This window comes from Chlorocebus sabaeus, chromosome 11 (assembly GCF_047675955.1).
Source record: "Chlorocebus sabaeus isolate Y175 chromosome 11, mChlSab1.0.hap1, whole genome shotgun sequence".
NCBI lineage: Eukaryota > Metazoa > Chordata > Mammalia > Primates > Cercopithecidae > Chlorocebus > Chlorocebus sabaeus.
Window position 1 is genome coordinate 107,857,166 of NC_132914.1, and position 72,089 is coordinate 107,929,254.

The 72,089-nt window shown below is 44.9% G+C and overlaps 1 protein-coding gene across 1 annotated transcript; it reads right to left on the reverse strand.

The window, feature by feature from the left end:
- Positions 1-5,255: 5,255 nt before the first annotated feature.
- On the reverse strand, positions 5,256-28,986 carry PPP1CC (protein phosphatase 1 catalytic subunit gamma). The gene is made up of 8 exons (XM_037996531.2): positions 28,742-28,986; positions 16,964-17,095; positions 15,273-15,503; positions 9,654-9,758; positions 7,916-8,139; positions 7,579-7,713; positions 6,555-6,615; positions 5,256-5,650 (listed from the first exon to the last, which is right to left on the reverse strand). Exons 1-8 carry the CDS (start codon positions 28,794-28,796, stop codon positions 5,580-5,582), a joined length of 1,014 nt encoding a protein of 337 aa, XP_037852459.1. The 5' UTR covers positions 28,797-28,986; the 3' UTR covers positions 5,256-5,579.
- Positions 28,987-72,089: the final 43,103 nt, after the last annotated feature.

Genomic DNA, 72,089 nt, shown 5'->3' on the forward strand with positions numbered 1-72,089 from the left:
TCTAGCAAGATTATATTGACCTCAGCAAGATATGGCTTCTAAAAATAAACATATAAAAACACAGCATTCATGGTGACCAAAATGTGCACCCAATGAGTAATTTGCACTGCAGCAAATCTTAAGATTGCCTGCTTGCTCTGCTCTCCTCAGTCCACCCTCCTAAGTAATACTCAATGGCCCTAGAACAGTGAGAGGAACATGGGGCAGACCTGAAACCAATCTAAGCCAAGCTGGTGAGTAAAATCCAGCTAACCCTCCCATCCATGCTGAATCTGTGTCCTTCACTTACTCTGGACAGCCTCCTGAGTGGGGGACTATGTGAGTCTACATCTGTCCATTCCACTTCTCAATCTGAAGGGCAAGCACTAGAGAAGATATGTGGTGTTTGTGGGTCAGTAATCAAAACTTGGGAAGGCCTGGAATCCCAGCACTTTGGGAGACTGAGGCAGGCGAATCACTTGAGGTCAGGAGTTTGAGACCAGCCTGGCCAACACAGTGAAACCCCGTCTCTTCTAAAAATATAAAAATTAGCTGGGTGTGTGGCATGCACCTATAATCCCAGCTACTTGGGAGGCTAAGGCAGGAGAATGGCGTGAACCCAGGAGGCAGAGCTTGCAGTGAGCCAAGATTGTGCTACTGCACTCCAGTCTGGGCAACAGAGCAAGACTCTGTCTCAAAAAAACCAAAAACACAAAAACAAAAATTGGGAAGTGATTTCATTATGGTAACTAGCAGGTATGGAACTGGGCTCCTTAAGGGGTTCATGGAGCTGGTGAATGAGCAAAGCTCCATCAGATGGTAAACGAACTTCTGCCAACCTCAGCAAAAACACCCTTATCCCACCTGCTCCCTCTGCCACACCTTCCTAACTTGCCAGGGAAAGGTCAAGCAGCCAGTCTGTCCAAGAACATGACTAGTTTACTGTTCTCTTGTTCACCAGCCCTGAACAACTGGTGTTGGGCTGGTCCTCTTTGGGAGACATGGTATGTGATATTGTGCTAATTGGGTGGCTAGAAGAAAAAAGGAATATGCATTTTTAAGTGACATTTTAGAATTGTTTCAAGAGTTGCACCAAATATGCATTTTAGCTGAATGAGTATTAAAATCAGTATTTGGTGGTCATAGCCAAATATTGCTATTGAGGAACTGGTTGGAACACAATAATGAATTTGAAATTCTATCAAAAATTATTTTTTGAGACAGGGTCTCACTCTGTCACCCAGGCTGGAGTGCAGTGGCGCGATCTCAGGTCAGTGCAACCTCCGCCTCCCAGGTTCAAGCGATCCTCCACCTTAGTCTCCCAAGTAGCTAGGACCACAGGTGTGCACCACCATGTCTGGCTAATTTTTTGTATTATTATATTTTTAATAGAGACGGGGTGTCACCATGTTGCCCATACTGGAAAAAAATTTAATTGATACTATTTAATCATTACAATCATCAGAATTCTCCTAAGTTTGATGCTGGGCTGGTATGCTACCTTTTTTTTTTTTTTTTTTTTTGAGACGGAGTTTTGCTCTTGTTGCCCAGACTGTGGTGCAATGGTGCGATCTCAGCTCACCACAACCTCTGCCACCCGGGTTCAAGCAATTCTCCTGCCTCAGCCTCCTGAGTAGCTGGGATTACAAGCACCTGCCACCACCATGCCAGGCTAATTTTATATTTTTATTAGAGATGGAGGTTTCTCCATGTTGCCCAATCTGGTCTTGAACTCCTGACCTCAGGTGATCTACCTGCCTTGGCCTCCCAAAGTTTTGGGATTACAGGTGTGAGCCACCGTGCCCAGCCGATATGCTACCTTCTTAGCACCACCCATTGCTTTATTGCTCCTGAAGTATCTGCACGTTTGTAATACTAAATAGATGCTCACTTTTTTCTGAGGTTGGTGGAAGGGCAAGTTGCTTTCTGGCTGGTCCTACCACCACATTGGTTGTTCCATGCCAATAGCAAGGTAAGGACTTATGTCTTCCTTCTCAATTCCTACACTTTGGGTAGTGCCTCACGATGCCTTCTGAGGTGCACTTACAAGACTTGCCATACTGATTCATTCCCAATATTTTGCATGCCTTATATTTTAAAATTCTTACAAACTTTTGTTAGTTGAAGAGTATAAAGTTCTTGAACTTATGCAACATTCTATTTCCCTATTTTATTACTGCAAACTTTCCAAGTTTTTTTTTTTTTTTAAGAGTCTTGCTCTGTTGCCCAGTCTGGAGTACAATGGCACAATCTTGTCTCACTGCAACCTCCGCCTCCCGGGTTCAAGCAATTCTCCTGCCTCAACCTCCCGAGTAGCTAGGATTACAGGCATGTGCCACCACACCCAGCTGATTTTTGTATTTTCAGTAGAGATGGGGTTTCATATGTTGGCCAGGCTGGTCTCAAACTCGTGACCTCAAGTGATCCAACCTCGGCCTCCCAATCACACTGGGATTACAGGCATGAGACACTGCACCCAGCCTAGTTTTAACTTTTTGATTACAAAATTGTTTACATGATTAACTGAGGTGCTTTAATCCGCTAACATATTTCTTTCAAATAACTGACAAAATTTCTACATAATTCTCACAACTAAAATATTTACCTGTGTTTGAAATTATTGGGATACTTGTAATACATCTGGATGTCAAGCCCATTGGAGCTACAGCAGCTGCTGCGCTGATCAGGTAAGACGGCAGTCATCTCCGTAATCACACAACTATGAACCACGCGCTAATTCAGGGATGCACTAATGCACGTACTCATTCTATTTGAGTCGTAGGCGGAAGGTGTTGATAGTCCATCATTTCCACTCTTCTGAAGCTCATACATTAGCAAGCATGAATGAAAAGTGACTTCTGCCTGTGCCTGGATCAAGATTTCCTAATAAACGTTCCTGTGTGTTGTCATTGGCTTTAATCTTAGGACTATTCATCGGTCTTATATGAGGGCTGTTTCCGGAATGCTTGTAAGGCAAGTTGTAGATGTTTTGGTGGGCTAATACAATCCCATCGGTAAGTATTCTAGTTATCCCTATTCTGTGGGTGAGAGAAGGAAACCAAAGCCTGGGGCAGAGGGTGCCATGTTCTTCTAGTGTAGGCTGATGTATACATCTGATTTGCAAGACTGAAAAAGTTCTTATTCATCAAAACCACCCCTGCAGATTCAAGTTAGCCGGTACATGAGGTTGAGTTTTGGGTCTTTTCCTCAAGATAGGAAAATGGAGACATGGCACTTCAAACCTATACTAACCCACTTCCTGGAAGCTTTCTTTAATGTTCTACAGACCAAACATAAGGAAGACATTCCTTCTTTGTTCTGATGCGGATCCTCAGCTTTGTCCCCTCTACTACTAATTCCAGGCAATACTTGGATTACGTGGCCCTTGTCTCCGTGTCTCAATTTACATGGCGAGTCTGCAAACTGCCAAATAAACCTAAGGTTTTTCATGCAGTACTTCCCTGCAAGGTTCCCTTGTGTTTTCTGGCATCATGATGCCTTAACTTCATAGCTTTTATCTTCACTTCCCAGCAAACTGAATTCCCTTTCAAACTCTCATCACAGTCCCACATTGAGAAACGTGACTGATATTCCTTTCCATCAGTTTAAATTCTGTGCCTTCTTCATGGCTCAGCACTCGGTAATTTTTTCCTAGTCCCTGTGTTCCATATCCCATTTATGCGTGTTACTTGAGAACTCTGGTCTTAAATCAAGGTACTTCAAGAACAAGGGTTGTATGTAAGCATCTGTGCCGTCCACTGCAGCTAGACGTGGGCAGGCCTAATTTGTGTACCAAATCAGCGATTTCAATGGAAGGGTATTACATAGATGACTGAGAGACTAAGGATGCCTATCACCTGCCTTTCTGTATGCTGTCATCTTGTGATCAGGAATACTTGACAAAAATAAAACAACCATTTACTAGAATAGTATCACACTAATAATGACAACTTCCTCTTTCCTAGTTATTTCTTTTGCGTATGCTGGAAACATCTATGATGCTATTCCCTTATGCAGTAAATGCTCAGACATACTTAGCTATCCATGGTTTGGTATCAGGTCATAAGAGGGCCGCAAAGCAAAGGCAGGTGACACTTCAAACTCAGCCAACCAAGATGTGCAAAGACACGAAAGAACCGGGATCGATAAGGCGACAAAAAGCAAACATTTAAGCAAATACCACCGAGTTGAGCATTCTAAAGACGCCACACAATTTCACTCAACACTCACAAATGTGAGACAGCTACTGCTATGGACGTTTCATAGCTAGGAACAGTGGCTCGGCATTCAGGTCACTCACTCAAATCAGGTAGGAGGGGCCAGGACTTGGGTTATCACACACACCTCAAGTGCTACTGTCACACAGATTTCAAATTGAGTCTCTCCTAAGGATCTCAGGTCCAAAGCCTAATCTTGTCTTCTACTTGACCAATCAATGTTCCTTAAGAAAATTTTGAGCCAGATACCAGACTCCAATAATGATATAATCTAAGTACAGCAGCTCAATTTTACAACTTCATAGCATTTTGAAATCCTAATTCATTAACGATCAGGATATAAAGATGGGCAGAATTTGCCTTTGACACAATTATTGTTCATTTTTTTCTCCTATGGTCAAAGAAGTCTGGGAGAGTATTACATAAAAGTGAAACAGCACAAGTTTGGATATTGTCAATGTGGAGCAGGAAGGTCATGAGGTCCCCCTTCCCTCTTTGATGGGAGCAGGGCAGGGTGCAGATGCCTCAGGACCAGAGCCTGTTAGCAGAGGGGAGTCCACGGCCCTGTGCTCTTCTGTGTCCTTCAAACAGTTCCTCACTAGCTCCTCTGCCAATGCCCTCAGGGAGACCACTTTGTAACAGAAAAAAAAAAGCTTTCCAAATGACATGCTCTTCACTCATTTTTAGCGTGCCTCTGAGAAATTAAGATATATACTTATGACAAAATATGACGTGATACTGTGTTCCATATAAACCAGGGAAGGGGGAAGAGATCAAAGAAATGTGCATGAAAATATAGGTGGCTGACTCAGAATAATGAAGTGAGCTGCTTTCAAATTCGCCACTAAGTTCAAGTGAACCAGACAGTAAGAAAACTATGGACACAGACAGATTAATCCCCATCTCCCCAAACGGTAGAGGAGGATCATTCCACCTCATCACTCTGTTACATGAATAGGTGTCTCCAGGTTACAACTCGAAGAGTATTAGTATCTGTATTATAATCCATCTTTGGAAAACAGACTATATGAAAGAAGACAAAACCAAAATGCAACCGTGTGGTTTCCAGAGCAATTTATTCAGGAAAATCTATTCAATATGCCATCAACAGTTCTCCTGTGTGTATTGTGCTGATAAATAGACACTGAGAGGATTTAACAAGTTCATCATTTAATAAGTCTGAATTCATTTTCACCACATGGTATTGTACACGGTCATCTGCTGAAACAGATTTCTTTTTTAACAGATCTTAGTTTAAAAAAAGTCATAGATACTGTGAGTTCTGTATAAACTTGTGGACAGTAAGTTAGTTCCTTTGTTTTAACTTATAAGCCTCAACTTCACCGCAGAATAAAGAACGTAGGCCAAAGAAAGCATAATCGGTCACTCGTATAGAACAGTATTGTTTCTATAATTTGAAGCTTTCTGAATGGACGGGTTCAGGCCTGATGCAACTGTAAAAAGATTACTTAATGAATAGACTATATGGAAATTGTACAAAATGTTTTTACCTTTTATCATTAGTAGCTTAAACAGCACTATATCACTAATTGCTATTCAAAATCAAAAACCTGTTTTTGAATCCCCGAGAAGGCAGCATGTGTACACAACCATACCACCTTGTACTTAGGGGTGTGCCAAAACGTAATTCAACAGAAACTTTGGCTTTAGGAAAGAGTCACAAATATTTAAAAGAATGGCTTTAATCGTCATTTTAAGTATACGGTAGGGGAAAAGTGTGCTTTAATTAAATATACATCATACCAGTGATGCTGGCAAGGTTGAAAGTTACTCCTAATGTTGATAGCTATAAAAACTAGTTTGTACATAACAAGACAATGAGAGGAAAAAGCAATCCCTTTGAAACAAAATTATCAAATAAAAAATGTTCACAGTGGTTTGTATCAACAGTATGCATTTTATGACAAGAACATGTACAGATTTGGAGCACCCTAGGGCTCTCTTTATGTCCTAAAGAAAACGAGCATTTACATGATTATGGGTTGTACTAAATTTAAAAAGATCAGCTGTACACTTACTCCTTAGACAGGATAAACTGTCCTGGGGTGTACAGCTTTAACACCATCATTAAAATTGTTTGCAAAAGGAAGAGAGAATTAAAAAACAAAACACTTTTCTTTTTGGAGTGAAGAGTCTTTCATTCGCTGTTATAACCAGCAAATGCCATTCACTAAATCAAAAACGGAAGGAAGGGCCCCCACAAACACAGATCTATCTGAGCAAGCTGACCAGTACACATTACAGTCTTAAAAATGAAGGTTATATACTCTATGTTACAAGTCCCAACTAGGCAGTGTCAAAATGACATCTATTTCTTTGCTTGCTTTGTGATCATACCCCTTGGAGGCGTTACAGGTCTCGTGGCATTTGGCTTCTTTTTCTCTGCAGGCTTTAAAATCTGGAGAGATTCAAAAGACAGTTCATTTAGGAAATATACTCAACCCCAAATCTTAAAGAGTCCTTACATTTCATTCAGATCTTTTGTTCAGATGGCGTTTACAACTGCCCCAACAACTGTAAAAGCCTCCCTAGCATATTAACACAAGCTAAGTTGACATGTAAACATTTAGTAATTAAGGCTATCATGAAGAGATAAAAATCCATGATCTGGACAAATTATTTTGTCTCTGAGTACTGGTAATATCTTTAGCTATTTCTTCTGATATGGGGAGAAAGTGCTTTACAAAAGTGTTTCTCCAACCTGCAGGGGATTCTTGCACAATCTTTGGAATTTTGAAAGCTGCAAGTTCTCTGACAATTGGTAAAAAACAACAACAACAACAACAAAACTTTTAATTCATTTAACTGATGACTGCCACATGATTTGGTGGCTGTATTTATGTTTATGACTAGGCTGGCTTGAACTTGTACAAGTTTATCATAATAAGCAAATGAGAAAAAGGCTGAGGCAGATTCTAAATAATGCTTTTGTGACAACTGAAGGCCAAATGATGTCGTGGTACATTAATAGAAGTTTTGTGGAAGTTAGACTAGAGGGCAGAACTAAGTAAACACATAGCACGAGGCACTCAGTACTTTTCACATGCAAGTGGTGATTTAATTTTAGCTGAACATTACATTGTCATTATGGTTTTAGATTTACAGTAAAACAGCCATAAGCATAAGGAGCCAATATGCAATGCAAAAAAATCATAATTAAACACTGGGAAAAGGTGCCATAATTAATTTTTTCTTTTACAAGGGATCCACACATTATTCAACTATAACACACACTGGTTAAGGGAAAATAGAAACAGCCTACTTAGCATAAATGAACACTAGGCAAAAAGTGGCAATTTTATTTTTCAACCAGCAAAGTGCAAACATAGTAAAAGGAAATAATGTTGAAAGCATGCTCTACCTGAAAAGAACACATTAGTGTTTCATCCACACTCATCATGGCACCTGCATTGTCAAATTCTCCACAATAATTGGGCGCAGAAAACAGAGTGACCAACTGCCTCTTTGCAAAAAATTCATATCCATCTTCAACCACCTTCGAGAGAAAATTTTTTCAGTATAAATAGGTGCAAATATTAGGTGAGTAAAACCATGTTTCAGTTTCCCATTGAGCCTGATATCTTGTGTTCCAGAAACACTTTGTATAAATAAGCAATACCTACCCACCAAAATCAACAAGGAGAATCTGTGCTCACACACATGCTCTTAAGTGTACATGTAAAATTCAAAATCAATACCTGATGGGCTCTACATATAAGATCCAAATCATGCTTATGGAGAAATTTTGCAACCACTTCTGCACCAAATGTGAAGGACACTCCTCTGTCATTTTCACCCCAGCCTAAGACATCTTTATCGGGGTCAGACCACAAAAGATCACAAAGAAGACCTTGATCTGGTACATCAGTTGGTCGCATAATTCGCCGAATCTGCTCCATAGATTGAAGATCTGGTGATAAACCTATTCAATGAGGAAAAGAAAAATGAAGAAAGCAAAACTTTTAAAAGGATATTACCCCTTCAAAAGTTCCATTTGTCTACAGAGAAATTCAATAATCCTGACACAAAAACTGAAATCTGATTATATTTTATTTACTCTTGGTTAAAAGAAAAAAAAACACACACACACAGAAAAAGGACAACTGGATACACACTAGAATTATATGCAGTAATGCATGGGGTGCTGCAGGTTTAAACAGTACATGGAGGCAGTTATATTATACAGAACACTGTAAAATAAAATCCAGTGATTTAAAAAACTCTTCTATGGGCTTCCCCAGTTGATGACAATAATGAGCGATGTTACGATTGATGGCTTATAATGACTGAGCTGAGAAGATAAGGATGCTCAGTGACAGTGAGTTCTCTAGGAAATCTGCACTATTCATAGACCATTAAAATCTACAAGAGCTTATTGTATCGAGTTACAATATGGGATGCATATTATAAGAGTTAAAAACCATGTATCCAACTCTACCAAAACCTGTGTAAGTATAGAAGCATAGAGATAAAAGACATTATGTTGGCTTTTTGATGGCTGATTAATTTCACACCATACATGAAAAGACATTCTCTTTGCAATTACTATTTTAATTACATTATAGAAAGCACAACCACTGAGCAAAGAAAAATAGCTTATAAAATATGTATGTATATATTTTTAGAGATAGGGTCTTCCTCTGTTGCCTAGGCTGGAGTGCAGTGGTGCGATCATAGCTCACTGCAGCCTTAAACCCCTGGGCTCAAGTGATCCTCCCGCCTCAGCCTCCCAAATAGCTACGGCTACAGGTGTGCACCATTACACCTGGCTAATTTTTAACACTTTTTCTAATGACAGGGGTCTCGATAAGTTACAGGCTGTTCTCATATTCATGGCATCAAGCAATCCTCCCACCTTGGCCTCTCAAAAGTGCTGGAATTACAGATGCGAATTACTATGCCTGGCCAAAATAACTTTTAAAATCCAAGTCAGGGAAAGTTCTGAGAGGATAAAAAACAAACAAGGGAAAATCTATTCACATCTTCAGTGTTCTAGAGGATCTCTGGCACAGCAAATTACATATTGTTCATTTTATAGTTAAAAATACTTTTCCGAGCCGGGCACGGTGGCTCACGCCTGTAATCCCAGCACTTTGGAAGTCCAAGGCAGGAGGATTGTTTGAGCCCAGTAATTTGTGACCAGCCTGGGCAACATGGTGAGAACTCATCCTTACAAAAAATAAAATAAAAATAAACATTTTCTGCTCTATTTTCAATCCTAATTTACAGAGTCTAGAATTCCCTGTAATAAATCAGTTCCTTAAGATTTTTATCCAAGTAATCCTGGCTGTATCAGAGTGACAGTGCAATGCAACACATCAACAAAAGAGAGTGTTCTGTCAGAAGAAGTCATCCCAATGGTAACTCACAAATGTTAAAGTGTTCATCCTTTGGAAGGGATCAAAACCTATTTGGAACAAAAATCAGCCCAACTACCTCCATGACAGCAGAATATCTTCTCATCCACGATGGCTGCTATCGGTAAACAGTTAAAACAGTCTGTGAAAGTTTTCCATAGTTTAATGTTGTATCTTCTTTTACCTGTGATTAAAGAGAGAGTATCACTGTTCTGTAGGCTCATTCTCTCAGGATTAACTTCCCCCAAAGCAAGATTCTGGGTGCTTTTTAAGCAAACGAAACTATGTTTTTATTAAGAATCTTAATAAAACCGTCTTATTTTAACACTCTTTTAAAATAAGAGCTGGGCGTGGTGGGTCAGACCTGTAACCCCAGCACTTCGGGAGGCTGAGGTAGGAGGATCGCTTGAGCCCAGGAGTTCAAGAACAGCTTGGGCAACATAGTGACACCCCATCTCTTTAAAGAAAGACTCTCCTGGAGGGAAGGGGTTTAGGAGAGACACATCTGATCTAAAAGCAATGACTTACATTTTCACATGAAATCTTTTTAAATTCCATAGAAGTATGAAACCAGAATTCCAGATTTGATAATGATTAAGGATTGCCATCAAATCCCAGGAATTATCTGGTAGCATCAATTCTGTCTGAAATCCAGTATGCTTTGTCCAATCTCACCGCAGCTAGTTCCCTAATTCTTAAGGCAATTACGAACTTACACCATGTGGCATTACGACCTTCCTTCTGAGGAAGCCTGAGTTAGCACCTATCCCCCATGTACTCCCCTCAACAACCTACAGATACCAGAGGATCCCCAGGCCTCAGTGCTCTAGCAGGAGGCACAATGATCACACGGCAGTGGTGCCTCTCACAGGCACTACAGGGCATTTGTTTCCAACACTGCACAGACTCCACATGCTCCCACAGGCCTGATGTCACAGGGTGGTCACGTTCTCTCACTAGCACAGGCATCCACACATTCTGGAGTCAGAGTGCAGTTCTGACAGAAATATGCCACTATGCACTGTTTCTACAGGAAACTGATGTTCTGAGTTTAAAACCTACTCACATACCTTGCAAGAACAAATTTCTCTGGATTGGTTGAGGACTGTCCAATTGTCCAGATGCCTTTGTTTCCTGTACCTTACTATACTAAGTACAATCTTTAAAAACCAACAGTTTGGCCAGGCGGGTTGGCTCACATCTGTAATCCCAGCTCTTTGGGAGGTCAAGGCCGGCAGATCATCTGAGGTTGGGAGTTTGAGACCAGCCTGACCAAGATGGAGAAATCCCTTCTTTACTAAAAATACAAAAATTAGCTGGGTGTGGTGGCGCATGCCTGTAATCCCAACTACTTGGGAGGCTGAGGCAGGAGAATTGCTTGAACCCGGGAGGCGGAGATTGTGGTGAGCCTTGATTGTGCCATTGCACTCCGGCCTAGGCAACAAGAGCGAAACTCCGTCTCAAAAAACAAACCAAACCAAACCAAACCAAGAGTTTGTCCTTAGTCTCTTCCTGGGGACTATAGGGACATCGAAAGGTATAAACCTGTACCTCTCCTTTGAGAGTTAGGGCCAGCCCAAAAACTGACCTGAACCACACTTCCCACCCTGTAATGCAAATCAAGCAGTCTAGGGAGTTTAGCACAGGGCTTGAAATGTAATGTAAATTCAACAAATGTTTGCCTTCTCTCTGCAGAAGAGTGTTATCTTTTCTCCTAATAATTTCTGGTTTCTCAATGACTGGGTCTAACTCTACGGTTCACCCTGTTGCGCATTTCTTTAGAGGCTACTAACTCCTTCACTGGAGGGGTTCTGAAAGTTCAACAAACTCCTCCCGCCAGGCTGAGGAGGCTGAGGCAGGAAAACTGCTTGAACCTGGGAGGCAGAGGTTGCAGTAAGCCAAGATCGCACCATTGCACTCCAGCCTGGGCAACAAGAGTGAATGAAACTCCATCTAAAAAAAAAAAAAAACCCAACAAACTCCTCCTCACGAAAGGCTGATGGGCAATCTGCAAAAACACCACCTCCCATGTCCAACAGCAATACCACCACCACACCACCACCACCACCACCACCACACCACCACACCACCACACCACCACCACCACCACCACCACCACCACCACCACCACCACCACCACCACATGAGTATCCTTAATCCAAGATGCTCCAAAATTTGAAACTTTTTGAGCACTCACATGATGCTCAAAGGAAATGCTCACTGGAGCATTCTGGATTTCAGATTTTTGGATTAGGGATGTTTAACCAGTAATTATAACACAAATATTCCAAAATTAAAACAAAACAAAACAAAACACAAAACTCTGAAACCTGCAACACTTGTAGTCCCAAGCATTCCAGGTAAGGAATACTTAACCTGTATTATAAGAACAGGGCTGCTGCCTTAGCCCCCCAGGGATAGTGACTTCCTCTTTCCCCAAGGTCAGCTTCACTTCTGGATATTTTTTTTTTTTTTGAGGTGGAGTCTCACTCCGTCACCCAGGTGGAGTAAAGCAATGTGATCTCGGCTCACTGCAACCACAGCCTCCCGAGTTCCAGGGATTCTTCTGCCTCAATCTCCTGAGTAGCTGGGACTACAAGTGTGCACCACCACACCTAATTTTTGTATTTTTAGTAGAGATGGGTTTTCACCATGTTGGGCAGACTGGTCTTGAACTCCTGACCTCAAGTGATCCACCCACCTTGGCCTCCCAAAGTACTGGGATTACAGGCATGAGCTACCATGCCCGGCCTTTGATTCTTTAGTTATGCCACAAACTCGTTTCTTCTCTTGCCGATTTCTGCTGGCCTCTCCATGAAAAATCAGTTTGTTTCCTCCTTTTGCCTCTCAGCACTTTTAAGCGTGGGGCTGTCTCTTTCTCTTCTCTCTTCATTTCCTCCCTAAGGCCACCTCAGATCACTAGGAACATCTGGGTCCTAAAAGGTTTAACCAGGGTAATCGTCTAGCTTCCAAATCCTAAGATTCTGAGCCATAACCTGTAATGCAGTTTCCCATTACTGTACATCAGACAGCTCCGGTAGCAGAAATGGATCAACAAACACTCCTGTTTTACCCAACAACATATACCTCAGCCTTTTCATCACATTTGCAAAATTTAAACAAACAAAAAAGAAATGGTAGTATAAAGTACTTATGTACCTGGAAAACAGGCAGTGGTTTTTAAATTGTCCCATGAAAATCAACATTTGAATACAACTTTTCATTTTAATAACATTAACATATATAATATATATACTAAATGTCTGCAAGCCTTCAACCAGAAGCCACCTATGTCAAGGGCACTTTTATGCCCACAAGTAGACTGGATGGCAAATTGTATCTGCCTGATGGGAGAGAGGAAGCTGGAACACAAGATCTATAAACTGTGTTGATGATCAAACAGGAGTCGAAACTGATACCAACCGACACTGATCTTCTAAGTCATTTTAAAGGCCTCTGCACTGAGTAGAAACTGAAACTGATGCAGCTAATATCATTACATTAGGATAGAAGTCACAACAATAAGGTCAAATGGATTTGAATTCATCAGTGCAAACATGAAAAGTATTTGCTGGGCTAACAGTTATGTAAAAGGAACCCTTTCTTAACTCAAGAGTAACACTTGGAATAAGTATCCAAAACACAATGTTGCCTGGGTGTGGTGGCCCATGCCTGTAATGCCAGCACTTAGGGAGGCTGAGGTGAAAGGATTGCTTGAGCCCAGAAATTACAGGTTGTAGTATGCTATGACCCACCTCTGCACTCCAGCTTAAGGCTCTGTCTCAAAAACAAACAACAACAACCAAAAAAACCCACCACATCTGCCTTGTATTTCACTACCTAAGGAGTAGTAACTGGCTTACTGGGCACTTCTTTGACACAGAATCCCTGTTAATATCGAATATCTTTCCTCTACAGGTTCAATGGTATCAGTCAGTCCAGAACCCACAAAATTTTTGTCCCTGATCATTCCTGCCACCCCATCTTACCAGCTGGATCTCAAGGACACAGACCAAGCAAACATCCAGTTGTGGGAAAGGGTGGTAGTAGAAGGGCTCAGTCTGTGAATATAATCTTTCTAGGATGCACTTCTAACAAATGTGCTAGCTCACTACATCTATGTGAATTGAGATGGAAACACACACATCTGGAGACTCTAAGTTAGGATGTGGTCTAGGGGAGGGCCACAGGGACAACACTTTGCTGATCTCCCTATAATCATATTAGCAAATGCCAACTACCTGAAGTTCCTTAACCACCCCTTCACTCCAAACCTGAAACCCCTCCTGGCAGAAATAAGCACAAAAGGAAGGTGAAGGTAAAGATTCAAAACCTTTTCTGACATAAAACCCTTTATCAAACTGATTATTTTCAAAGTTTTTTTTTTTGATATGCAGTCTCACTCTGCCACTCAGGCTGGAGTACAGTGGTGTGATCTCGACTCACTGAACCCGACTCCCGGGTTCAAGCGATTCTCCTGCCTCAGTCTCCCAAGTAGCTGGGACTACAGGCATCTGACACCACGCCTGGCTAATTTTTGTATTTTTAGTAGAGACGGGGTTTTGTCATGTTGGCCAGGATGGTCTCGATCTCTTGACCTCATGATCCACCTGCCGTGGCCTCCCAAAGTGTTGGGATTACAGGCGTGAGCCACTGCGCCCAGCCTATCTCCAAAGCTTTAAGAACTGTGTTTTGTCAATAGTCAAATCAAAGTGCACCTTTAAATAAACAATCCAAAATGAGTCACAAAATGCGTAAAATACTGTAAAAATAATCCTTGTTCAGCACATTTTAGTTTTAGGAAAGTTACTGCCATTCTTCCTGGGTGCGGTTATGCCAGAGGAGAAAAACCATAATAATTTCAAAAACTAATTATTTACACATTGCAAGATTCCATTTGCATGCAATGTTCTCTAGCAAAGACAAAAAGTAGATTAGTGGTTGCCTGGGGGCTACGGTGAGATGGTCGCATAACTATAAATTTACTACAAATCACTGAATTGTATACTTTCAACAGATTAATTTTATGGAATGAAATTACATAATAAAGTTGCTTAAAACTATTTGGAATGGTTCTCAGATTTCTACCAAGAATTAAGTTATCTGTGAATACAACAAATTACATCTTAAAGAAACCACTACCATGATCATTACTTCCTAATCTGATCATCACATCATAAAAGAATCCAAGACCTTATTTTATTACAGCGGCAGTGTTCTTTTTCTACCCAAGAGAGAAAAAACTGGCTGGGCGCCATGGCTCACGCCAGTAAACCCAGGACTTTTGAGTGGCCTAGGTGGGCAGATTCCTTGAGTCCAGGAGTTTCAGATCAGCTTGGGCAACAAGGTGAAACCCCATCTCTTCAAAAAAATACATGAATTAGCTGAGTGTGGTGATGCACGTCTGCAGTCCTAGCTACCTGGGAGGCTGAGGCAGGAGGATCGCTTGAGCCTGGGAGGCAGAGGTTGAAATGAGGTTAAGATGGTGCTACCGCACTCCAGCCTGGGCAACAGAGTGAGACTCTGTTCCCCCACCTCCCCTAAAAAGCTAAGTTAAAAACAAGTTGATGAAATAGAAAACATGAGAGATGATACCACTGCATCTAAACTCTCACAATTCCTAACAGAAGTACGTGATAATTGTTTATGATAAATATCTTAATTTCAATAACTTCCAGAGATATAGAAAAATACTTACATTCATCATAAAATCCATAAATTCTGTTGATGCTGGCACATTCATGGTTCCCTCTGAGAAGAAAAAAATTCTCAGGATATTTGATTTTGTAGGCCAGTAAGAGGCAGATCGTCTCCAATGACTGCTTTCCCCTGTCCACATAGTCCCCAAGAAACAGGTAGTTGCTTTCTGGCGGGAAACCACCGTACTCAAAAAGTCGCAGCAAATCATAGTATTGCCCATGGATGTCACCTAGAAGCAAGAATTTTGTTACACAGTGTTCCCATACTTACAGCTCAATCCACTAACAAAGCTTTGGAAAGAAATTCTTTAAAAATTCATTGTACAATGGCATTGACCTCTAGTAATGAGAGTTTAATTGGACAGCCAACACTAAGTAATTTCCAAACTGGCATCATATTTAGTTCAATTGAGCTTAATAAAATTTTTAAGTATATGTGTATGTCCAGAACCTCACACAAAATTCAACTAATTAAGAATTGATTCTGTGGAAAGGGTTATTATGTCCAGGCATGCCTTCTTGCCAAGTAACATGGTATTCCTTTCAGGATGACTGATCAATATCAGATCCCTGATAGCTCAGTCTCTAGGTACTGTGTCAGCAGAACAGCTGCACTTTTAGCGAGCCTTGGCCCGGTCTGAACAAAGCACATACACACATACACACGACCCCAACCCCCCACCAATCAATGCATTTAGCTTTCAATTTCTCCCTGCTAGATAATGCCAAAGAACATTTTACTTTAAAAAACATGAACACAGGCCGGGCGCGGTGGCTCAAGCCCATAATCCCAGCACTTTGGGAGGCCGAGACGGGCGGATCACGAGGTCAGGAGATTGAGACCATCCTGGCTAACACAGTGAAACCCCGTCTCTACTAAAAAAAAAATACAAAAAAATGGCCGGGCGCGGTGGCTCAAGCCTGTAATCCCAGCACTTTGGGAGGCCGAGACAGGCGGATCACGAGGTCAGGAGATCGAGACCATCCTGGTTAATACGGTGAAACCCTGTCTCTACTAAAAAGTACAAAAAACTAGCCGGGCGAGGTGGCGGGCGCCTGTAGTCCCAGCTACTTGGGAGGCTGAGGGAGGAGAATGGCGTGAACCCGGGAGGCGGAGCTTGCAGTGAGCTGAGACCTGGCCACTGCACTCAAGCCTGGGCGATAGAGCGAGACTCCGTCTCAAAAAAAAAAAAAAAAAAAAAAAGACCCCAAGTTTTATCAATGCAAATATGCTATAGGAATATATTACTCAAATGAAAAAAGTTTAGTTTTACATTGAGTTAAAACACAAATTATCTGCTTCTATTATGCAGAAAACAGAACCACAAAATCAACATCAAGGAAGTTCTACATTTAGTTATAACCAGTGTTGCTTTAAACTTAAAACATATTCCTATACATCCATGTAGTTCAGACCTTTCCTTGGCTCTCCATTCTTAGTTTCATTTTTTCTTCTGTAATGTTTATTCCTTCAGCAAAATATTTCTTTAAAAAATCTGAAGTATATCTAAGTAAACTAAGTCCATTAGAGGTATTTATTCTAAAGCTACTATTTAACTTAATTTTTAGTAGTTCCAAGCTATTCACAAACAGGAGAATGATTCTGCTAGCTAATACAAGCTCATCAACATATTCTTGACTCAGTTAATCAATCACGTAACCAAAGATAACTTGTGTGCCCCAAACTTACCACATATTTTGAGTGGTGCTTCAAGTTCTAGTAGGATAGGCTGACTGAGAAAGATTTCACGAGATTTTAAACACAGTCCTCTGATTTCATTCTCCTGAAGCTGGACATTCTTACCAGGCTTGGACCCTCTCACTGCAGAGGAGAAAAACCGCAATTAGTCTAATGAAGCCAAAATACAAAATACAATACAAGATTTAGATAAATGGGCAAAAACATGGTTTAACTAGCTTTCTCTGAGTGGCTTCATTTTCAGGACACTTATAATAAACATGGTTTTACTTATTTTTATTATTATTATTTTTTGAGACGGAGTCTCGCTCTGTCGCCCAGGCTGGAGTGCAGTGGCGCGATCTCAGCTCACTGCAAGCTCTGCCTCCCAGGTTTACGCCATTCTCCTGCCTCAGCCTCCCAAGTAGCTGGGACTACAGGCGCCCGCCACCTCGCCCAGCTAGTTTTTTGTATTTTTAGTAGAGACAGGGTTTCACTGTGTTAGCCAGGATGGTCTCGATCTCCTGACCTCGTGATCCACCCGTCTCGGCCTCCCAAAGTGCTGGGATTACAGGCTTGAGCCACCGCGCCCGGCCTAAACATGGTTTTAATGTCTAATTAGAATCTTAAAATATTAGACAAGATTTAATTGTATGTTCGATATCAAGTAAGACTTCTTTTATAGTATTCCAAGAAAAGGGGCCATCCTGTCTGTGCGAATGCTATTAGAAACAGGATTGGAGGCCGGGCACAGTGGTTCACGCCTGTAATCCCAGCACATTGGGAGGCCGAGGCGGGCGGATAATGAGGTCAAGAGATCGAGACCATCCCGGCCAACACGGCGAGCACCTGTAATCCCAGCTACTCGGGAGGCTGAGGCAGGAGAATTGCTTCAACTGGGAGGCGGAGGTTGCAGTGAGCCAAGATTGCGCCACCGCACTCCAGTCTGGTGACACAGCGAGACTCTGTCTCAAAAAAAAAAAAAAAAAAAAAAAAAAAAAAAGAAAAGAAACAGGATTGGAAATACTCAGAACCTTCCCCATCAGTGTTTTTCAGAGGACCATGGGACCATGGGTATTTCCTCCTGAGAATCTCTGATTTAATTTACCTATGAAAAAATGTTTGTGTTGTTTTCATTTCATTACTAAAATGTTGGCCGGGCGCGGTGATTTATGCCTGTAATCCCAGCACTTTGGGAGGTTGAGGTGGGTGGATCGCCTGAGGTTGGAGTTCGAGACCAGCTTGGCTAGCATGGTGAAACCCCGTCTCTACTGAAAAATACAAAAATTGGCCGGGCGCGGTGGCTCAAGCCTGTAATCCCAGCACTTTGGGAGGCCGAGATGGGCGGATCACGAGGTCAGGAGATCGAGACCATCCTGGCTAACATGGTGAAACCCTGTCTCTACTAAAAAATACAAAAAACTAGCTGGGCGAGGTGGCAGGCGCCTGTAGTCCCAGCTACTTGGGAGGCTGAGGCAGGAGAATGGCGTAAACCTGGGAGGTGGAGCTTGCAGTGAGCTGAGATCGGCCACTGTACTCCAGCCTGGGTGACAGAGCGAGACTCCGTCTCAAAACAAACAAACAAACAAAAACAACAAAAAAACAAAAAATACAAATATTAGTGGGGAGTGGTGGCACATGCGTGTAATTCCAGCTACTCGGGAAGCTGAGGCAGGAGAATCGCTTGAACCAGGGAGGCAGAGGTTGCGGTGAGCGGAGATTGCGCCACTGCACTCCAGCCTGGGCAACAGAGCGAGACTCCATCTCAAAAAAAAAAAAAAAAGAAAATGTTGGTTCGTTGTACTTATTTTGCCATGCAATTTCTGGGCCTGCATTTGTGTTTATGCTCACATATGTAGCAAAGGATGTCAGTCATGTGCTATACTGTAAGAAAGCACGTTTCCTAATAATTTGAACAGATAAGGTAATAATGGGAGAAAGAAATCACTGCACAGTATGGGGCATCCACACCACCAGAGCACTTAGGGTTCTTCTACCAAAGTACAAACTTTGCAACAGAGCTCACTTGTCAGCAGGTAGGTAGTTGTGGGAAAGAAATTTTCTGTTTTTGTTCCAGTCATAACAGATTGGACAGTCATTAGATACAGATAAAGTAGCACTAAACTGCTAAATGTACCTTAATTTTACAGTTATAAAGTTCACTTTTGGACCCCAAAATATGTAACTAAGTCTCATTCTGATAAAAATGTTATACAATAAGAAGCAATAAAAGCATAGTAATGATAGTCTTCGAGGAAAGATATGAAACAGATGCATATTTAATAAAACAGCAACTGAGCAACAAATAATGTTTTTTCCATAAGTGATTTTCTTTTTCTCTCTAGACATACATAACAGAGTTAGGACTCAAGAAATACTCCCTGTGAAAGATGGGATCCCTGCTTCATTGGCCAGAAAATGCCAATCATTAGTGATTTCACCACAAGTTAACCAAAAACTTGGGCACAATGCCCAGCCGGAAGCTTTATTTTTGGCTAGGAAAGAAATCCTAGAAGCTTCCGGTTTCAACGTGAAATTTTTTCAGCAGAGTCCCACACTTATGAATGAATAGCTGACTTTAAGTCTTCCAGGAGAATATTTCTGTGATAATTGGCTCATACCATATAATGGCAGGCTTTGTTTTATGAATGCTATTGTATTTAGTCAATGCCATCAGATGAAATCAATGTTGCTAACAATTTTTTTTGGCTTTGGAAGCTCTCCACTGTCACCTTTGAACATAACTCCTTTATTCTGTTTCTCTGTTTGTCCTCTGGGTGGGGACATTCAGAGATCAGTAAAAAGCAAAAGCAATACTACCAACAATTTAAAAATTCTTCCTCTTTTTGGAAGAAGCCTGGTACCCAGGCTGGAGTGCATGATCCTAGCTCACTGCAGCCTCAACCTTCCAAGATCAAGTGATCCTCTTGCTTTGGCTCCCCCAAAATGCTGGGATTACAGGCATGAGCCACTGTACCTGGACTTAAAAATTACTCTTCATATTAAGATTAGATGCAGCTTTTTCAGAACAAACAAAGATTCGTATTTAAAGAATGGTACTTATGAAAAACATCAACAAACATGGTCTGAAAGCTTCTTAAATTCCCTACAATTAGCGGAAGGAAAAAAGTTATATAAAGATAGAAACTGCCAAAACCGTCTTCCATCAGTTATTATACAGCTGCTCAGCCTTTAGACACCACAGACACCACACTTCACCCTGGAGAAAAGCTTCTCTCATCCATCTCCTCTCCCCTCACAAGCTTGTTGCATGCTTTTTGAAAGGCTCTCTCAACATCAGGTCACTACCCACCACCCCCACCTCCACCATGCTTGTATTTGTTTTATACTTGCCAGTTTGCTTCTGCCGGCTCATCTGGCCCCACTGGTAGAATGCAAACCCACTGTAGTAAAACCCACAGCAATAGCCCTGCTCTGTAGTGTACACAAGCCATAGCCAGCAAGCAGTAGGTGCTCAAAATCTGTTGCATGACTGAAATCTGGATAAATCTTTAAGTAGTGTTGACTGGTGGCATTAGAATTAAACATACATTCCAGACTATATATTTATTTATTTAGAGATGGAGTTTCACTCTTGTTGCCCAGGCTGGAGTGCAATGGCATGACCTCGGTTCACCACAACCTCCACCTCCCAGGTTCAAGCAATTATCCTGCCTCAGCTTCCCAAGTAGCTGGGATTACAAACATGTGTCACCACGTCCAGCTAATTTTGTATTTTTAGTAGAGACGGAAGGTTTTCTCCATATTGGTCAGGCTGGTCTCGAAATCCTGACCTCAGGTGATCCGCCTGTCTCGGCGCCCAAAGTACTGGGATTACAAGTGGGAGCCACTGTGCCCAGCCCAGACTATATACTTTTGATGAGCAAAAAGCATGTTTCTGTGCTATAAAATTACAAAACAATAGTGCCTTTTGCTTACCAGGTTTTATTGGAGTATTTTTCAAAGTATGAAAATCTAGAATTACTCTTAATTTTCACGTTGAATTGTCTAACAGAGATTTCAAATGAGGCTTATGGGGCTTGGCAGTCCAAGTGAACATTGGAGAGTTCTTAAAAGTTGTCATATCAGGCTGGACGTGGTGGCTAGTTACTGTGGAGGCTGAGGCAGAAGAATCGCTTTAACCTGGGAGGCGGAGGTTGCAGTGAGCTGAGATCGTGCCACTGCACTCCAGCCTGGACATCAGAGTGAGACTCCATCTCAAAAAAAAAAGTTGCCATATCAGCCAAAAGCATACAAATTCACTTCACTATGTTTTTCTTTCTTTCTTTTTTTTTTTTTGAGATGAAGTCTCACTCTGTTGCCAGGCTAGAGTGCAGTGGTGCATGATTGTGGCTCACTGCAACCTCCACCTCCTGGGTTCAAGTGATTCTCCTGCCTCAGTCTCCCAAGTAGCTGGGATTACAGGTGTGCGCCACCCCGCCCAGCCCACTTCACTATTTTCAATGTCCATCAAACAGTTATTTACTCACTGTAGTTAACATTTACCGAGCACTTATCCACTAGGCACTGTACTAAGGGCTTTATATTGCCATTCAATCCTGTCAACAATCCTAGGAAATCAGGCACTGTCATCTCCCATTTTACAATGACTTGGTCCAAAGTCACAGAGCTTAAGGACACGAGGACGCAATGCTAGATCTATTGGTGCATACACCATACCACCCTCCCAATTAAGAATCTGTTCTACATTGAACTTCAAAACCAAAGGAGAAGGCCGGGCGCGGTGGCTCATGCTTGTAATCCCAACACTTTGGGAGGCTGAGGAGGGTGGATGACCTGAGGTTAGGAGTTCGAGACCAGCGTGGCCAACATGGTGAAATCTCATCTCTACTAAAAATACAAAAATTAGCTGGGCATGGTGGCACATGCCTGTAATCCCAGCTACACAGGAGGTTGAGGCATGAGAATCACTTGAATCTGGGAGGTGGAGGTTGCAGTAAGCCCAGATTGTGCCACTGCACTCCATCCTGGGCAACAAGAAAGAAACTCTGTTTCGGTCGGGCGCAGTGGCTCATGCCAGTAATCCCAGCACTTTAGGAGGCCGAGGCAGGCAGATCACCTGAGGTCAGGAGTTCAAGACCAGCCTGGCCAACATGGTAAATCCCGTCTGCACTAAAAATACAAAAATCAGCCGGGCGTGGTGGCAGGCACCTGTAATCCCAGCTACTTGGGAGGCTGAGGCAGAAGAATCACTTGAACTTGTACCCAGGAGGCGGAGGCTGCAATGAGCCCAGATGGCACCATCACACTCCAGCCCGGGGGACAAGAATGAGACCTCGTCTCAAAAAAAAAAAAATTCCATCTCAAAACAAACAACAATAAAAAAGCAACACCAAATTCGACCTAAGGATGTGACTCTTCAGTAGAAGTATCAATATTTCTTTATCTGGCTAGAAAGGGAGATTCAGGAAAATGTATTATTACTGTTAAAAGTGAAGGTTGCTCTGTAGAAATGTATCTGATCTATTTTTCTGGCAAATCACTGGCATGAGCATATTATAAAAACTTCCACACATTTTTATTGAAAACAAACTGGTAAAAATTTGAATTATAAAAGAATAGCAGCCAGGTGCGGTGACTCGGGCCTATAATCCCAGCACTTTGGGAGGCCGAGGTGGGAGGATCACTTGAGCTCAGGAGTTGGAGACTAGCCTGGACAACATGGTGAAATCCAGTCTCTACCGAAAATACAAAATATAGTTGGACATGGTGGCATGCGCCTATAGTCCCAGCTACCTGGGAGGCTAAGATGGGAGGCTAACTTGAGCCTGGGAGGTAGAGGCCGCACTGAGTTGAGACCACACCACTGCACTCCAGCCTGGGCCACAGAGTGAGACCCTGTCTCAAAAATATAAATAAAATAGCATTGGTGATTATTTACAACACCAGCTCTTTCTCATAAGCAATACCAACTTTTGAAAGTTAGTTGCTGGCAACAAGCAAAGCAAAGATGGAATCTATGGAAGGAAATTTAAGACAAGTTTGAGATTATTTATGAGGAATAAAAAAGTATTTTCCTTGCCACAGAAATGCCCCTTAATTGTTTAAAGAAAAACATATTAAAGAAATAGCACACACTAAAAAAGCCCTAGCTGAATTCTAATGAAGTTTCAGAACCCAAGAAAGGCACGAGTGGTATAAAAATAAGTCAACGAAGACTTTGCTGTTTTAAAATAATCCTGTTAAAAAGTAGGTGATAATTTTAACAATATGCCACATCATATTCATTTCAGTGAATCAACAGCCTCATGATATTTGACAGATTTAGGAAAATAAGACTCAAATCAAAACAAAGAGTAAATATTTCCAGCATTAAGCATTCCCATAAACAACTGAGTTCTTTTCTGCAAAAAGTATATCAAGAATCCTTTGGGCCGGGCATGGTGTCTAATGCCTGTAATCCCAGCACTTTGGGAGGCCGAGGTGGGTGGATCAGCTGAGGTCAGGAGTTCGAGACCAGCCTGGCCAACATGGTAAAACCCCATCTTTACTAAAAATACAAAAATTAGCAGGGCATGGTGGCACGTGCCTGTAGTCCCAGCTACTCAACAACTGAGGTTGAAGCAGAAGAATCGCTTGAACTCGGGTGGCGGAGGCTGCAGTGAGCCAAGATCTTGCCACTGTACTTCAGCCTGGGTGACAAAAGTTCGAAAAAAAAAAAAAAAAAAAAAAAAGAATTCTTTAGTTTCTCTGCAAAGTCACCAGCAGGAAGACTCACGTTCTGATTATCACAATTGTTTCCACACCCTGCCCTCTTTTTCCTAACTGATGGGGTTATACTTCGGGCATTGAAAAGTGACACTAAGGCAGGGAGCTGTGGCGCACGCCTGTAATCCCAGCACTTTGGGAGGCTGAGGCCTCCCTTGTGGCCAGGAGTTCAAGAACAGCCTAGGCAACACCCCTGTCTTTAAGAAAAAAAGAAAAAGAAAAAAAAAATTAGCCAGGTGTGGTGGTGTGTGCCTGCAGATTCACCTAGCTAGGAGGATGAGAAGGAAGAATTGCTTGAACCCAGGAGTTCAGGTCTCCAGCCTGGGGACAGAGTGAGACCCAGTAAAAAATAAATAAAAGTGACACCATTTTTTTCAAGACAGACAGGATGTAGCTGCAAAACACTGTTTACTGTTCTCAATAAAGCATCTTGAGTTTTCTACACCTAGAGTAAAAGCCAATCCATTAAAAACTTCAATTTTCCACAGTCTAAGAACACATTTTGGTAATATACCACTGAGTAGACTCTACATCTGACCCTACATTTTGAGTTTTCATTTGCTGTAAGCTTTACTATCGGTGACAACCACTCCCTTCTAGAAGAGGGATGACAGTAAACCCCTGTGAAGTGGAGAAGCTGGAGAGTTCAGACAAATCACCAAGATCCATAAATAAATCATCTGTTTTTGATGCTTTGGATACAGAGGTATGACCTTAAAATGTAAACTCAAACTCTGTCCTGGAATTCCATAAGCTCCATGGAAATGAAATCTTTCCTTCTTGGTCTTGAATGACTTTCCAGTTCTTTATCTACAAAGCGACTGACACCCAGAATATTATCTCCTTTATATTTCAATCTCTAAGGTCAACTAATGGCCTCGATTGTAAATTAAGTTAAATGGTGAAGTCCACATAATACCAATAATTTCCCTGCTTCACAATCAGAGATCCTCACCTAGTCAAGTGGGCTGACTGGTACTGTGAATCTGCACAACAGGTTACAGGTTATAATAGGGCTGTGCTTTCAAAGACATCAAATCACCTCACTAATTTCCACAGCTGACCACTGCTGGGCCACAACTTCATGTCCATTTGCCCAGTTCTGAGGAGGAATGCCCAGGGCTCTGCTCCTGAGTGTCACATCCTCCTGCCCAAGCACAACAACGTCACACACAATTCTGTCAGATTTCACTGCTGCCTCCTGCTACTGACAGGCAAGAGGGCACTGCGGGCACAAGGAGAGTAATCCTTTTTCAATGCTGTGATTTAACAAAGAACTCCTGCAAGCTGCAGATCATCTGTCTCCAACAGAGCTTTCCTGCCTTGCCTAGGAGAGGAAATGGGCATACAACCAACACGCTGATGGGAAGGAAGGGCAAGGGCTAACACCAGAGTTCTTATCAATGAGGGAATCAGAAATTGATAACTTGCATGTGAGTGTAAAAATTACCTTTTCTGTAAACAAATAATTACAGGCTGGGCACCATGGCTCATGCCTGTAATCCCAGCACTTTGGGAGTCTGAGGTGGGCAGATCACTTGAGGTCACAAGTTCAAGACCAGCCTGGTCAACATGGAGAAACCTCGTCTCTACTAAAAATACAAAAACTCAGCTGCGCGTGGTGGTGTGTGCCTGTTAATCCCAGCTACTTGGGAGGCTGAGGTACAAGAATCGCTTGAACCTAGGAGGTGGAGGTTGCAGTGAGCCGGGATTCCACTCCAGCCTGGGTGACAGAGTGAGACTGTCTCCAAAATAAAATAAAAAATTAAATAATTACAGATGTTCATTAGGAAAGATTACTTTTGTTTTTTTGGTTAGCATATTAAGAAAGCTTCCCCTTTTTAAACCATTATGTTTGTCCTTTATTATCTTTAGGACCAGGGACGGCTAACCATCAGAATATGAACATTTTATACTGCACCAAAAAGTTGAACACAACGGTTATTTAAACAATCTCAGAGTTTCAGAATATCTGAACACTCCCTACCTTCAGACAACCCTTATATATCAGAGGATTAAATGCCCTGGCTCACCTTCTGTGAGCCAGGGCAGAGGTCATATTTAAATCACTAAAACAAGTCAGGCAATTCTGCAGAACCTGACATGGTCTTGCAGTTTGACAATGGCCTTCTTCAAAGCAAAGATGCTTCTTGCAAACCAAGATGTGAAGTATTACAACCACCTGCTGTGCAAGAAAAATGCTAGCCTCCATGGCTCCGTGAAGGAGGTCATTTACAAAGTAAAACTGCCCCAAATCCCACTTTTCTTCAATACATCAGACCAAATCAACAGCTGGCTTATTTTCTCTCAAAATGTCGTTTTACTGTCCGTTACACTAAGGAGTTAACAACCTTAAGGTTTTATCATCAGCAAGGCAGAGTTTGGATAAAAGCATCCATGGTGGGTTGCAGAGGTGATGCCATTACTTACAGAAACATTCAGGAGTTCAGAAAAGAAAAGAACTGCAAAGTTCGTGACTAAGATCTAAACCAACATGCTGTTTTTCTTAAGACTTCACTTTTCAGTTAGCTTTTTAGTACTATTACTGAGCTACTTCTCAACTAGCTTATGCTGCCCTCAAGCTTAAAAGATCAATTCTGAACACGTGAAAAAGTCTACCAAGGTCACAAAAGTCATACTGCCTCTACTTTCAGATATACTTACATCTTAAAGATATACTTACATCTTAAAGCATTTAAGGGAAAAAAAAAAAAAGGTTTTGGGGGCATTACGAAAAGCACAAAATTTAGGCCGGGCATGGTGGCTCATGACTATAACCCCAGAACCCAGAGAGGCCGAGGTGGGAGGACTGCTTGAAACCAGGAGTTTGAGAACAGCCTGGGCAACACAGTGAGACTCTCATTTCTATTTTAAATTATTACATTTAATTTTTTTAAAATAAAAAACTTGTAAAGCACAGAATTTATTACCAACATCACTTAACTTAGATATCTACATATCCTCAATGGATCATCTTCAAATGTTTCTCTGCCAATTTAACACCCACGAGAAAAAAGGAAATTTAAGTATACTTTGCAGTTAGCCTATTCCCAAGGCATTAAAATGCACTGCTTTATTAATTTCAGCAAAAAAAGAAATATAAGAAAACCTGGTTTTCAAGTGCCACATAACAAGAGGAACTATTAAGAAACAATGATCTCATTTTAGATGTATCATTATTTACCGGGCAAACTACCTATTAGGATTGTAATGATTAAAATTAACAAAAGCTATTTATGAATACAGAGGCAGTTATGGGCAAACCAGAACTTAAATTAGCAAGCCTTAGACGATCTTAAAATTCTAATGTTTCTAATCCATGCAAATTCCAACTTTTCCTGTTTCCTCAGAGAAATAAAGCCACACATATCCCTGCAGAGATAAGCAGAATTTCAAAATTTAGAAAGAAAATATTTAACAAAAAATTCTTTTCTTAAAACTACTTTAATCAGTTTCTGACCAACTGCTGCCTCAAATAAAGAACTATATTAACTAGCATGAAAAAATACGGTTCTTATATAAACACCTGATATTAAAGGAATGACAAGGTTTTCACCTACAACACAAGGTTTTCACCTGCAGTAACATTTCAAGAGCATTTCAGGGGTCCTTAATGACATTTAGTGTTTTTTTTAAAGACAGCATAAAAGAATGCACAGATTAAGAAAAGGACGAGATATTTTCAGAGTTTCATTTTAATAACTTACTTTAAAAGATCTGCAAATTCTAACACTACAGCTGTCATGCCCTCGACTCCACCAGTCACAGCATTTATAGTCCAGTAATATTTTAGGACTATATAAAGGCAAAAAGCAGTTAAAACTGCCAAGTTCCCATTATGAAGTGTCCAAGTTAAGGGGTATGACTGAATTCTTACAAAGTCTTGGATAAGATGTTAGCATCTGTTGACATGCCCTTGAATCTGAAAGCAGCTCATTTCAGCTTCCGTCTTTAAAAGCTGAACCTCGCCCCTCTCCCACATCAACATGAATCAATTGCCAGGCACCTCACCAGTCTTAGATGAGCCGAAATTCAAACCTTTCTATTAACCTTTACTAAACCACTGGCCCCCTTCCTTCAGTGTTGTCTGTAGCGAGTTTTACTAGCTCCCGGCTATCTGGGTTTGAAACCCAACTCACTCACTGAGTGACCTTGGTTAAGTGACTTCATCTCAGTTTCTTCTGTAAAATAACAAAAACAACAAAAAAATGCAAATATCTTGCAATGGGTGGGAGAATATGAAATCTGTGTTAAGTGCTCAAAGAATGCTTGACACACAGTAAGCCCTTTAGAAGCGCCAGTTATGATTATTACAGTAATAATTTCATGGACGCAAAGTGCTCAAGACAGAGCCTGGCACATTGGAAAGATAACGATACTGTCAGCCTTGCTGACTTCCTGTTCAGATGCACGTTCAGGAAAAGAGCGCGGAGACCTCTCCAAGATTAGAATAACTTAAAAGGATTTGGAGGGCAGGCGAAGACAGGTTCTCATACCTCTTGAGACATGAACGCTTGTTACCAAGTAACAAGAAATGGGCCCCCCAAGACCCCAGAACCACGAAAAATAAAAGCAAGCAGGAAAAGAGCCCCCAAACCCGGTGGAACTCACGCCCTCATCAAACTGCCTTCCGTGAGGACGAGCACCGAAAAGTCCATCTCGCACAGTACGGCGCACGCCGTCCAGGAGGCTGGACTGGGGCCCCCAGCCCAACAATCCCTCCAAAGACCCGTCTGGTGTGCGGGGGCAAACGGGTAGAGGCGGGAAACGTGGGGGTGGGGAGCGGAGTTTTCAAATTCCACGGCCGGGAGAAAGCCTGCATCCTCGTGCAATGAATGAGTGGAGCCTGGAGGGTCCGCGGCTGGCGACAAGTTGGGGATCCCGGGCTGGCCTCCCTCCAGCTGCAGCCCCCGGCCCGTGGGCCAACTCGAGAAGCTCACTCCCCACGGTGCTGCAAGCCCAACCGGCCTCCCAACTCCCCTCCCTAGAGCCCCCGGGGCCGCCTGCCGCCCTCGGGCCCGCCTCCCCCTTCAGCCGCCCGCCGCCCGCCGCCCCCCTTACCTTCCAGCAGCCGTTGGATGATGCTGTCGATGTTGAGTTTGTCTAAATCCGCCATCGCCTTCCCACCGCCGACCCTCCCGCAGCGGCGCCGCCGCCGGCTCGCGCCCGGGACTCACACCTCCTTTCCCACGCCACGAGCAGAGGCGGTGGTGGCGGCGGTGGCAGCAGCCGCGGCGGGTCCCCCCCTGCCGCCCCGCTCCCTGCTTCCTCCTTCTCTCCCCACTGGAACCACGAGAAGAACAAAATGGCCGCCGACTCCTTAGACAGCCTCGGGCGGCGCACGGATGCGCGCGGGGAGTGCAGCGGCCCGGCCGGGACTTCTTTATGGGCCATAGGGCGCGCGGGAGGGGGCGGGGCCCGGGCGCGGGAGGGGGCGGGGCCCGGGCGCGGGGCGGGGCGGAGATGGTTGAGAGCAACTGCGTCCACGCGCGGGATCCTTCCGCCAAACAGACCGAATAAATAGGCCCGCCCCCGACACCGGGCGCGAGCGTGAGTTGCAAAGTTGCACGCGGGAGTTGGGGCTGGGGGAGGAAATGCAGCTGTGCATACTGCCGGTTGCGGCCATCGCCGGATCTTGTACGTTGAGGCTAGATGTTTGCAGACCTGGCCATGTGGGAACTCACCGAGGGATTTCGGGGGTCTTGGAATTTACCCTTTAAGATAAATCTGGGGTGAGGATGGAAAAGGAGAATAATAAATAAAAGAAGGTTGACTTATTTTGGATTCAGATATACTGGAACTTGGGAGAAGAGAAAGGTTTATTTGGTAACTAAAAAGAAAAAACCCTCTTCCAGATAAGTCAAAATGTAAGTTACTCTTTGTGAATGGCGGGTGTATGGGTATTTGTATATATATTTTTTGTGCACTTCTGTAACTTTACTTTGGGGGTAAAAAAGTCCATAAAGAAAATTTCATCATTTCTCTCCCTTTGATTTCTCTTTCCTGAACTCGGAAAGTTATATAATCATCGGGACGGTTATCCCGTTTCTAGCCAGGGCGAAGTTGAACGAGCGCGTGCAGCAGTTGAAAGGGGAATTTGCAGATTTCACGCGTGCAGGCCAGGGGCGGGAAGAGAAGAGGCAAGCTGTGCGGGCCGTCCTGGGTTCTGCAGACATCCGAAGAAACTTTGGCCCATTCCTCTCTGGCTTCCAAGCCTCCCCGAGTGCACGCCTATCCAAGGGGTCCCCAAACTGTGCCACCTCCAGAGGCTGCGCATCGACTTTGGCCGGGTTTAGAAGTACAGCCCACACTCAGCAAACAGATCGGCTCTCTTTCCTGACCTTTCCATGTATGTTGCTTCCTGCAGCGCTTTACATTTTGGAAAGCCCTGTCTCTCCGAGAAATTCATTTTGTTTCCCAATGAATGCAGGATGCACGAATCCCCATCTCAGTATGCCACGAGGTAATTGCACCACCCAGGCACCCTCTTCCAAAGCAATGTCCTCAGGGTGAGGGCTCCATGTCCCCTCAGTTGGGCCCCCTCGCTACTGGTGCAGGGCCCTTGAGTTTAAGAACTCAGCCTCTCGATCCACTTTCCTCAGGCACCAACTCACTTTCCCCTGCTACAGCTCTGTCCACCAGAAGTCACATAAGTGCCATTTGTCAGGGCAAGGCAATGAGCCCAGCTGGTGACATTTGGAGTTGGTGCCCAGCGCTGCTGTGAACATCTGACTGTGGAGGTCAGGGTGGCTCTTGCTGGAGTCCACAGGACTTTGGGCTACTCCAGGGCAGGGCGCATCATCGGAATGGCACTTAGAGTAGAAATATGAAAGACAGCAATTCATTCAGCAGACAAATATTTATGGAGTACCTACTCCGTGCCAGGCATTGTTCTAGACAGGGAAGCAGGGGTGATCAAGACAGACAAGGCTTTTCTCTATGGAGAGTCATTTAGTAAGTCAGACGGATGGTAAGCAAAGATGCAAATAAAAAATATCAGCTTCTGATAAGTGCAGTGGAGAAAAATAAACAAGGAAAAAAACCCAAATTCTACTGTGTTCATTTTCTTAGTATATGTCAAAAAATGATCTCATTGAATCCCCAAGACAATCCTAGGAATTATGTCCTATTCCTATCATCCCGATTTACAGATGAAGAAAGTGAGGCACAGAGAGGCTAGGGTGGTTGCTGAAGGTCACACAGCCAGGAAGTTACAGAGCCAGGGCTGGAACTCAGGACAGCCTGAAACTACAGCCCTCGTTCATATTCAGTAAAACCCATCAGTGAACTCCCACAGCATTCACATCCCTGGCACATACCAGGCACATATCAATGTGGAACCCAGTGGAATGATTGAAATGTGTCTCTGCCCACAATAGGAGTGCCATAATTTTCCACAGCAAAATGGCAGGTGTGTTAACCTCTTGCAACATCATCAGGGCTGGAGGAGGACTTCAGACTGAGCTGGGACATGGGGAGAGCCTCTGTCCCCAGGCTGTTTTCTGCTGGGCAACTCCCCTCCAGAGTTCAGTTCTGCTGGCACATGCCTAAGTGATTAGCTGGCTCTGAGCCTGAGCATGGCATAGCTCACCAGGGTGGGCCTGCACAGCTCCCAGGAACCAGCAAACAGCTCATGGAGGAAAGCACTGATTCCCTATTCGCCTTTTCCTGCCATTATCAGCACCAGTAGCTTTCCAAAGATCAGTTGATATAAGCATCTTGTCAGAAAGGATACAGCCTAATAAATGGAATGTCCCTTCCCCTCTCTAGGCCTCAGTTTGCCTATCTGTAAAATGAGAAGAGTGGATTAAAGTGCACTTTTCAAACTGTCTTTCCTGGCTCCACAGAGCTTTCTTAGGGGGCTGCTGAAGATGATGGGAAGCTGATGATTAGAAGAGAGTGGCTGTGGCCAAAATATTGGAAACCCAATAGTGTCTCTGGGGATACTTAGACTTTGAGGGGGGATCCCAGTGCCTGAAGGGACCTGGCTGATAATACGGAAGAATTCAGCCTCTGGGTAGGGACTGGAGCAAACTGAGCCCACGTTTCATCCAAGGGGGCGGCCACTTCTCAGCTCCAGTCCCCTGGGGCCACTTGTGGCCACATCCTCTGAGTTTTTGGTAAAACTTGAACATAAGGATTTTTGTGTGAAATGTTCCAATTTTAAAAAGTCGGTCATGAACTCAAAATCTTCTAAAACAGTGTGAGGCAGACAAAATATATCTGTGGGTTACATTTGGCCCTAGGCCAGCAATTTGGAACTCTGTTCTAAAAGGCTGGGGATGAACTTTATTCTCTCCTTCCTTGCAATTTAATGAGCGCTAGGATTGTGGTTAGATGACTGAAAGAAGTGTTGGTGGCCAGGCACAGTGGCTTACGCACTTTGGGAGGCCGAGGTGGGTGGATCATTTGAGGTCAGGAGTTCGAGACCAGCCTGGACAATATAATGAAACACCATCTCTACTAAAAATACAAAAATTAGCTGGTCATGCTGGTGGGCGCCTAAAATCCCAGCTACTCCAGAGGCGGTGGCATGAGAATCGCTTAAGCCCGGGAGGTGGAGGTTGCAGTGAGCCGAGATTGTGCCACTGCACTGCAGCCTGGGCAACGCAGTGAAACTCCATCTCAAAAAAAAAAAGGGAAAGAAGTGTTGAGTGTTGGTGATGAGGTTTGCCTGCAAATCTAGACCTCCCTGGACATTCCGGGGGTTTTATACAAAGGAGGGGACCATGGGGAAAAAATATGGGTGAATGCTCTTTGACAACATCCACAGTTCTATCTCGGCGTCCTGTGGTGTTACCAGCAGACACTGGTATTCTTTTGGGCAACGTTTGTCAAGGCCCTACTGGGTGTCAGGCACTGTGTGAGAAGCTGGGGACATAGCCGTGAATGAGCCAGACTTACTCCCTGTCCTCATGGAGCTCCCAGTCTAGAGAAAGACATAGACGGGAACAGATAAACCATTTGGGGAGGATAATTTCAGAGAGTGGCGATTTTATGAGAATATTAGAAAGGGTCATGTGACCACACAGGAGGACTCTGAGGATTTGACATTTGAGTCAAGATGTGAAGGATGAAAAAGAGAAAGTCATGGGAAGGATGGCATAGGGGAAGAATATGCCTGACAGAAGGACCACCAAGTGAAAAGGCCCTGAGGCAGGAACAATCTTCCAGTGTTGGAGGAATGGGAAAAAAGCCAGAGTGGCTGGAGTGCAATGTGAAGGGTAGAAGAGTGTCCCAAGTAGGGGTTGGAAGGCCGGGCGCAGTGGCTCACACCTGTAATCCTAGCACTTTGGAAGGCCAAGGCAGGCAGATCACCTGAGGTCAGGAGTTTGAGACCAGCCTGGCCAACATGGTGAAACCCTGTCTCTACTAAAAATACAAAAATTAGCTGGGAGTGGTGTCAGGCGACTGTAATCTCAGCTACTTGGGAGGCTGAGGAAGGAGAATCGCTTGAACCCGGGAGGTGGAGACTACAGTGAGCTGAGATCGCACTATTGCACTCCAGCCTGGGTGACAGAGAGACTCTATCTCAAAAAAGAAAAAAAGAAGAAGAAGAAGAAGGTGGGGATTGGAGAAGTGGCTAGAGGCCAGATTGCTCAGAGTTTTTTGTTTGTTTGTTTTGTTTTGTTTTGTTTTCCGCTCTTGTTGCCCAGGCTGGGGTACAATGGCACGATCTTGGCTCATTGTAACCTCCACCTCCCAGGTTCAAGTGATTCTCCTGCCTCAGCCTCCCAAGTAGCTGGGATTACAGTCACCTGCCACCACACCCCGGCTAATTTTTGTATTTTTAGTAGAGACAGGGTTTCACCATGTTGGCCAGGCTAATCTCAAACTCCTGACCTCAGGTGATCTGCCCCCCTCGGCCTCCCAAAGTACTGGGATTACAGGCGTGAGCCACCACGTCCGGCTGACTCAGGGTCTTATAAACCACAAGAAGACATTTGGATTTTATTCTAAGCTTAATGGGAAGTCACTGCAGGGTTTTAGGTAGAGGAGTAACATGATCTGATTTCACTTTTTTTTTTTTTTTAGAGACAGGGTCTTGCCCTGTTGCTCAGGCTAGAGTATAGTGGTGACATCATGGCTCACTACAGCCTTGATCTCCTAGGCTCAAGTGATCCTCTTGCCTCAGCCTTCCAGGTAACTGGGACTACAGGTGCACACCACCAGACCCAGCAAATTTTTAAATTGTTTGTGGAGACAGTGGTCTTGCTATGTTGCCCAGGCTGGTCTTGAGCTCCTGAGCTCAAGCAGTTTGCCCGCCTCCTCCTCCCAAAGTGCTGGGATTACAGGCATTAGCCACTGCGCCCAGCCTGATTTCATGGTGTGTGTGTTTTGTTTGTTTGTTTGTTTGTTTGTTTTAGATGGAGTCTGTCTCTGTCGCCCAGGCTGGAGTACAGTGGCATGATCTCAGCTCACTGCAACCTCTGCCTCCTGGATTCAAGCGATTCTCTTGCCTCAGCCTCCCTAGTAGCTGGCATTACAGGAATGCACCACCACACCCAGCTAATTTTTTGTATTTTAAGTAGAGACGAGGTTTCACCATGTTGGCCAGGATGGTCTTGAACTCCTGACCTCAAGTGATCCACCCGCCTCGGCCTCCCAAAGTGCTGGGATTACAGGCGTGAGCCACCGAAACCGGCCTCATGTTTTTTGTTTGTTTGTTTGTTTGTTTTGAGGCGGAGTCTCGCTCTGTCACCCAGGCTGGAGTTCAGTGGTGCGATCTCGGGCTCACTTGCAAGTTCCGCCTCATGGGCTCGTGCCATTCTCCTGCCTCAGCCTCCTGACCAGCTGGGAATATAGGCGCCCGCCACCATGCCCTGCTAATTTTTTTGTATTTTTTTTTAGTAGAGACGGGGTTTCACCATGTTAGCCAGGATGGTCTTGAGCTCCTGACCTCGTGATCTACCCGCCTTGGCCTCCCAAAGTGCTGGGATTACAGGCGTGAGCCGTCGCACCTGGCCATTTTTTTTAAAATAAACTTTTTATTTTGGAATAGTTTTAGGTTTACTGAAATGTAGCAAAGATAGTACAAAGAATTCCCATATGCCTTTAGGTTTCCCCTTAATGTTAACATCAACAGCCAAGGCATTGCTCATAATTATTTCCTAACACCTAAATCGTAAAGAAATGGTGGATCATGCTGGGTATGGTGGTTCATGCCTGTAATCCCAGCACTTTGGGAAGCTGAGATGGGTGGATCGCTTGAACCCAGGAGTTTGAGCCTAGGCAACATGGCAATACCCCAGCTCTACAAAAAATACAAAATATTAGCTGGACTTGGTGGTGTGCGCCTGTAAGTCCCAGCTACTCAGGAGGCCGAGGCAGAAGAATTGCTTGAGCCCTGGAAGTTGAGGCTGCAGTGAGCTGTGACTGCACCGTTGCATTCAAGCTGGAGCAACAGAGTGAGACCCTGTCTCCCACACAAAAAAGAAATGATGGATAATAAAATATCACATCTCATATAACCCAGTAAGTATCTTCTTCTAAATAAGGTCCGATTGTGTGTGTGTGTTTTAAGAGATGAGGGTTTTTGTTTTGTTTTGTTTTTGTTTTTGTTTTTGTTTTGAGACGGAGTTTCACTCTTATTGTCCAGGCTGGAGTACAATGGCGCGATCTCATCTCACTGCAACCTCCGCCTCCCGGATTCAAGTGATTCTCCTGCCTCGGCCTCTTGAGTAGCTGGTATTACAGGCATGCACCACCATGCTCAGCTAATTTTATATTTTTAGTAGAGACGGGGTTTCTCCATGTTGATCAGGCTGGTCTCGAACTCCTGACCTCAAGTGATCCACCCACCTTAGCTCCCAAAGTACTAGGATTATAGGTGTGAGCCACCGCACCCGGCCAAGATCAGATTTTACTTTGGTGCCCAGGCTGGACACGAACTCCTGGACAGTTACTTCCTACCCAAGTAACTGTGATTACATGTGCACACCTCCATGCTTAGCTCTGATTGCATTTTGTTTGTTTGTTTGAGATGGAGTCTTACTCTGTCACCCAGGCTGGAGTGCAATGGCATGATCTTGGCTCACTGCAACCTCTGCCTCCCAGGTTCAAGCGATTCTCCCACCTCGGCCTCCTTAGTAGCTGGGATTACAGGCACCTGCCATCATACCTGGCTAAGGTTGGCCTGGCTGGTCTTGAACTCCTGACCTCAGGTGATCCTCCCACCTTGGCCTCCCAAAGTGCCGGGATTACAGGTGTGAGCCAGCACACCCATGTTTCTGTGAGGAGAATGGACTGTAGTTGAGAAGGAGAGGAAGTTATGAGACGAGAGAGCAGGCTGTTGAAAAATGTGGCTTTAACCGGGAGAGGGTGACTCACACCCGTAATCCCAGCACTTTGGGAGGCTGAGGCGGGCAGATCACTTGAGGTCAGGAGTTTGAGGCCAGCCTGGCCAACATGGCTAAACACATCTCTATTAATAATACAAAAATTAACCAGGCGTGGTGGTGGGCGCCTGTAATCCCAGCTACTCCAGAGGCTGAGCAGGAGAATCCCTTGAACTCTGGAGACGGAGGTTGCAGTGAACCAAGATTTCACCACTGCACTCCATCCTGGGTGACAGAGTGAAATTGTGTATCAAAAAAAAAAAGTGGCTTTACTGCTGAGTCTCAGTTTTCTCATCTGCAAAATGGGGACATTATTACCCATCTCAGAATGTGATTGTGAGAATGTATCTTCCAATGTACTTAGGGTGCTAATAGGAATAATGATGATAATAACAGTGGTAATAGCTGGCATTTATTGAGTGTTTTCTGTGTGCCAGTCTCTATGCTCATGACCTTTCATGCACGCTCATTTTATTTATTTTTGAAATGAAGTCTCACTCTGTCACCCAGGGTGGAATGCAGTGACATGATCTCCGCTTGCTGCAACCTCTGCCTCCTGGGTTCAAGCGATTCTCCTGCCCATCCTCCAGAGTAGAGAGTAGCTGGGAGGACAGGCATGCACCACCACACCTGGCTAATATTCTTGTATTTTTTTTTTTTTAGTAGAGATGGGGTTTTGGCATGTTGGCCAGGCTGGTCTTGAATTACTGACCTCAGGTGATCCACCTCCCTCGGCCTCCCAAAATTCTGGGATTACAGGCGTGAGCCACCATGCCTGCCCTAATTTTATTTATTTATTTATTTATTTATTTATTTATTTATTTATTTATTTATTTTGTAGAGACAGTCTCACTATGTTGCCCAGGCTGATGTTGAAATCCTGGGCTCAAGCAATCCTCCCGTCTCAGCCTCCCAAAGTGCTGGGATTACAGGCGTGAGCCACTGCGCCCTTCCTGCATGCTCATTTTAATCTTCACACTATTTTAGGGGTTAGGTTTCGCCAGGGGAAATAATTTATAACCTAGCTAGGGAGGGCCAGAGCCAGGATTTGAACCCAGGGAATCTGACATCACACTTCTTCCTCCAAACACAGAAGCTATGTTCTTAGGGATCAGGGAGAGCAGATTCTTTGGGATGTTCCCAGGAGCCTTCTTGGAGGAGTGGGATTTAGATGGGTTGTTTAAAACCTCTTGCACCGGCCTTGGCCTTCACAGAGCCTTCATTGTCATTTGGTGTGTCTTTCTTTGAGAAGGCCCCAAATATACTTTCATCTGGACTTATCCAATAGAGAAACTAGGATGATTATCGCTTTGCTAAATATTTCTTAGCGTCACAAAATGACTCACTCTGTGGTTGGGAAAGCAACAAGCTGTCCCAGCATCTGGAGGGTGGATCGCACTGCCATTTGGAACAAAGTCTGGCAAAGGGAAGCTCGCTTTAGAGCAGGGATTGTTGACCTGGGCACTATTGACATTTTGGGCTAGATCATTCTCTGTTGTGCGGGTTCTGTCCTGTGTACTACATGGTATTTAGCGGCATCCCTGATCTCTACCCACCGGATACAAGTAGCATGCCCTCTTCTCCAATCACGACAATAAAAGATGTCTTCTGGCCAGTGTGGTGGCTCACACCTGTAATTCCAGCACTTTGGGAGGCCAAGGTGAGAGGATTGCTTCAAGCCCAGGAGTTTGAGACTAGCCTGAGCAATGTAGTGAGACCCCATTCCTTAAAAAATATGTTAAAAATAGCCGGGCGCAGTGGCTCAAGCCTGTAATCCCAGCACTTTGGGAGGCTGAGACAGGCGAATCACGAGGTCAGGAGATCGAGACCATCCTGGCTAACCCAGTGAAACCCCGTCTCTACTAAAAAAATACAAAAAAACTAGCCGGGCGAGGTGGCGGGCGCCTGTAGTCCCAGCTACTCGGGAGGCTGAGGCAGGAGAATGGCGTGAACCCGGGAGGCGGAGCTTGCAGTGAGCTGAGATCGCACCACTGCACTCCAGCCTGGGCGACAGAGCGAGACTCCGCTCAAAAAAAAAAAAAAAAAAAAAAAAAAAATATGTTTTGGCTGGGCACAGTGGCTCATGCCTGTAATTGCAACACTTTGGGAGGCCAAGACAGGTGGATCCCTGAGGTCAGGAGTTCAAAACCAGCCTGGCCAACATGGTGAAACCCCATCTGTACTAGAAATACAAAAATTAGCTGGGGTTGGGGGTGGACGCCTGTAGTCCCAGCTACTCAGAAGCCTGAGGCAGGAGAATCACTTGAACCCAAGAAGCAGAGGTTGCAGTGAACTGAGATAGCACCACTGCGCTCCAGCCTAGGCAACAGAGTAAGATTCCATCCAAAAAAAAAGAAAAAACATTGTAATGAACTATTTAGAACTTGGAGCAAAGTATAACTTGGTAATGAAAAAAATGTAATGAACTATTTAAAGCTTAGAGTAAAATACTTCCATATAGATACCCCTATTCACACTCCAGAGATTCCAAATGTTAACATTTGGCCATATTTAGTTTTTTTAAATTTCTTTTTCTTTTAGGTAAGAAAGGAAATGAAGTATTATGGCTGACACTCTTTTTTTGTTTTTGGGATGGAGTCTTGCTCTGTCGCCCAGGCTGGAGTGCAATGGTGCGATCTTGGCTCACTGTAACCTCCACCTCCCAGGTTCAAATGATTCTCCTGCCTCAGCCGCCCAAGTAGTTGGGATTACAGGTGCCCACCACACCTGGCTAATTTTTATATTTTTAGTAGAGACTGGGTTTCGCCATGTTGGTCAGGCTGGTCTTAAACTCCTGACCTCAAGTAATCTACCCACCTCGGCCTCCCACAGTGCTGGGATTACAGGCGTGAGCCACCGTGCGCAGCCAACTCTCTTTGAATCCCTTCTCCATCCTATTTGCTTCCCCTTTCCTTCCCTGGAGTTAGCACCAGGCAGTCTAAGATTGTTGTGTAGGTGACTATGTTTTCACTAGGTTACAACATCTAATAAGCAAACTAACAGTCAACAAGGAAGAAAACCAACAGCCTTAACCCTCAGGGGCAGGTGGAATGAGTTTTCATAAAGCCAGATTTATTTTGTTTAAAAGACCAGCTTTGATTCTGAGAGCAGGACATTCTGACTTTATTTATATTAAAATGTCCTTCCAAGTAAGAAGGGTGGTAATAGTGAGAGATAGCTATTTTTTAAATGTCCCATTTGGCAAAAGAAAAAAATCCAATCATAGGATGACAGAGAAATAACTTGCAGCATGTTTAGGCAATGATGGAAAGGAAGGAAACCGAGCTATGTGTATCAATGTGGATCCATCTCAAAGCTAATATCATCAGAGCAAAAGCCAGCTGGGGGAAGCATTTGGGCTGGATGGTGCGACTTACATAAAAATTTACAATGGGAAAACAATATTACATATTTAGGGCAGGGTTTTTCAAACTTTTGGGGGGCCGCAATGTGCTTTAAGAAAGATATTTTAGGTGTGGCATGGTGGTTTATGCCTGTAACCCCAGCATTTTGGGAGGCCAAGGCGGGCAGATCATTTGAGGTCAGGAGTTTGATACCAGCCTGGCCAACATGGCGAAACCTGTCTCTATGAAAAATACAAAAAACTAGCTGGCACATACCTGTAATCCCAGCTACTCAGGAGGCTGAGGCAGGAGAATCACTGGAACCTGGGAGACAGAGGTTGTGGTGAGCCAAGATCCCAGCCACTGCACTCCAGCGTGGGTGACAAAGCTAGACTCTGTCTCAAAAAGAAAAGAAAAGAAAAAAAAATTTTAGCCTGGGCATGGTGGCTTATGCTTGTAATCCCAGCACTTTGGGAGGCCGAGATGGGAGAATGGCTTGAGGCCAGGAGTTTGAGACCAGCCTGGTCACCATAATGAGATCCCATATCTATTTTAAAAAAATAATAATATGAACCAGGCACGGTGGCTCACGCCTGTCATCCCAGCACATCGAGAGGCTGAAGTGGGCAGGTCACTTGAGGTCAGGAGTTTGAGACCAGCCTGGCCAACATGGTGAAACCCTGTCTCTGCTGAAAAGACAAAAATTAGCCAGGCATGGTGGGCGCCTATAATCCCAGCTACTCGGGAGGCTGAGGCAGGAGAATCTAAAAAAACACACCTATTTGGAGCCTGGCAACATAGTGAAACCCTGACGCTACAAAAAAAAAAAAAAAAAAAAAAAAAAAAAAAAATTGGCTAAAAGTGGTGGCCCACACCTATAGTCCTAACTACTCAGGAGGCTGAGGCAGGAGGCCTTAAGCCCAGGATGTGGAGGCTGCAGTGAACTGTGATTGTGCCAATGCACTGCAGTGTGGGCAACTGAGACCCTGTCTCAAAAAAAAAAAAAAAGAATATGTCCATCCTTTCACCTGTTGGCAGGCATTTGGGTTATTTCCAGTGTTTGTATTATCTATCATTTTAATGCCTGAGATAGTTTATCAAAAAATGAATATACAATTTGAGATGGTTTCCAAAAAGAAAAGAAACAAGCAAAGGGAAAAGAAAACACAACAAACAAACAAACACAATAAATACATCCTGTTACAAACCCCTCCCCCCTACACACACACACACACACACACACACACACACACACACACACACATTATTCTGGCAATTTTCCTGGTGTCCAATCCTCAAGTAAAGTCTTCCTTGCCAGCACTCTGGAAAACTACTGAATGCTGTCCACAGCGGAAGTTGATGATCGGCCACTGGGCAGGGAAACCAGTGGTCCCCAGAGACCATCTAGGTTTCTGTACTGACCTGGCCTTCTCTCCTAGGAAATATTGATCAAAATAAAGGGGCTATTGGCTCAACTTAGAAAGCTGTCTTTAGATTTCAGATTTGTGCGGCCTGGAACATCTAGCCATACAGTTCCCTTGCTGGGCATCTAAGCACCACATTGATGGTTTCTGGAATAAGTGCTTTCCACTATCCCTTCCATCTGCCCACACACTGGCCTGCACCCAACCCTGCAGGGAAGCTCCATCCAGATTTTAGAGCCCTCCAGAGCCAAGAACAGACTTCCAGGGCCTGCTCAGGGCAAATTGTGTTTTCTGCTTATGCGTGTTCAAACTCCTTCTCCTTCTCCTTCTCCTCCTTCTTCTTCTTTTTAAAAGCAGGGTCTCTTTGTATTGCCCAGGCTGTAGTGTAGTGGTATGATCTTGGTTCACTGCAGCCTCAACCTCCCGGGCTCAAGCAATCCTCCTACCTCAGCCTTCTAAATAGCTGGGACCACAGGCACGTGACAATACACCCTGTAAGTTTCAAAAGTTTTTTTTGTAGAGAAGGGGTCTCACTCTGTTGCCCAGGCTGGTCTCGAACTCCTGGGCTCAGGTTATCTTCCTGCCTCAGCCTTCCAAACTGCTGGGATTACAGGCATGGCCTCATGTTCTTATATTCTTATAGCCTTGAAATTAGAATAAAATCATGGCTCTAAGACGAGCCAGCTGGGAAACTAAGGCTAACCCTAGTGAGGCCAGAGGCTGTGAGTGGGCCCAGAGCAGGCAGCTCTCATCTCTGGCTGCCCACTCTCTGGCTTAACCTCGGAAGACCATTCTCTACCACTTCCAAGTCTTGTTTGGCTGCATTTGGCTCGGCCAGGTTCTTGCCAGTTACATGGAATCAGACTATCGGAATCAAACTCCAGTCCTGTCCCCTTAGTGACTGGGTGACTTTGGACAAGTGATGTGACATCTTCAAGCTTCAGTTTTGTCATCTGTAAAGACAGTACAGGATGGAATGAAATAATGTGAGGGGGTGCTTCGCCTAGGACCAGACACATAATATGGGGATTGTATTTTCCGTATTTTCTAAAATTAGCCATGACAATATTTCCAGTCTCACATGTTCTTCTAGAACCTTACCGCTCCCCTAGCAAGAGATGGAATCTATGGTCCCTCCCCTTACCTGCGGGATGGGGTGCAGTGGAAGCGATGCTATGTAGCTTCAGAGACTTGGTCTCAGAATGTAATATAGCTTCCACCCAGCGTTCCCATTTTCTTGGGACACTTGCTCCTGAACCCTGCTGCTGTGCTGGGAGGAGGCCAAGGTCACATGAAGAATGTTTGCGTAGGTGACCTACGTGACAGCCCCAGGTGAGGTCCCAGTTAATAACCAGCATCCACCAGCATTGCACATGTGAGTGAAGAATTTTCAGATGACTTTAGCACCCTTCAAACCCCCCATAGGATGCTGAGCAGGACAGATGAGCTTTCCCCACAGAGTCCTGCTAAAATTACAGATATGTGAGCTCAATAAATAACTGGTATGGCTTTAAGTCACTAAACATCCAGGTGTTTTGTTATGCACAATAGATGAGGAGAACACACAAAGGTCACAATCACCCTTGGTGCATCTCTCCATGCCTCTCTCTTGCTCACACTTTGCACTCCCTATCCAGCAGTAAATCCAAATACATTCCAAATCCAACCCTCACCTTCACCTTTTTTTTTCCCTTTGAGACAGAGTCTCACTTTGTCGCCCAGGCTGGAGTGCAATGGCGCAATCTCGGCTTACTGCAACCTCCGCCTCCCAGGTTCAAGAGATTCTCCTGCCTCAGCCTCCCAAGTAGCAGGATTACAGGTGCCCGGCTAATTTTTGTATTTTTAGTAGAGTCGGGGTTTCACCATGTTGACCAGGCTGACCTTGAACTACTGACCTCAAGTGATCCACCCTCTTCGGCCTCCCAAAATGCTGGGATTACAGGCATGAGCCACAGCGCCTGGCCTAAATTCAACCCCTTTAAGTCCAAGCCACCATCATCTCTTGCTGGGAGGACTAAATGATTTCTCCTCTTGCCTACCTACTCTTTTCTCCATGCACACCCCAGAACGATCTCTAAGAAACAGAAATAAGAGGTCACTCCCTGCTCCAAAGCTCCAATGGCTTCTTGTCAAACTTGGAATAAAATCCAAACTCCTGACTGTGACCTACAAAAGTCAGTGGAAGGAGAAGGAGAAGGAGAAGAGAGAAGAGAGAAGAGAGAAGAGGGAAGAGGGAAGAGGGAAGAGGGAAGAAGGAAGAAGGAAGAAGGAAGAAAGAAGAAGAAGGAGGAGGAGAAGGAGGAGGAGAAGAAGGCCCTGATTTATAGCTTTTGGCAGTTTTCATGGTTTTAATACTCCCGTCACAATCAATTTCAAGCTTACTAATTTCAGGCAGCAGCATCCTGCTCCCCGGAACCAGGGGAGTCTCTGACTCATCTCCAGCCTCAAACTCTTCCACCTTCTCCTTGCTCCTGCCTTGAGCCACACTGGCCTTGCTGTGCCTGAAACATCCCAAACAAACCCCAATCCTCGAGCCATTCCTTCCACAGGAATGCTCTTCCCCAGCTATTTATTCCTTCACTCCATTCAGATCTCTGTTCAACTGTCACCCTGGCAAAGAGGGTTTCCCTGACCACCTGAATAAAATGCTCCCTAGCCCTCAACCCTTCCATCACACTTTTTCCTTTTGAAACAGGATCTGGTACTGTCACCCAGACTGGAGTGCAGAGGCATGATCAGGGTTCACGGTAACCTTAACCACCCAGGCTCAAGTGATTCTGCAGCCTCAGCCTCCTGAGTAACTGGAACCACAGGCATAGAGCACTGCACCCGGCTAATTTTAAAATTTTTGGGCCAGGCCCGGTGGCTCATGCCTGTAGACCCAACACTTTGGGAGGCCCAGGCAGGCAGATCACTTGAGATCAGGAGTTCGAGACTAAACTGGCCAATGTGGTGAAACCCCGTCTCTACTAAAGAAAATTAGCTGGGTGTGGTGGCACATGCCTGCAATCCCAGCTACTCAGGAGGCTGAGGCGAGAATCCCTTGAATCCCGGAGGCAGAGGTTGCAGTGAGCTGAGATTGCTCCATTGCACTCCAGCCTGGGCAACAAGAGTGAAAAACACTGTGTCAAAAAAAAAGACAAGAGTCTCACTATGTTGCTCAGGGCGGTCTCGAACTGCTGGGCTCAAGCAATCCTCCTGCCTTGGTCTCCCAAAGTGCTGGGATTGTGGGTATCACCCACTGCACTCAGCCCCCTTCCAATTTTTGTATTTTTCTGCATGTGATTCTTCACTGCCTGACATTGTGTTATGTCTTCGATTGCCTGTTTTCTGTTTCCATGTGGGTGGGGATTTTTGTCTCCTTGCTATTCTTGCTTTTTTGCCTGGGTCCGTGCCTGGCACACACAAGGTATTCAGTAAAAAATTATTGAATAGGCCAGGCAAGGTGGCTCATGTCTATAAATCCCAGCACTTAGGGAGGCTGAGGTGGAAGAATGGCTTCAGGCTAGGAGCTCAAGACCAGCCTAGCAACATAGTGAGACCCAGTCTCTACAAAAAATTTAAAATTAGTGGGGTGGGTGCACTGTATGTAGTACCAGCTACTCACGAAGCTGAAGCAGGAGGATCGCTTGAGCCCAGAAGTCGAGAATACAGTGAACAGTGATCACGCTGCTGCTCTCCAATCTGTGTGATAGAGTGAAACTCTGTTTCTAAAACAACAACAATAAAAAAAGTTGAATAAACATAAACAAATGGGCCAGGTGCAGTGGCTCACACCTGTAATCCCAGCACTTTGGGAGGCCTAGGTGGATGGATCATGAAGTCAGAAATTTGAGACCAGCCTGATCAACATGGTGAAACCCCATCTCTACTAAAAATATAAAAATTAGCCAGGTGTGGCGGGCACCTGTAATCCCAACTACTTGGGCGGCTGAGGCAGGAGAATCATTTGAACCTGGGAAGTGGAGGTTACAGTGAGCCAAGATCGCACCATTGCACTCCAACCTGGGCGACAGAGCGAGAATCCGTTTAAAAAAAAACAACAAAAAACAAAACAAAAAAACCAACGAACAAACAAATTAAAACTATTAATGTTATAGTTGTAAAATGAGGATAATAGTTGGGGAAGAATTGAATGAAGTGATTCAGGTAAGTGCTTAATACAGCACTGGGCTCCCGGTGGGTATGCATGGAAACCTTGCTATTCACCTCACATCACAGGCCTAGTGGGGCCCAGGAGCTGATGCCTGTTTCTGGGAGGAAGAAAGGCCATTTGTGGGCTGTCTCATGAGGCAGAACAGGCCTCTGTCTGGTCCAAGAATGTCCATCACTGCAGCCACTGGGGCAAGGGACAGTCTGTCTTTGACTTTGCTGCTTTATAGACTAAGCAAGAGAGAGCACCCGAGGGAGTTAGGGCTAGAAAAAAACATCTTGATTATTTTGACAGTGAGAGTGGGAGAGGGGAACAAATGGCTCTTTATTGATACCAAAGTCCAAAATCAGCATGGCAACATCACCAAGGGAAATACAAATTAAAAGAATAATCATCCCTCTCCTTTCATACTCTTTCTATTTATTTGTTGTTGTTTATTTCTTTGTTTTGTGCTTATGTTTAAAGATAAAAACAAAGCCTTGATATTTTAGTGATAGTTATTCAAATATTTATAGATGAAATGACATGACGTCTGGGATCAGCTTCAAAATAACCTGTTGGGTTTTCCAGAAACAGGCACTGAGATGGAGCTTGAGGTGCAAGATGTATGACAGGCTTTGAAAATATACAACGATTTATTTATTGTTCAGTGCAAAAAGTCACATTACAGAGCAGTATATAAGTCATAAACCTGTTTGTGTAAAATAAAAAAAGTATGAGGAGGTTATATATCCTTGTCTAGGAGAAAATTTCCGGCAGGGGGCTGGGCACAGTGGCTCACACCTGCAATCCCAGCACTTCGGGAGGCCAAGGCAGGTGGATCACTTGAGCCCAGGTTTTCAAGACCAGCCTGGGCAACATAGCGAGACCCTGTCTCTATAACAATAAAAATAAATTTAACAAAAAGAAAATTTCTGGCAGGATATACAGAAAATATCAACAGTGGGGAGTGTGGCTGGCCGAGAATAGGTGCTGGTGTTCCCCTTGTTATCTTCTATACTCTGAATTGTTTTAAAAGTATCAGACAGATATTAATTACATAATAAAAATTTCAGGTTAAAATGTTGGTCATGATTTTTGGTCTACCTTTTAAAAATTTTTAGCAGTTTACTGTCCGTGTTTGAATAATGCAAATACAATATGTGCTATGGGCTGAACTGCATCCTCCCAAAATTCCAAGGTTGAAGTCTTAACCCCTAGAACCTCAGGATGTGATTGTATTTGGTGATAAGGTCTTGGAAGAGGTGATTGAGTTAGATTGGAGGCATTAGGGTAGGCCCTAATCCAATATGAATGATTTTCTTATAAGAAGAGAGATTAGGGGCCAGGCATGGTGGCTCACGTCTGTAATCCCAGCACTTTGGGAAGCCGAGGCGGGTGGATCATGAGGTCAGGAGATCGAGACCATCCTAGCTAACACAGTGAAACCCTGTCTCTACTAAAAAAAAGAAAATTAGCTGGGTGTGGTGGAGGGTACCTATAGTCCCAGCTACTCAGGAGGCGGAGCTTGCAGTGAGCTGAGATCACGCCACTGCACTCCAGCCTGGGCAACAGAGCGAGACTTCGTATCAAAAAAAAAAAAAAAAAAAAAAAGAAGAGACATTAGGCCAGGCATGGTGGTTCATGCCTGTAATCCCATCACTTTGGGAGGCTGAGGCAGGAGGATTGCCTGAGCCCAGGAGTTCGAGACCAGCCTGGGCAGCATGGTGAGACCCCATCTCTAAAATAAATAAATAAATAAATAAAATTAGCCTGATATGGTGATGTGTGCCTGTGGTCCTAGCTACTCAGGTGGCTGAAGAAAGAAGAGAGATTAGGTGCCAGGCGTGGTGGCTCACTTGAGAGTATCACTTGAGTCTGGGAGATCAAGGCTGTAGGGAGTCATGATTGTGCCACTGCACTCCAACCTGGGTGACAGAGCGGAAAAAAAAAAAAAAAAGAGCAATTAGAACACAGCAAACACACACAGAAGACGACCCTGTGAAGATAGGCGGAAGACAGTCATCTACAAGACAGGGAGAGAGGCCTCAGAATGAAACTGCCCTGCTGACACCTTCATCTTGGACTTCCAGCCTCCAGAACTGCGAGGAAATAAATTTCTGTTGCTTAAGCCACCTGGCTTGTGGTATTTTGTTGCGAAAGCTCTAGCAAACAAATATAATGTGTTAAATATTTAGAAACATGGAAATGTGGAAAACATAATTCCACAAGCCAGCAAGACCCACAGCAAGATGCTGCTTCTGGCTCAGCGTGAAGAGGCCAGGGGCTTAGAGTCCATGCTCCTCACCTTCCCACTGGGGAGGGCGCTCTCTCCCCACTTGCCTTCGGAAAGCTGGGGTAGATTTTGCATCTAAAGAGCCTGCTTCAACACAAATGGGACAGCACTGCAGTTTGGCCTTTTCAGCTTGCTGTGGACTTTTTATGAAAAGGTGATGCTTCCCTCTATAAGGTCATAAAATTCCATACACCAGAGAATTTGAGTATGACGTGATTTAGAGCAGGAGATGGTAAACTTTTTCTGTAAAGCTCCAGATAGAAAATATTTTTGGCTTTTGCTGGCCCAGCGGTCTTTGTCGTTGAATACTCATCTGCCAATGTAGCATGAAAGCAGTCGTTGACAATATGTCAAAGAACGAATGAGTATGGTTGTGTTCTAATAAAACTTTATTTACAAAAACGTGGTGGGCCCATGACTCTCATCAGACAATGCTTGCTTTAGAGCAGTGATATATTTTTAAATTTAATTTAATATTTTAATTAGAAGCAATGATTAAGGAGAAAGTATCAGTTGATGTTAATAAGTTTTTATTTTGTTTTGTTTTGTTTCTGAGACGGAGTTTCCCTACGTCGCCCAGGCTGGAGTGCAGTGGTGCGATCTCAGCTCACTGCAACCTTGGCCTCCTGGGTTTAAGCGATTCTCCTGCCTCAGCCTCCTGAGTAGCTGGGACTACAGGCACCCACCACTACAACTGGCTAATTTTTGTATTTTCAATAGTGACAGGATTTCACCATTTTGGCCACGCTGGTCTCAAACTCCTGACTTCAGTGATCTGCTCACCTCAGCCTCCTGAAGTGTTGGGATTACAGGCGTGAGCCACTGCACCTGGCCTGATGCTAATAAGTTTTTGTTTTTGTTTTTGTTTTTTGAGATGGAATTTTGATCTTTCACTCAGGCTGGAGTGAAGTGGCATGATCTCGGCTCACTGCAACCTCCACCCCCTGGATTCAAGTGATTCTCCTGCCTCAGCCTCCCAAGTAGCTGGGGTTACAGGCACCGGCCACCATGCCTGGCTAATTTTCATATTTTTAGTAGACATAGGGTTTCGCCACATTGGCCACACTGGTCTTGACTTCAGGTGATATGCCCGCCTTGGCCTCCCAAAGTGCTGGGATAACAGGTGTGAGCCACCATGCCTGGCCACTAATAACAGTATCCTAACTCTAGCCGTCTCTTTTTTGTTGTTGTTTTTGAGACGAAGTCTCACTCTGTTGCCCATGCTGGACTGCAACGGCACAATCTCAGCTCACTGCAACCTCTGCCTCCCAGGTTCAAGTGATTCTCCTGCCCCAGCCACCCCAGTAGCTGGGATTACAGGCACCCACCACCAGGCCTGGCTTGTTTTGTATTTTAGTAGAGATAGGTTTCACCATGTTGGTCAGGCTGGTCTTGAACTCCTGGCCTCAAGTGATCTGCCTGCCTCGAACTCCTAAAGTGCTGGGATTACAGGTGTGAGCCACCATGCCAGGCTGGTAATCTCTTTTTAACAAAGAGAAAGTAGACCTCAAGTCCCGTCGTTAGAAGGTGTGAGAATACCCAGTCTGATTTCAAGAAAACTGGCCTTCAAAGTGTATATATTTACAATTATCTTCTGTTTATGGCACGTGGCATTGATTTTACATTTATGAGTTTTTTTTTGTTTTTTTTTGTTTTGAGACAGGATCTGCAGTGCAGTGTCACAATCTTGGCTCACTGCAGCCTTGACCTTTGGGGCTCAAGCAATCCTTCCACCTCAGCCTCCCCAGTAGCTGGGATTTCAGGTGCCCGCTACCACGCCTGGCTAATTTTTGTATTTTTAGTAGAGCTAGGGTTTCACCATGTTGACCAGGCTAGTCTCAAACTCCTGATCTCAGGTGATCCGGCCACCTCAGCCTTCCAAAGCACTGGGATTGCAGGCGTGAACCACTGTGCTCAGCCAGTACTCTATTTTTCTATCAAAAAAATATTTGTTGAGCACCTGCTACCTGCCAAGCCCTATTCTAGGTGGTAAGCAAAAATTAAAAATAATAAAAAATCGGCCGGGTGCGGTGGCTCACATCTGTAATCCCAGCACTTTGGGAGGCCAAGGCGGGCATATCACGAGGTCAAGAGATCAAGACCATCCTGGTCAACATCTCTACTAAAAATACAAAAATTAGCTGGGTGTGGGTGCACGCCTGTAGTCCCAGCTACTCGGGAGGCTGAGGCAAGAGAATCGCTTGAACTCGGAAGGCAGAGGTTGCAGTGAGCTGAGATCACGCCACTGCACTCCAGCCTGGCGACAGAGCGTGACTCTGTCTTTAAATAAATAAATAAATAAATAAATAAATAAATACACAAACAAATAGACAAACCACTGCCCTTGTGCAGCAGTGATGGTAGGGGACAAAGAATAAAAAAGACAAATAATGATGTATGGTGAGATTGTGAAGAAGGAGAATAGAAAATTGAGACTGTTTTTTGCAAGAATAAGAAAACCCACTCCAAGTGGCTTAAGCAAAAAAGTTACTTGATTTACTAATATGAGTAAAAAGTACATGCATAATAAAAAGACATTCAGCTGGGTGCATTGGCTCATGCCTGTAATCCCAGCACTTTGGGAGGCCGAGGCGGGGGGTATCAGCTGAGGTCAAGAGTTAGACTGACCTGGCCAACATGATGAAACTCCCATCTCTACTTAAAAATACAAAAATTAGCTGGGTGTGGTGGAGGGCGCCTATAATCCCAGCTACTTGGGAGGCTGAGGCAAGAGAATCACTTGAACTAGGGAGGTGGAGGTTACAGTAAGCCGAGGTTGTGCCACTGCACTCCAGCCTGGGCAACAGAGTGAGATTCCATCTTAAAAAAAAAAAAAAAAAAAAAAGACATTCAAGTGTGGCTTGATCCGGGAGCTCAACTGATGCTATCCAGGCTGGTCTCTGTGTGTCTGTTTCTTCCCATCACTTAGTTTAGCTTCCTTCTGTGCTAATGCCACTCTCTCAATCAGCTCTTACCCTCTGTGTGGAAAGGTGGTTGCCAGCAGCCCCCACCTTCCCACCCTCACAGCCCCAAGACCAGCGGAGAAGGTAGTAACCTTTATCTTTGCAGGAGATGAAACAAAAATCCTGGGCCTGACTCTCAGTGGTCCAAATGGAGTTACTAATCACTGAGGCCAGAGGCCTGCAAGACTCTGGTTGGCCATGTGCAAATCACATGACTACATTGGGTGCAGAAAGTAGAATATCCATCACTCAGACCAAATGAACCAGTAGTGGGGGTAAGAAGTTGTCCGGAGGAAAACTGAGGTGCTGTTACTTGAAGAAGGGTGAACAGGTGGGGTGCATGGGTAAAGAAACAGTGTTAAGTGGTTGGAATATGGCAGCTGAATTTAAGGGGTGGATCTCATTTCTCTGAGTTCTAACTTGGCTAATTTTGGTTGCATCAGAACATTATTTCTGGACCAGGTGCAGTGGCTCATGGCTGTAATCCCAGCACTTTGGGAGGCCAAGGTGGGAGGATTGCTGTGACCAGGAGTTCCAGGCTGCAGTGAACTATCATGGTGCCTCTGCACTCCAGCCTAGATGACAGAGCAAGATTCTGTCTCAAGAAAAAAAAAAAAAGAAAAAAGACCAGAAAAAAAATATTACTAAAAAAATTTTTGGCAGTTGTGGCCTGGTGTCTTTCCAAGAGATGCATTCATCAGGATGAAAAGGTCCAACTGTGTAGTGAATGAGCCTAGTGGAGAGATGGGCAGGTCTACTGTGAATGGAATGGGTGCCCACTGAGCTCAAGGGAAAGGGGGGACTTAGTGTTGGGGCAGCTCATACCCTCGTGTCTGGACTAACCTCAGGGCTGATCTGACATGGATTGGTGTTTCTGATTCGTGTCTTTGCAGAAAGCAGAAGTCACTTGGGTTAGCGCAGAGTGGGGATTGAAGCCTTTGACAGGAGATGGAGAGAACGTGAGGGACAGCCAGATCCCAGGGGCATGGGCAGAGGAGCCACATTCTGCAGGAGGCAGCCTGGAAACCGTCTCCTCTTTGCAAGACTTGGGAATGTTCCTCTGCAAACCCCAGAAAACACGATCTTCCACCGTGCTGTGCCCAGAGCATAAAAAATAATAAAATAACGCCAGGTGTGGTGGCTCACATCTGTAATCCCAGCATTTTGGGAGGCTGAGACAGGTGGATCACCTGAAGTCAAAGGTTCGAGACCAGCCTGGCCAACATGATGAGACCCTGACTCTACTAAAAATACAAAAATTAGCCAGGTGTGGTGGCGCAAGCCTGTAGTCCCAGCTACTCGGGAGGCTGATGTAGGAGAATCACTCGAACCTGGGAGGCGGAGGTTGCAGTGAGCCAAGATTGCGCCACTGCACTCCAGCCTGGGTGACAAAGTGAGACGCTGTCTCAAAATAAATAAATAAACAAACAAACAAACAAACAAACAAATAAAATAAGAAGAGTGTGTACCATAGAATTAATTTTGGCTGTATACAACAGAAACTCAAGTACTTATTGATTTGTTTTTCTCTCATATTAAAATAAGTTCATGGAGGGGTGGGGGACAGCTTAGGGCTTCTGTAGGAAATCCATAGAGTCATCAGGGACCAAGTTTTTCTAACTTTTCCCTTGGCTTCCTTTTGCTTTTTTTCTTTTTTTTTTTCTTTTTTCTTTTTTTTTTTTGAGACAGGGTCTCTCTCTGTCGCCCAGGCTGAAATGCAGTAGCACAATTTTGGCTCACTGCAACCTCCACCTCCCAGGCTCAAGTGAGTCTCCCACCTTACTCTCCCTAGTAGCTGGGACTATAGGCATGCACCACCAAGCCCAGCTAAGCTTTGTATTTTTAGTAGAGATGGGTTTTCACCATGTTGTCCAGGTTGGTCTTGAACTCTTGGCTTCGAGTGATCTGCCTGCCTCAGCCTCCCAAAGTGCAAGGATTACAGGCATGGGTCACCACGCCCGGCCTTTTTTGTTTGTTTGTTTTTTGTTTTTTAAAGACAGGGTCTTGCTCTGTCACCCAGGCTGGAGTGCAGTGGTGTGATTACAGCTTACTGTGGCCTTGACCTACTGGGTTCAAGCGATCCTCCTGTCTCAGCCTCCTAAGCAGCTGGGACTACAGGCACACATCACCATGCTTGGCTAATTTTTATTTTTACTTTTGTAGAGATGGGGTCTCACTATGTTGCCCAGGCTGGTTTTGAACTCCTGGTCACAAGCAATCCTCCTTCTTTGCCTTCCACAGTGCTGGGATTATAGACATGAGCCACTGCACCCAGCCTCTGTCTCCTTTTGTACGTTCTCAAAGTTGATAGAGAGTTTTCATAGCCCATTCTAGAGAGGAACCACAAAGTCACAAAGCAGAGGGCGTGGAAGTGTGATTCTATTAAAGGAGAAATGGAAGAATTCCAGTCCACCACTAGGACCAACACAGAGTGCTAATATTTCTTTTTAATGGCCCTCACTTCCCATCTTTGCATCTTGCAGGTGTGCAATAAATGTTGCTGCCTGAATTATAGCTTCCTGGCCACTCCAACATGGCAGGAGCTTCCTGCTTGCATGGGAAATTGAACACCCAACAATCACACCTAAGATTTATTGCACACTTGACTTCAAGTCAGGCACAGAGCTTAGAGAAGCACCATGCATACATCTTTTAATTTTATTTAAAGCTTTAAAAGTTGTGGCTAAATATCTTATTATTAAATAATAATTTTTATTTTTATGAGATGGGATCTCCCAGCCTGGGCAACATAGCAAGACCTTATCTCTTAAAAAAAATTAGCTGGGCAAAGGTGGCATGTGCCTGTAGTCCCAGCTACTTAGGAGGCTGAGGTGGGAGGATTGCTTAAGCCTAGCAGGTCGAGGCTGCAGCAAGCTGTGATCACACCACTGCACTCCAGCCTGGGCAACAGAGTGAGACTGTGTCTCCCACCACCCCCCGCAAAAAAGTAAGAGATGGGGTCTTCCCAAGTTGCTCGGGCTGGTCTCAAACTCCTAGGTTCAAGTGATCCTTCTGTCTCAGTCTCCTGAGTGACTGGGATTACAGGCACATGCTACCATGCCCAGATTAATAATTACTTTTATTAGAGACTTGAGGTCCAGAGAGGTTAAGTGATTTGCCTAAGGTCACATAATAAATTGTGGACTTGGGACTTGAACCCACATCTATCTGAGCCAAAAGACTCTTTTCTTAACTATTAGGTGATCTTGCTTCCTTGATCCTCAAAAGACCACCAGGGCTGAGCGAGGTGGCTCATGCCTGTAATCCCAGCACTCTGGGAGGCCAAGGCAGGTGGATCACCTGAGGTCAGGAGTTCGAGACAAGCCTGGCCAACATGGCGAAACCCCATCTCTACTAAAAATACAAAAAGTAGCTGGGCACGGTGGTGCGTGCCTGTAGTCCTAGCTACTAGGAAGGCTAAGCCAGGAGAATCACCTGAACCTGGGAAGTGGAGGATGCAGTGAGCCAAGATGGCACCACTGCACTCTAGCCTGGGGAACAGAGCTAGACTCCATCTCAAAACAAACAAATCCAAAAAAGCCTACCAAGATAAATGCACTATAACGTTCATTGCAATGTCATCAGAGCTAATGCTTATGGGAGGCTTATTTTGTGCCCAGCTGTGTTCTCAGCATTCGATATGAATCATCTATGTAATCCTCTCTAACAGTCCTATGAAGTAAGCACTATAATTATCCCAGTTTACAGATGTGGAAGCAGAGTTATAAGGAAGTTAAGTGAGTGGCCCTTGAGTGACTGAATCAAGAATCAAACCCAGGCAACCTTCCTGCCTGCAAAACCTGTAGCAGACACTGTCAGTGCCTCCCCCATAGCCTTTCAGTAATTGCCTTTCTGTGAAAGAAAGTTTCAAACTGTCCACTCTGCAACTGCAAAACCCCAAGAGTGAGTGCCTCCTTAAATTCTGCACCCTAGTCACCTCACTTGCCTCCCTCTAGTTGTGGACCTGCTGCCAGCAGCTGTACTTGGCTCTGTCCACCAGGGCTTGCTCAACAAGTCTGGGGGCAAATCAGTAGTTCCAAGAAGTTAGCTTGCCCTGGGAACATCTTTCAACCAGTGACTGACAGGGGTTGGTGGATAAATACCCCAGCTCCCTCGCCCCTCAGATGGGATAACCCTGTTTTTGTTTATTTTTTTTATTTAGAGACAGAGTCTCGCTCTGCTGCCCAGGCTGGAGTGCAGTGGCGTGATCTTGGCTCACTGCAACCTCTGCCTCCCAGGTTCAAGTGATTCTCCTGCCTCAGCCTCCTAAGTAACTGGGATTATAGGCATCTGCCACCACGCCCAGCTAATTTTTGTAGTTTTAGTAGAGATGGGGTTTTACCATGTTGTTCTCAAACTCGTGACCTCAAGTGATCTGCAGATGGGATAACTCTGAAGTGTGTTCTACCCAGCTCCTGGCATTCCCAAACAGAATGCCCCGGTTGCTGCAGTGGTAATCTGCTTGATAAAATACCCTTCTATTAACTTCCTTCTCTTACCCTCTTCCTGATATTTCCTGGAATCACCCTCCAAATAAACAACTTGCAGTAGAATCCTTGCCTCTGAGTCTGTTTTGGGAGGAACTCAAACTAACTCAGAGCCTAAAGTTCCACCCTCTACACATACTGCCTATACATGTCAATGTCTTTTGTAATTGCAAACAGAACAAGCAGCTTAGAAAAAGGTTGGAAGTCACCTACGCAGGAAACTGGCTAAGAAAATCTTTGCTGGGCGTGGTGGCTCATGCCTGTAATCCCAGCACTTTGGGAGGCAGAGGCAGGCGGATCAGGAGGTCAGGAGTTCGAGACCAGCCTGACCAACATGGTGTAAACCCTGTCTCTACTAAAAATACAAAAACAAAACAAAACAACGACAACAACAAAAACAGCCGACAACAAAAACAGCCGGGTGTGGTGGCATGTGCCTGTATTCCCAGCTACTCGGGAGGCTGAGGCAGGAGAATTGCTTGACTCTGGGAGGTGGAGGTTGTAGTGAGCTGAGATCACGCCACTGCACTCCAGCCTGGGCAATAGAGCAAGACTCCATCTCAAAAAAAAAAATTTGTGTGCATGTATATATAAGTGGTTGTATGTGCATGTATATAAATGGTTGTATATGCATGCAGGTTTGCGTGCATTGGTGTGAAATTGTGTGTTCACAGAACTCTTCCACATCATAAAAACTTGCTCAATGGGCCACTTCCATAACATAAAAACTTGCTTGAAAGTTCAAGGTCATCCAGTCAAGCCAAGAGCAGGCAAACTTTGAAGGGTGGACCAACTTTGCTTCCCAAACAGCCCAAGAGGAAGGACACGTATTGATAAGATCAACATGAACAAAATTGCCATGCATTGTGAATGATCATGGTTCAAGCCAGCCTTAAGCAGCACCTCGAGCTGTGGGTTTTCTGTTCTTGTGTTTTTATTTTATTTTTTTTGTGGGAGAGGGTTTCCTTCAGAGGCCTGAGGTTGGCAAGAGGAGTGTGGAGGAAAGAAGTTGGTGTAGCTTTTTTTTTTTTTTAAGGTGGAGTCTTGTTCTGTCACCCAGGCTGGAGTACAGTGGCACCATCTCAGCTCACTGCAACCTCCGCTTCCCAGGTTCAAACGACTCTTCTGCCTTAGCCTCCTAAGGAGCTGGGATTACAGTTGTGTGCCACAATGCCTGACTAATTTTTGTATTTTTAGTAGAGATGGGGTTTTGCCACATTGGTCAGGCTGGTCTCGAACTCCTGACCTCAAGTGATCCATCCGCTGCAGCCTCCCAAAGTACTGGGATTATAGGTGTGAGCCACCATGCCGGGCCAGTGCAGCTTAAACTGGAGGCTGTTGTGGGGTTCTTGTTAACCCAAATTATGTATGTGTATATATATACACACACATATAGGCTAAATAATCTAGATCTAGATCTAGATACCTATATGGATATAGATATATATAGATACAGATATCTAGATCTAGATTATTTAGCCTGGATAGTTCAGCAAGGTTATAATTCCACTTTGAGATCAAGGTCAGGCCTTCGTCAGGCTTGGGATCTGAAATATCAGTTGAACTTTTCCTTGTACCTCCTATTAACAGAGTCCTTTCTCAACTCCAAGCCCTTTATGGACAAGATCTCATCTAATCCTTACCATAACCCTATGACTTACAAGCAGTATTATTATCCTCATTTCACCGATGAGGAAAATGGAGTCCCAGGAGGTAAAGCGACTTGTTCAAAGTCACCTAGGATTCAATGTTGGGAAGACCTGGGATTCGAACTGAGGTCCATCTTCTTCCACATCCTTTGGTCCTTCCCAGAACCCTGGGGCAGATGTGTAAGTCAGCTTTGCTGCATAACAAGCAACCCTCACATCTCAATGGTTTACAACAATACATGTGGATTTCTTGCTCTTGTTAATGTCAGTGGCTGCAGCTGTGTCTCCACTGGGCTCTGCTTTGTGTGTCTTTTCATTCTGGGGTCTTATGGGACATGCCCATTCTTGTTGCAGAAGGGAAACTTGTAAGAAAGCAGGAGAAAACCCTAGCAATGCCTCTTAGAGCTCTTAGGTGGATGTGATGGGTATTACACATTCTGTTGGCCAAAGCATGCCATGTGGCCAAGTCAGTTGGTGGGAAACAGAGAAGAGAGTGAAAAATTAAGAACAAGAATACGTTCTACCATGTTTGCCCTATGGTTACAAATAGTTGTTTCTGTCCCATCTGCACTCAAAATACACCTCCCCATCTCCCAAGGAAGACACCTTGAAAAGTCACATCCAGTCATGACAGAAGGCTTTGAGTCTAGGATCTTGTGCTGGTCTCCCCTTCATTTGCGGAGAGAACATTACCTCCAAGAGCCTTTTCTGCAGGCCTTTGTACTGTCTGAAAGGAATAGAATAGACTGTCATTGTTTCAGGTTCTCCCATGACAACTTGGGGGAAGGCATTTCAGTAGCAGGAGAGCTGGAAGACTAGCTGGGCCAGTCATAGCAGGAGATAATAATAGTAATAGTAATAATAATAATAATAATAATTGCTAACGTATATTGTGTGCATCCTGTGGGTCAGGCAACATGTTAAGAACTGTGTCTCTTTTCATCATCACAACACCATTTTATTATTTTATTCCATTTGTTAGCATTAGTAACCCATTTTATAGATATAGAGGCTGAGGCTTGTCCCTGACCCCAGTTCACAGAATCACTCACTTAATTCCTGAAATGTCTCCTCATTGCTTACCTATGATGGCTGATGGTCCTGGGCTATTAACCCTTTAATCTCTGCCCCTGCTGTCCCACTTCTAATGCCTTCCACACTATCTGAAGCAGTCCAATGCCCTCCATGCTCTCCCAAAAGTCTCACCGATCTTTCTTTCCCTACTCCTCTAATCTACAACTTGTCACTCTGAGCAATGGTCTGTATTTGTTTTTTTATATATTTTTTTTCAGGCAGGGTCTCACTCTGTTGCCCAGGCTGGAGTGCAGTGGTGCAATCATGGCTCACTATAGCCTCAACCTCCTAGGCCCAAATGATCCTCTCACTTCAGCCTCCTGAGTAGATGGGACCACAGGTGTGCACCAACCTGCCTGGCTAATTTTTAAATTTTTTGTGGAGATGGTGTCTCACTATGTTGACCAGGCTAGTCTTGAACTCCTGGGCTCAAGCAATCCTCCTGCCTTGGCATCCCAAAGTGCTGGGATTACAGGTGTGAGCCACTGCACCTGGTTTGTATTTGTTTGCTTGTTTGTTTTCATTGTCTGAAATTTCTATAACCTTGGCCTGTGTTAGTTTTAAAACAACTAGGCTGAGTGTGGTGGCTCACGCCTGTAATCCCAGCACTTTGGGAGGCTGAGGTGGGTGGATCACCTGAGGTCAGGAGTTCAAGACCAGCCTGGCCAACATGGCAAAACCCCATCTCTACTAAGAATACAAAAATTAGATGGTGGCGTTCACCTGTAATCCCAGCTACTTGGGAGGCTGAGGCAGGAGAATCGCTTGAACCTGGGAGGCGGAGGTTGCAGTAAGCTGAGATCACACCACTGTAGTCCAGGCTGGGCAACAGCGTGATACTTAAAAAAACCAATAACAACAACAACAAAAAACTTCAGTCACTTTAACAAATAGACACCAACTAGCAGTGACTGAAATAAGATAGAAGATTATTTCTCTTTCATATAAAGGTATTGTGAAAGGAAAATACCTTGGGCCCCCAAAATTACTAAGTAAGGGAAAAATCAAGCTGGGAACTGCTTATGGCAAACCTGCCTCCCATTCTATTCAAAGCCATCCCTCTGCTCACTGAGATAAACACATACCTGATTGCCTCCTTTGGAAAGGCTAATCAGAAACTCAAAAGAATGCCCCCATTTGTCTCTCACCTACCTGTGACCTGAAGCCTCCTTCCCTCCCCCACTTCCAGTTGTCCCACCTTTCTGGACCTAACCAATGTTCATCTTACATATGTTCATCGATGTCTCATGTCTCCCTAAAATGTATAAAACCAAGCTGTGCTCTGACCACCTTGGGCACATGTCATCAGGGCCTCCTGAGGCTGTGTCATGGGCACACATCCTCAACCTTGGCAAAATAAACTTTCTAAATTAACTGAGACCTGTCTCAAATTTTTGGGGTTCACAGTACATGCAGGTAGACTTGGGCTCAATGGCAGTTCCATAATTGTCAGGTACCTGGGCTCCTTCCATCTTATTTTTATGCTGTCCTTAACAGTTGTCTGCCCTCTTGAGACACAAGACAGCTGCTGTAGCACCTGCCATCATGTCTGTATTCCAGCCATAGAGAAGCTTGCAAAGGGGAAGCAAAGATCATGTCCCTTATTTTTAAGGACACTTCCTACAACTTGTACATACTATTTCTGTGTACATCCCATTGGCTGGAAGGTAATCATATGATCATATCACTACCACAGAGCTGCAATTATTACTGGAAAGGAATCCTGATCCACACCTCAAGAGAGGGTTCACGGATCTCGCACAAGAAAGAATTCAGGGCAAGTCCATAAAGTGAATGCAAATTTATTAGAGAACTAAAGAAAAAAAGAATGAGCCAGGTGCAGTGGCTCTTGCCTGTAATCCCAGCACTTTGGGAGGCCGAGGCAGGCGGATCACTTGAGTCCAGGAGTTCAAGACCACCCTGGGCAACATGGTGAAACTCCATCTCCACACACACACAAAAATTAGCTGCACATGGTGGCATGTGCCTGTAGTTGCACCTACTCAGCAGGCTGGGGTGGGAGGATCACTTGAGCCCAGGAGGCAGAGGGTACAGTGAGCTGAGATTGTGCCATGGCATTGTAGTCTGGGTGACAGAGTGAGACCCTGTCTCAAAAAACTTAAAACAAATTAAACGTCGGGCACGATGGCTCATGCCTGTAATCCCAATACTTTGGGAAGCCAAGGTGGGTGGATCATGAGGTCAGGAGATCAAAACCATCCTGGCTTACATGATGAAATCCTGTCTCTACTAAAAATACAAAAAATTAGCTGGGCGTGGTGGCACTTGCCTGTAGTCCCAGCTACTTGGGAGGCTGAGGCAAGAGAATCACTTGAACCCAGGAGGCAGAGGTTGCAGTGAGCCGAGATCATGCCACCACTGTACTCCAGCCTGGGTGACAGAGTGAGACTCTGTCTCAAAAAAAAAAAAATTTTTTTTTAAAATTTAAAATTAAAAGAATGGCTTCTCCATAAAGAGAGCAGCTCTGAGAGCTGCTGGTTGGCTATTTTTATAATTATTTCTTGATCATATGCTAAAGGGGTGGATTCTTCATAGGTGTTCTGGGAAAGGGGCAGGGATTTCCTGGAACTGAGAGTTCTTCTTCCTTTTAGACCATATAGGGTAACTATAAAAATTAGAGAAAGAGGAAAGAAGCATGAAAGGTGGCTCACCAGTCAAGACAGGTTTATTTTAGAGAAAACAAACCTGAGAGGAGCTTCTGGCTGAGTTGTCAGGGGCACACTGTCTTACAGACTAAGAATTTTTAAGGATTCAGGATGGGAGAGTTTATCAGAGGCTTGAGCTGCTTCTGTGTCTCTTTGTTGTGTTTATCTGGGAGGGAGAGTTGTGTGTTTGTTCCCAAACATCTTCCTGCAGCTGCAGGCACATCCTCTGAGTCTGCTTTTAGCTTTCCTATCTTAGTGCACCTGAAGGGAAAGGAATATGCTTATTTAAGGCCCACTGTTTTACTGGGGCCCATTGTATGAGGGTGAAGTTTGGCAGTTACCTAAGAGACTTTCCCCCTACCTCCCTCTGTGCCCAAGCTGTCTTATCTGTGTTTTACTGTCTGCTCTTTCTGGCTGCTTGTATTTAGAAGAGAAGTGATTTCCTTGAAATGCATGAAGCTGGAAAGGGAGCTGGAACTTAAAGTAGTGGTGTTTGTCTGAGATTATGGTGCTCCTGCTCTGTCAGTAGCTTCCAGACATTGCCGTGGCATTTGTAAACTGTCATGGTGCTGGTGGGAGTGTCTTTTAGCAGCTAATGCATTATATTAAATATATACATATATATACACATATAAAATACACACACACACACACACACACACACACAGAGGTGAAGTCATTTGCCCAAGGTCACATGGCCAGGAAGCAGCCATTGCTGCTATATATATATATATATATATTTTGTTTATTTGTTTGTTTTGAGACAAAGTCTCACTCTGTTATCCAGGCTGGAGTGCAGCAGCACAATCTCAGCTCGCTGCAACCTCTGCCTTCCAGGTTCAAGCGATTCTCCTGCCTCAGCCTCCCGAGTAGCTGGGATTACAGGCGTGCACCACCACCCCTGGCTAATTTTCATATTATTAGTAGAGATGGGTTTTCACCATGTTGGCTAGGCTGGTCTTGAACTCCTGACCTCAGGTGATCTGCCTGCCTCGGCCTCCCAAAGTGCTGAGATTAGAGGTGTGAGCCACTGTGCCTGGCCAAGCTAACGCATTATAATTAGTGTGTAAGGAGCAGTGAGGATGACCAGAAGTCACTTTCGTTGTCATCTTGGTTTTGGCGGGTTTTGGCCAGCTTCTTTACTGCATCCTGTTTTATCAGTGGGGTTTTTATGACCTGTATCTTCTGCTGACCTCCTATCTTAACCTGTGACTAAGATGCTTAACCTCCTGGGAATGCAGTACAGCAGGTCTCAGCCTCATTTTAGCCAGCCCCTGTTCAAGATGGAGTCGCTCTGGTTCCAACGCCTCTGACACAATGAAGTGTCATCTATATTCCAGATGGCCATGTGTAGTTTTTTTGTTTTTTGTTTTGTTTTGTTTTGTTTTTTTGAGATGGAGTCTTGCTTTGTCACCCAGGCTGGAGTGCAGTAGTGCCATCTCGACTTACTGCAACCTCTGCCTCCTGGGTTCCAGTGATTCTCCTGCCTCAGCCTCCTGAGTAGCTGGGACTACAGGTGCGTGCCACCACGCCCAGCTAATATTTGTATTTTTAGTAGAGACGGAGTTTCACCATATTGGCCAAGCTGGTCTCAAACTTGTGACCTCGTGATCCACCCGCCTCAGCCTCCCAAAGTGCCAGGATTACAGGCATGAGCCACCACACTCAGCAATGTGTAGTTTTGTTACCAAAGGAATAAGGAAGCACAGACATTAGGGGACAAGTTTCTCTAATACCTGGGGAACCAGGCCTGTTCGTGCCCCAGAATACTTAATAAAACACTTACTTTTCCAATGTAAACTCCATATTAATTCAGACTGGCAGGGGTTGGGCCTTGCAATGGGTAGGGCAGAGAAGCAGGTATGGAATTGTCTGATTGGTTTCTCCTCTGGTCCCCAAACTAACAAAACAACCCCCCCACCCCCAAAAGGCTGTGGATGAGGACAGGCACAGTGGCACATGTCTGTAATCCCAGCACTTTGGGGAGCTGAGGTGGGCAGATCACCTGAGGTCAGGAGTTCAAGACCAGCCTGGCCAAATGTTGAAACTCTGTCTCTACTGTACAAAAATTAGGCCAGGTGCTGTGGCTCACACCTGTAATCCCAGCATTTTGCAAATAGCCAAGGAAACCTAATTATGCATCCAACTTGCTGGCTCATTGACTGAGCCACCTGCCGGGAAGTTTTCAGAATATTTATAGGTAACTGATCTACAGAAAACAGAAAGTGATACCATCTCCAGCCCCCACAACCTTCCTTCAGTCTCAAGTTTGCTCTCTCAGCTACTATTTTCTACAGGCCCAGTGGGAAGGGTCTGCAAAGTGGCAGTAAAGTACATATGTAAACGTGCAGGCAAAAGGCTGAGAAGATTATTACCAAATTGCTCACAGTGGAAAATAAGAGTAACATCAAAGCAGAGTTTAGTTTTGTCAGTAATGCCCTAATTTTGTTTTTGTTTTTTAGAATGTATTCACGTATTATTCGCATAAGTGAAAGTCAATTGATATTTATACAGAGACTAGTAAAGAAAAGTAACCATGATTTGCGGTAAATCCCCAAGAAGTTTAACGAAAAGCAGTGAGCGCAGTATTACAAGGTGGACTCTGGGGCCAGCTGCCTGCCTTTGCGTCCTAGCCCTGCTGTCTACTAGCTGTGTGACCTTGGGCAAGGTTCTCCTGCTCTCTGGGCCTCAGTTTCCTCATCTATAAACTAAGGATAAGATGGGACCTATGTTACAAGGCTGTCACGATGATTCAATGAGCAGATATAAGGTGTTGAGATGGGGTCTGGAACACAGAGTGTCAGCTGTAATAACTAAAATAGTATTATCACTGTTTTTGGTGGGCGGAGTAAATAGCAAGAAACTCTCTTGGTGAAAATACACCGGGCCGGCTGCGGTGGCTCACGTCTATAATCCCAGCCCTTTGGGAGGCATAGGTGGGCAGATCACTTGAGATCAAGAGTTTGAGACCAGCCTGGCCAACGTGGTGAAACCCTATCTCTACTAAAAATAGAAAAAATTAGCCAGGCGTGGTGGCACACCCCTGTAGTCCTAGCTGCTTAGGAGGCTGAGGCAGGAGAATCACTTGAACCTGGGAGGTGGAGGTTGCAGTGAGCTGAGATCACACCACTGCACTCCAGCCTGGCAACACAGCAAGACTCCACGTCAAGAAAAAAGAAAAAAAAAAAAGGAAGAATACTACGCTGGAGTGAGAGCTGGGAGACCAGCTGCTAAGTCTGGCTCTGCCGTTACCTAATTTGTATAAACTTGGGCCTCAGTTTTGTACTAATACTGATTCTAACAACAACAACAACATACATTTTCCAGTCCTTACTATCGTCTCGTAACTCTACATGTCTCGTTTGATCAGATCTTCACAACACCCCTCTGACAGAGAGATACTGTTGTTATTACTATTATTATTATTATTATTAATTTGAGACGGAGTCTCGTTCTGTCGCCCAGGCTGGAGTGCAATGGCATGATCTCAGCTCACTACAACCTCTGCCTCCCAGGTTCAAGTGATTCTCCTGCCTCAGACTGCCGAGTAGCTGGGATTACGGGTGCCTGCCACCATGCCTGGCTAATTTTTGTACTTTTAGTAGAGACGGGGTTTCACCATGTTGGTCATACTGGTCTCGAACTCCTGGCCTCTGGTTATCCCCCGCCTCAGCCTCCCAAAGTGCTAGGATTACAGGTGTGAGCCACCACGCCTGGTCAAGATACTGTTATTATTACCATTCTACAGATAAGGAAACCGAGGCTCAGAGAGCTGACATGGCTTGCCCAAGTCGGCAGCTTTTAAGTCCCAGGGAAGGGATTTGAGCTCAGGGTTGTCTAGCCAACATGAGAGGCTGAGGCAATGCTCTCTGCACCATGCTGCCCCATGTGTGAGGTCTTTTTCAGCTTTGCTTTGTCTGTGATGCTGGCGGTTGAGTTGCATGCTGAGCTAGGAGTTCGGGGTTGGAGTACAGGTTCTTTTGAGCTTTTGGATTCTAGAGTTTGCCTGTCAGTTTTTTCATCTGTAAAATGGGGCCAAGAACAATGTAGTGACCTGAATTTGAGTTTCGTATTTGTTTTTGTTTTTTTGAGACAGGGTCTTGCTCTGTCACCCAGGCTCGAGTGCAGTGGTGTGATCTTGGCTTACTGTAACCTCCGCCTCCCAGGTTCAAGCAATTCTCCCACCTCAGCCTCCTGAGTAGCTGGGATTACAGGTGCCCACCATCATGCCAGGCTAATTTTTGTATTTTTAGTAGAGAAGGGATTTCATCATGTTGGCCAGGCTGGTCTCAAACTCCTGGTCTCAAGCAATCCACCCACCTTGGCCTCCCAAAGTGCCATGATTACAGGTGTGAGCCACCATGCCTGGCCCTGAATTTGAGGGTTTTCTTTCCAGCTTTCTCCAGGCCTTTCTTTAGACTTCCTTCCGCATTTTATCTTATCTTTCCAAACTCCTCACTCACAAGATCACTTGAAGATCACAGGATGCCAATTGAAGGTATTTGAGATGATTAAACAGCACCAGGTTTTTTTAGCTATGTTAGGTAGGAGGAGGAGAAGAGGGAAGTTGCAGGGGAAGAAATTTGAATCAGATTACATTAAAGGATACAAGTGAGGCTTTCAGACAATGGTGACTTTTGCACAGGGTCTCATGAGGGAACACACAGGGGCACACAGGTGCGTGTCTTCACGTAGACATGCTGTGTTAGACGCCCCTGCGGCGGATGTTCTGGGGGAAAACAAGGAAGCTGTTAAATGATCCAGCTGTTCTGTCTGAATACGTTGCACATCTGGTGGCCTGGAAATCTCCAGGTGACTTTTCACTTTATATTCACTATCTTGCTGCCTGGCCCCAATCTTGAGACTCTAGGGGAGGGGAGAAGGGAGAGAAAAAAGAGAAATGGTGGTGGATTGGAGGCAAGGGGTTGGGGGAGGGAAAAGAGCAGAGAGAGAGAGAGAGAGAAATGGGGAAAGGGAGAGGAAACTCAAGAGAAACTGACGTGAAGGGATAGAGCAACACAGAAACAGAAAGATAAACTTCACAGAGAGACAGAAAAAGAAAGCTGGATGATATAGAGTCACATAGAGAAAGTCAGTCATATACAACATACAGTGTAAGAGAGAAATAGACAAAGATTGAGAATGAGAGATCCACATACAGAGACGGAGACAAAGGAAGTCAGAGACAGCCGGGCACGGTGGCTCACACCTGTAATCCCAGCACTTTGGGAGGCTGAGGCAGGCAGATCACTTGAGGTCAGGAGTTTGAGACCAGCCTGGGCAACATGACAAAACCCTGGCTCTACAAAAAATACAAAAATTAGCCAGACATGATGGCCAGTGCCTATAGTCCCAGCTACTTGGGAGGCTGAGGTGGCAGGATAACTAGAGCCCAGGAGGTTGAGGCTGCAGTGAGCCAAGATTGTACCACTGCATTCCAGCCAGGGTGACAGAGACCCCATCTCTAATAATAATAATAATAATAATAATAATAATAATAATAGAAAGTCAGAGACACACCCACAAACACTGCATGACAGAGATTCACATAAAGAGACGGACTGCCAGCCCTTTGAGGAAGAGAGGGACAAAGGAAGAGACGAAGAGATTGAGACGAGAAAGACAAATGCACTTACAGAGATACACAGAGAGATAAAAGAAATAGAGACAGAAAGAAAAAGGTGCAGAAACAGAGATCCACACAGAGAAGGAAAATAAATTGTTCAAATGAAAAGAGCCATCAGGGGCTTTGTGTGGTGGCTCATGCCTGTTATCCCAGCAATTTGGGAGGCTGAGGTATGTGGATCACTTCAGCCAAGGAGTTTGAGACCAGCCTGGGCAACATAGTGAGACCTTGTCTCCTGAAAAAAAAAAAAAGCCATGAGGATTTTCTGTTCTGCCAAAAGAATCCTGAGAGTCAGAATGTGTTAGGCCTTAATGCAAAACATTAATCTCTTCAGAGGAAAGAGTAGGTTTAAAAAATGTTTTTAATATAAGTAATTGCTCCCCAAATGGAAAATTATTTTATTCATTGTTTTTCTTCTTATAACATCAGAACTTTCTGAGCCACACCAAAGACAGTATTCAAGTGTTGTTTATCTACTTTCTACTAACATCTAGCATCAGCGGTTTCTTTTTAACCGGAGAAAACGTTTCCGGGCAAGACTGAGGCCTCTTGCTGAATGTTGTGGGCTGCAGAGCAGGTTGCCATGTAGAAAATGCTAGAATAGGGAAGGAAATCCCCTTGCACCTCCTGTGTGGATGGGTGATGAGGAGTGGCTGCTGGCGGGGCTGTGTGAGAGACAGTTCTGAGGCTGCCTCTCAGGGAGAAAGAGTGCTGTGATCCATTGCTGATGTCTGCCACAGTCACGGAGAGGGAAGTCACAGTGGGCTTGCCATGTATTTGCCATTCCTATACCAGAATCTAGAACCTACCTGAAATATCAGCATGGTCCGGGATGAGAGTATAAATGGAGGCCACATACCACACATGTAAATATGTAAGTTAGAAAAGTCAGAAATCAGCTGGGTGTGGTGGCTCATGCCTGTAATTCTGGCACTTTAGGAGGCTGAGGCGGGAGGATCGCTTGAGCCCAGGAGTTCAAGAACAGCCTGGCCGACATAGCAAAACCCTATCTCTACAAAAAATACAAAAATTAGCCAGGTGTTTTGGTGTATGCCTGTGCTCCCAGCTACTCGGGAGGCTGAGGTGGCAGGATGACCTGAGCCCAGAAGGGTGAGGCTGCAGTGAGCTGTGCCACTGCACTCCAACCTGGGTAATAGAGTGACACTCGGTCTCAAACGAAAAAAAAAAAAAAAAAAAAAAAAAGGAAAGAAAGAAAGAAAAGAAAAGTTTGAGGCCGGGCACAGTGGCTCACACCTGTAATCCCAGCACTTTGAGAGGCCAAGGCAGGTAGATCACCTGAGATCAGGAGTCAAGACCAGCCTGGCCAACATTGGTGAAACCTTGTCTCTACTGAAATATAAAAATGAACCAGGCATGATAGCAGGCACCTGTAATCTCAGCTACTCCGGGGCTGAGGCAGGAGAATTGCTTGAACCCAGGAGGCAGAGGTTGCAGTGAGCCGAGATCACACCACTGCACTCCAGACTGGGCAACAGAGCCAGACTCTGTCTCAAAAAAAAAAAAAAAAAAAAAAAAGAGAGAGAGAGAAAAGAAAAGTTCAAAACCAAGTTATTCCAATGGCCTGGCCATGAGATCTTCCTCTTGGTCCCAGCAGCCCAGTCTCTGGGATTTCCCTCACAGCCTGTGCACAGACTAAAGGAGCTGAAGTCTTCCCTGGGCCATCCTTGCCACCCACAATCCTGAGTGGTGACTAGATGTGCAGGGCAAGCCATGGTGACGGGACCTGCAGAGGCCTGCAATGGGGACTTCTCTAGGCGATCTTACTCAGGATTTCCATGCAGTTCTAAATTACACTACCCCAGTAGGGGAGAGGAAGGAAGCATGGTTATCTGGGGAGTGTGATCTAAGACATCAACTTTGGGCGATTAGAGGCAGCTGGCTTCAAACCGAAGGAGCCATTTTTCCTTCAGTGCCCAGCTGAATGTCTGGCACATAGTAGTTGCTCAGGAAATATTTGTTTCAAAAAAACGAAAGTGTCAATGTCAGTGTTGTAGGACTCTCGCTTTAGTTCAGCTAAGAGCTGGATCCTTGTCACACGGCCACAAAAAATTAGGCTTGCAGACAATTTGAAGGATGAGGAGGGAAGGCTTTATTGGGTGAAAAGGCAAAAAGGGAAACGGACCCTCCTCCGCAAGGTCAGAGTTCTCCTGGAGCGCCTCCTGCCTCACAAATTGAATCCCAGGTTCCACCCAGGAAGAGGAGGGGCCAGGCTCCTCCCCGCTGCAAATGGTGGGAATTTCTGTGGCTCCACCCCCGTGCACGCTCCTCCCAGTGCGCAGGCCGGTTGGTGTTTTTTTTTGGGAACCCCCTTACACTTGACTGTCTCATTAGCTCCTGCAACTCAGTACTCCTTCCCAAAGGTGAGGGGCCAGGGAGTGCAGAGAGGAGGGGCGTGCTGGTTTTATTTTATACAGGTGGTCAGAGGAGGACACACAGGTAAAGTGACATTTGAGCAAAGACTGAGGGAAGTGAGGAAGTGAGCCATGAAGGTATCTGGGGGATAAGGTGGCAGGCAGAGAGAACAGCCAGTGCAGAGTCCCCGAGGGCAGGTGCCTGCCATGTTTTAAGAACAGAAAGGTGCCGAGCGCAGTGACTCACGCCTGGAATCCCAGCACTTTGGAAGGCTAAGGACGGCAGATCACCTGAGGTCAGGAGTTCGAGATCAGCCTGGTCAATATCGTGAAACCCCGTATTTACTAAAAATACAGAAATTAGCTGAGTGTAGTGGGGCATGCCTGTAATCCTAGCTACTTGGGAGGCTGAGACACGACAATTACTTTTCCAGGCTCTCTCTCTCTCTCTCAAAAAAAAAAAAAAAAAAAAGAGCCCTATGTGGCTGAAATGGTGTCAGTGAAAGCGGAGCAAGGGGTTATGTTATAAGAGGAGGAGGTTGAGGCTTATTCCCATAGGGCCCTGTGGCAATGTTATGGGTTTTGGCTTTTATTCTGAGTGAGGTGGGTTCGTCTGAGAGTTTGGACCCCGGAACTGCCTTGCCCAGGTGAGAAGTGGCGGACCAGTAACTTGGAGATGGGGAGAAGTGGTCCGATTTTAGATGGACAGTCGTCCCCCGCTTCTCTGCGGTTTCACTTTCTGTGGTTTCAGTTGCCCATGGTCAACCACAGTCAGAAAATCATAAAATAGAAAAATTCCAGAAATAAATAATTCGTAAGTTTTAAATTGAGTGCCGTTCTGAGTAGCATGATGGAATCTTGCCTGTCCTCCTCTGTTCTGGGACATCCTTTTGTGTCACTTTATAGCCATCCCAGTTATCAGATCAAAAAAAACATAGTCTATGCAGGCTTCAGGACTGTCCTCAGTTTCCGGCATCCACAGGGAGTCTTGGATCGTGTCCCCTAAGGATAACAGGGGACTGCTGTGTGTTGGAAGCAGAGGTGACACAATTTGATAAGGCATTGGGCATGGAATGGGAGAGAAAAAGAGTCTGGGAGGATCCAAAGTTTTGGCCTGAGCAACTGGAAAGATGGAATTGCCGCCATTTCCTGGGTCTGGGAAAAGGTGAGGGAGGCACTCATTTAGTGCCACCCACCATAAATTCAACATCACAAATGGATTCGGGGCCAGGTGCAGTGGCTCACGCCAGTAATCCCAGCTGGGAGGCCGAGGCAGGTCAGGAGTTCGAGACCAGCCTGGCCAACATGGTGAAACCCCGTCTCTTCTAAAAATATAAAAAATTAGCCAGGCGTGGTGGCATGAGCCTGTAGTCCCAGCTACTCGGGAGGCTGAAGCTGGAGAATTGCTTGAACCCAGGAGGTGGAGGTTGCAGTGAGCCAAGATCACACCACTGCACTCCAGGCTGGGTGACAGCGAGACGGTCTCAAAAAACAAAAAACAAAAAAAAAAAAAAGAGAGAAATTGATTCAGGGGTCAGATTGTGCAATCTAGTCGCAGTGAGTACCGCATCAGATAATTGCATTTTTTTTTTTCTCCTTCTAGGACTTCCTGGCTTCTCATCTTTATTTTTATTTCCTCCTCTTCTCTCTACAAATAGGTTTTTCTCTGGTTGTCAGCATGCCTCAGGCTAAAACCATCCATCTCTTCCCTGATTCCACCTCTGTTTGGCCAGCTACTCTCTGTCACTCAGTTTACACCCCGGAAGCTGCAATTTTCAAATTGTGTGCCAAGGCACTGGGGTTCCCCACAAACTCACAGGTACAGCAGGGGATGTTTACATTTTCAAAGCAAATACAGTGAAAGTTCACATATCTCAGATACTTCCCAAACTACTGGCTAAAGGAGCTTACAGTTTCAGCGTTAGATCGCACTACATCCCTTTCCACGATGTCATCTTTTTGCAAGCTGGGTTTTCCGTGATTGCTGTAATAAAAAGCAATTAGTAGCCAAAAATCAGCATGGAACAGGAAATGAGGCAGTGCTCGATCTGATTCCGAGGTTCAGGTTCGAGAATTTGTGCAGTGCCCAACAGATACACACTTTCCATTCAACAGCAAGTATGGATACTTAAGAATGAATGAAAAATATTTTTTATTTCAATTTATCTTTTCAAATGGCTGCTAAGTTGTTAGGCCATAAATAGTTATTAAGTTGCCCCCGATGTAACTACTTAACAAATGGAACTGTTAGGTATTTCTTTTGGCCTAAGGCCACCCTGAAAAAAAAAAAAAAGAAAACCCTAAGATTCCTTTTTTTTTTTTTTTTTTTTTTTGGAGACAGAATCTCGCTCTGTCACCCATGCTGGAGTGCAGTGGCACAATCTCAGCTCACTGCAGTCTCTGCCTCCTGGGTTCAAGTGATTCTCCTGCCTCAGCCTCCCAAGTAGCTGGGATTACAGGCGCCCACCACCACACTCAGCTAATTTTTGTATTTTTAGCAGAGATAGGTTTCACCATGTTGGCCAGGCTGGTCTTGAACTCCTGACCTCAAGTAATCCACCGCCTCAGTCTCCCAAAGTGCTAGGATTATAGGCGTGAGCCACTGCATCTGGCTGAAAACCCTAACCATTCCTTTTTTTTCGAGACAGAGTCTCTGTCACCCAGGCTGGAGTGCAATGGCATGATCTTGGCTTACTGCAACCTCCATCCCCCCAGGTCTAAGCAATGCGATTCTACTGCTTCAGCCTCCCGAGTAGCTCAGATTACAGGCACATGCCACCATGCTCAGCTAATTTTTTTGTACTTTTAGTAGAAATGGAGTTTCACCATGTTGGCCAGGCTGGTCTTGAACTCCTGACCTCAAGTGATCCACCGACCTTGGCCTCCCAAAGTGCTGGGATTATAAGCCTGAGCCACGGTGCCTGGCTGAAAACCCTGACATTCTAAGGACACTGTGAATGGAGAAAGTTTGAGAGCCTCTTCTCATGGGAGAGGCTCTAATTGGCTACTGGCCAGCCAATGGGTTGATGGCTTTGAATCAGGGGGCCATGGTTGCCCCAGTTAGGGGCCTATCTGGTCCAGAGGCTTCATCTGGGGAAGGGAGTGTGAAATGGCTGATAAAATCCTTTAGGGACGGTCACAGTGGCTCATACCTCTAATCCCAGTGCTTCGGGAGGCTGAGGTAGGTGGATTGCTTGAGCCCAGGAGTTTGAGACCAGCCTGGGCAACACAATGAGACCCCATCTCTACAAAAAATACAAAAATTAGCCAGGCATGGTGGTGTGCACCTGTAGTCCCAGCTATTCTGGAGGCTGAGGCAGAAGGCTTGCTTGAGCCCAGGAGTTGAGGCTCCAATGAGTTATGATCACACCAGTGCACTCCAGCTGGGCAACAGAGAAAGACCCTTTCTTAGAAAAAAAAAAAAGATCCTTTAGGACTTTAGGATCCACTTTGGTGCCTGCCCTTAGTCTCTGACATACCTGGCAAGGCAAACACTGTAGGCTTTCCATGTTTCCACTGCTCAGTGATTGTCTCCCCATGCTGAATTTGTGACTTCACTGGTTTATGGCTCTCAGGGGGACAGGCAGAGCACACCTCAAGGAAGCCGGGTTGTCTGTACTACATTTCCCAGCATCCCTTGTAACCGACTAATCAGCTGTATCCACCGATTATTTTTTTTTTGATTGGGGTCTTGCTATATTGCCCAGGCTGGTCTTGAACTCCTGGACTCAAGCAATGCTCCTTCTGTCTTGGCCTCCCCAACTGCTAGGATTACAGGCATGAGCCACTGGGCCTGGCGCATCCACAGAGGATTTGCCCAGAGTGGGCAGAGAAGCAGGGACAAGGAGAAATTTGGGGTGAGGGATGGAAGGTGGGGTGGAAGTGGCAGGACTGTCCATGTTCCAGGGTCAGCAGTAGCAGTCAGTGGGCTGACAGGGTTCAGAGACACGAGCTAGGGGATTCTCAGCAGCCTGGTCCTGGGCAGGTTTCCGGATGTGTTTCCCACTGTGTGCCTGTCCTCTGTGTGTGCCTTCCAGG

Bases quoted from the DNA above. Each gene is read 5' to 3' on its own strand.
- PPP1CC (XM_037996531.2), bottom strand. From the start codon at position 28,796: ATGGCGGATTTAGACAAACTCAACATCGACAGCATCATCCAACGGCTG. The intron at 8,140-9,653 runs GTAGTTGGGCTG...CTCATTGAATAG, and splicing joins GATATTCTGCTGTCATGGAG to GTTTATCACCAGATCTTCAA. The intron at 7,714-7,915 runs GTATTGATTTTG...TTTCTCTCGAAG, and splicing joins TTATATGTAGAGCCCATCAG to GTGGTTGAAGATGGATATGA.